The sequence below is a fragment of the Martes martes genome (genome assembly GCF_963455335.1).
Source record: "Martes martes genome assembly, chromosome: 10".
NCBI lineage: Eukaryota > Metazoa > Chordata > Mammalia > Carnivora > Mustelidae > Martes > Martes martes.
Window position 1 is genome coordinate 52,135,234 of NC_137898.1, and position 68,117 is coordinate 52,203,350.

General features: G+C 53.9%; 1 protein-coding gene across 3 annotated transcripts; it reads left to right on the forward strand.

Annotated features, from left to right (window-relative positions):
• Positions 1–3,380: 3,380 nt before the first annotated feature.
• Positions 3,381–43,621, forward strand: LMO1 (LIM domain only 1). 3 transcript variants are annotated; one of them, XM_080817756.1, is made up of 5 exons: positions 3,435–3,578; positions 8,025–8,284; positions 38,869–39,082; positions 41,614–41,739; positions 43,230–43,621. In XM_080817756.1, the coding sequence occupies exons 2-5, from the start codon at positions 8,260–8,262 to the stop codon at positions 43,333–43,335; spliced, it is 471 nt and encodes a 156-aa protein (XP_080673882.1). In that variant the 5' UTR covers positions 3,435–3,578; positions 8,025–8,259; the 3' UTR covers positions 43,336–43,621. The 3 variants fall into 3 exon arrangements, with proteins under 3 accessions (XP_080673883.1, XP_080673882.1, XP_080673881.1); XM_080817757.1 differs by lacking the exon at positions 8,025–8,284 and having other exon boundaries at positions 3,381–3,578; XM_080817755.1 differs by lacking the exon at positions 3,435–3,578 and having other exon boundaries at positions 7,739–8,284.
• Positions 43,622–68,117: the final 24,496 nt, after the last annotated feature.

Below are 68,117 nucleotides of genomic sequence, written 5' to 3' on the forward strand. Positions count from 1 at the left end.
CCATGCCATGCACGTGCTGCTGCCAAGGCCACCAGGCTGCTGACCCCAGCTGCTTTTACCTGTGTTGACCCAGCATGGAAATACCCCCTGCTTCTAGTGACCAGCTCTTTCAGAAGGTTATCCCCAAGCAGAGCCGTGGGCCCAGAGTGACTGGGTCCCTCATTTGTACCACTGCTCTCCTCTTCCTGGGGCCCTGGTTGGGAGTGGGTCAGGCCCAGCTTAGTGCTGTATCTGAAACTATTGCCCCACCAAACTCCAAGCCTTGTGGTTCCGTCTGGTCCCTTCCCAGGAACTTCACTCTCTCTCCTCCAACATGGCCGCTGTTAGGGACCTCGGTCTTCATGGTGGGTCTGTCCATGTCTGAGTCTCAGCTGTGGACTGAGTTCAGTGTCTTTCACCAGGGCTTGGGGCTGGGCTTCTGTTTCAGTATCCCTGAGCACTCTGTGATGGTTAAGCTCTCTGCACTCTCTTTTTCTCTACGAAAACTAGGAGAACTAAGAGCTCACCAGATCCTGGTTAGGGTGGGGATTGGGGCACAGTGTTGGCTGGGGGACCTCTCAGGCTGGCCCTTCTGAGTACGAATTCTGGCCAAGCAGAGACTTCAGCACCATGCTCGTCCACATGGGGCCATCGCACAGATTAGAGAAGGGTGCTTTCTCTGAGTGGGTGCAGCCTATACCAGGCCCGTGGTTTAGAAAGCAGAGGGCAGAATTTCAGCCCCCTCCTGCCCGCTTCGCTGGCTGCCCAAGCGGAGGGAACAGCTGGCACGAATGTAGGCGGTGGCCATGCCTAACTAAATAACATGGAGATCCAAATATTGGGCCAACAGAGGAAGCATATTCCTGGGTTCTGGTCCCATGCCATCTGAGATTCTGGTTGGGGGGAAAAAGATGCTGCCCAAGTGTCTCTCTTTCTGAGCCACCATTCCTGTATCTCATGTTCAGGAAAGCAGAGTTCCTTCCCCTGACTCTGCAGCTCCCATTTTCTCCAGTGACCCCGTGTAGACTCTTGATATGGTATCTCTCCTCCCTCTCCAGGGGAGAGCTCTAACACTCCCCTCAGGGGCTGATCTCATTTCCCAAGCCTCAACCAAATAATCCACACACCCCTCAGAGACCGGAGCCTTCACACAGAGACACCCACTTAGAAGGACAGAGAAGAGCTGTTTCCTTAGAGGATTTTTGAGAAATGGGCCAGGGTTTCCTAAGCAGAGGGATTCCCTGAGAGGAGTCCCTTGAGCCGGAACCTCCCCGATACATTCAGGGACAGGAAAGCAGTCCAGAGGGTGGGGCAGGAGTGTCAAGGTGGTTGCTGGCTATCAACAGAGATCCATGGAAAGAAGGGGTAGGGGTAGTCACAAAGGCTTCTTCAGATCTTGTGGAAGGACCCGAAATGACAGGATAAGTAATTAGATTTTGTCACATGGACCATGGAGAGCCATGGAAGGTTTTTGAGAAGGAGAGTGGCAGGGCCTGATCCTGACAACAGAAGGTGTCTCTAGCAGCTCGTGCAGAACGGTGAGCAGGAGATTTGCCACCCCTGGGTGTGGTATGGTTACATTCAGTGCCAGTGGAAGACTGCGAGTAGCAGGCTTGGAAAATCTTTCTGAAGAGAACCTCTACACTCCCCTTTTCTTCACCAAATTGATTATCATTCAGTCATTTCACAAACTTTTCCACATACTGTGTGGGTCCAAGTGCAGGACAGAGGAGGGCAGGGAGACCCAGGATGAGCCGTCCCACCCCTCCAACCCCCAATCCCCGCCCCTTCCCCCTCTCTCTTTCCCCTCCCCCTCTTTCCCCTCCCCCACCCCGCAACCCCCACTCCCCCAACTCCCCACCCTCAGCCTTCTCCCCACCCCTCAGTCAGAATGTGTTTTGATAAGCGGTGGCTTGGGGACAGCATAAGGGTGACAAATTGTGCCCCTCCCCACCACCAATTAAATTTTTTAAAAAGCTGCTATGGAAGGAGCGAATATTAGTTTCCTGATTTATAAAGCCAAATGGATTAAGCTCATTCATTGCCTGAGGAAACAAAAAGGAAATCTTCAATACCTCTGTGCACATTGAGAACAGGAACAATACTGGTCTTTAGAAAGCAGAAACCTAATTTGGGGGAATCAATTACCCTCTGTGTCCCTGCCTCTGTGGGCTCTCATACTCCCTCTCTCTCAATAGAGATTTCCTGGGAGGTAAAATGTGAAGTTGGTCAACCACAGACACACCCTCGGTTCAGCCTGGCAGACAGGAGGGAACTAGGCAGAGGGTGGGTGGCGTTGGGTGGGGGTGTGCCTGGGTGGCAGGCACCTGTGGAAATAGGGGTAGAGGCAGGGGCGGGGAGGGCTGGGGGTGGGGTAGGGTGGGGGGCAGTATCCAGATGGGCCAAGGAAGCGGAGCATGGGAACCAGGGGTTTGAAAAAGCGGGTGGGCTGGGGGAGCAGGGGTGGCGGGGGAGGGGAAAGCATAGCCCATCCAGTGCAGAAACACCAGCCACCACTTCGTGATCCTCACGTCTCTCTTCTGTGTTCTGCACTTAGCCCGTGGGCTTGAATGTGCAACCGGCAGTGCTGGGGCAGTTATGAAAAAAAAAGCGGGGGGGATGGGGCACCCACCACTGTATCCACGGAGTCAAATCCACAAAGTCACGCAGAGAAGCGCTCACAATCTCGCCATTGCTGCGCTGGGTCTCAAACCCCGGACCGCAGTCCCCAGACCCAGAGCCACACCCAGCCCGATGCACTCACAATCACACGCACGGGTCCCCCACTCACACCCGCGCGGCCACACTCAAACTCCCACCCGCGATCGCACACATTCCTCCACCCCCAAGCTCATCTTCGGCTCACGCGGCGGCTCACCACCCCATACTGCCCTCACTCTGGCATGCGGTCACACACACACACACACACACACGAACACACACACACGCGCGCACGCAGTCGCTCACACGCACACACTCTCTGGCTGTGCTTTTGTGTTTTGTCAGAATTAATGAGAAAAGTTCCCGTGCCCTGCGGGTAATTAGTGTCCTTGGAGTTAAATAAGCTAATGGCGGGCACCTCTGGCCCAAGCAATTATGTTTGTGTATTGAATAATTGATTCAAAGGGGGGAAGGGCCGCTAATCAGATCTGAGCATAATGAATTGATTTAATTAACAGGGGAACTGAGGGGCCCTGGGAAACGCAGGCTGCACTCGGCAGCGGCTAGCGCGGCCCGCGCGGACGAGAACGGGCGCGCGGCTGCGGCGGCGGCGGCGGCTCCGGCCCGGCCCGGGCAGCGGCTGCTCCAGCGGCTCCCGCGACCCCGCGGCGGACGGACGCGCCCCCGCCCCCGGGACGCGCCGGCCGCACCCCCACCCCCCTCCACCGCCAGCGCTCCCTGCCCGCGGGGCTGAGCTGCCGGCGCCGGTCCGCCTGCCCCAGTTCCCGGCCGCCGGGCGCGGGGCGCGGAGCCCGCGCGGGGCCGGTGGGAGCAACGCAGTCGGGCGGCGGCGGAGTCCGAGCCGCGCGCCCCTCCGCGTCCTCGGCCCGTGCCGGGCTGGCGCCGCCGGGGGATCATGGTGTTGGACCAGGAGGACGGTAGGTGCCCCGGGTTGGGGGTGGGGCGCGGGCGCGGACGGCGGCGGCGCGGGCCCTGCCGAGGCCACCCCGCTCGCGTCGCGGCTGCAGCGTCCCCCGCGCGGGCCTCGGCTGGCTCGGGCCGCTCGGCTGCTTCCCGGAAGCGCGGCGCTGGGTGTGCGCGCGGGCGTGCGTGCCGGGGTGCTGGGCTCAGCCCGCGGGTTCCTTAGCGGGGTCGGGAAGTCACCCGGGCCGCCGCGGGCCCGCCAGCCCTGCACGCTCCGGCCGGGAACTTTCTCTCTGGCTCTTGCCGTCTCGCAGACACTGGGAGCGCCTCTGCGACCCGCGCCGCCGCGGGCTTCCCCGCAGTGCTCACAGCCCCCAAGTCTCCTAGGCTTTCTGGGTGTCTGCGCGCCCGCCTTCCGCACCCGACTGCGGAACGCCTCCCCCAGGGGGATACCCAGAGAGCCTGCAGGCAAACCCGCACGGCCCGGGGGTCCCTCAGATCTAGAACTTCACAGCTGCGGGATGGGTGACATTGCTTCACCCCTGGCAGCCCCCCCCCTTCCGTCAAGTGTATCGGGAGTTGCCCTGCCGGCTAGGGTTGGGTCCTGTATCCAGAATATCGGGGTTGGGGGGGCGGATTTACCTTGAAGCTTATGAAGTTTCAGCTTCATAGTCCTTTGATGGTCATTTTGTGTTAGCAGGCTTGTATTCCTTTTCTTAAAGAGCACCCCCAACCCCTAAATTGCATAAGTAAGCTTGGTTCTCGAAAAATCTGGATCCAAGCCTGAGTCCAACTCACAGCTTTCCCACTGTGACTACCAATCTGCAAGAGAAGGCACAGCCAGGCTGCCCCATAGAGCCATTCCTTGGGGCTAGGCAGTTCCTCAGTGCCTGAGGGATGAAGCCCTGAGCAGGAGGCTGGGAAATTTGAGGCTACAACACAGCTGCTGGTGTGCAGTGAAGGGTCTGGCTGCCTGACCTCTCTCTCTGGCCCCATTAGTCCCTCGTCCCAGCCTACCAACTCCCATTGTGGTCATCAACTGTCCTGCTTTGCCCAGAACCAGCTGGTTTTAGCACAGAGAGTCCTGCCTTCTGGGAACCCCTTCAGTCCTGGGACAAACCAAGACATGTGGTCAGCCTACATCCATAACATTCTCAGAGCTGTTGTGCAGGGGTGGCTTGGCCTTCATCAGGAGGGTGACAGAGGCTTGCTTCCTGGGGGAGCAGATTTGGCCTAGGCCTCCACCAGGCCTAACAGATATAACTGCAGCTTCCTCGACAAAGGAGGAAAGTTTGTCAACTTCTCCACTCTAGATGATTGCAAATTCCTGTGTTTAGGCTGCTTTTCTGTTAGTAGGGGGCAGAGCAGGGCATCTGAACTTGGCCAGCAGGCATCCTGATTGTACTGCAAAATCTGTAGGGTCACTCTGTCCTGTCATCTGTGGCGGCCACTCCAAATACCTCTGTGAGCTTCACCTGTGAAGCCAGCTTGTAGACCCATCTTGGATACAGCTGCACTGTGTTGGAAGCAGGGCCCTCAGGCTGAGGCACATCTGACAGCCTCCACTGAGTTCTGGAATATCTGGTCTGCCCAGGCCCTGGGGCAAAGAGTCTCCCGTCCCCCCCCACCCCACCCCCACCCCACACACATCTCCCAAATCCAGTGCAGGAACCCTTCCTCAGGACTTTCCTGCCAAGTACAGGGAAAAACTGCTAGGACCTGCCCCAAACTTTGAAAGGCAGCCAGTAGTACCCCCTTTCTCCTCACCATAACCTGGGGGCTGATCAGCTGCTGGTCTGTCTCTGCTGTCCCTAGAGGCATCTCAAAGACATTCTGGAGCACTCTTGGCAACATTGACCTGAGAGTACATGCTCATTGCCTGTGGACTATGTTGGGTACAAACCACCTCCCCCAGCCCCAGAGGATCTGAGGATTCCACTCTGGTGTTGTGGGTGTGCCCCTGGACCTGGAGGCAGCTTGGGTGGGGGTAGGCCCGGGCACAGGACTTACCTTCCTGGCCAGCAATTCCCCATGAACTGAGAGGGTGGCTGCCAGATGGGTGAGGCTTATGTTTGGCTCTGTCCCTCCAGTGGGCCCCTTCCTGGCTAAGAGCTCCAGTCATCTAAACCCTCCAAGACTTGCTGGGTAGCTCTGTAAAGTGGAAGGCCTCTTTGGAGGCCCTTTTCCAGATCACTGTGGGAGCTTGATGCTCACAACTGGGGGTGCAGAGAGAGCCGCCTGTGGACACAAGCAGCCCTTCACACACAGTGGCGACCCCCTGCTGACATACCCTACCTGCCTCTTCAGCCCATGGCTCAGAACTACAGGCCTGCTCCCATTCCTGAGGTGGGGTACAGGGTGCCCGACTCCCCAGAGGGATGCTGGTGGGATGGCTGCTAACTGGGTAACTTGGAGGCTTGAGGAAGCTGGTGTTGGGACAGAGCCCCAAGCCTAACATGAGCAAGAGACTGGGAAAGTGCCTCCAGCTAGTCAAGTCCTGGGTTGTGGGTCAGGGCCAGACCCTTGAAAGGGAGGAGGAGCTGGCCCTGGGACTTGAGAGTAAAGCCGCAGCCCTCATGGAGGGAATGCCTCCCCATTCTGAGGGAATGCCCACAGAGGCATCTACAGCCAGAAGCTACCCCTTGCCAGACTGTCAGGCCCATTGCCTGTGACACTGTCTGGCCCCCAGCTCAGCCTGGGGTGGCAGGTTAGTACGAAATGAGCCCGTGGCCAGCAGAGTCAAAGCCTCCCTCAGACCCTCAGGGTATAGCTCTGGCTGCAGTGGCAGGGGAGAGATCCAGCTCACAGTCCTGAGGGACAGTGAGGCTGAGAAAAACGATATATTTAACATCAAATATACTCAAGGACTATTAGGATTAAGTATTCTAGATGAAGGGGAAAGCGAAACCCTCTGAGCTGCAGATGAGGCATCTCATTAGAAGCAGCCTCTCTTCTGTTTTCTCAAAGCCTGACTTCCCCACTTAGGCTGGAGGAAGATGGGCAGCAGCCCCACTCCCCCATTCCCACCCTTGCCAGGCACTCTGCTTTGGGACCTTCCGCTGGCTTCAGGGGCACCGCCTGGCCTCCAGGTTTCGTGTATACTCAATAAGTCCCCGCAATGTCGGGGTGCCACAGTTTACAAGGCATGTTCACAACCATTAGCTTATCTGACTCCCACCGCAACCTTGGAGAGCAGCGCAGGTCTCCCATGTCACAAACACGGAAACTGAGGCCCAGACAAAGTGATTTGCTAAGGTCCACCATTGGTAACAGGCAGAGATGGGATGAAATCCCAACTGGTGGTCCTTGCCTTCTCCTTGCCTAGGTCTAGTCCTCAGAAGTGTCTGCCAGGGATGAACCTCTGACATGTCTTTCTGAAGCCCTCCTTGAGCTATAGAAAATCGTTAATATTTCCATCCTCTCGGATCACGGTACTGTGAAGGGGGAAAAAAAGAAAAAAAAAAGCTCTTGGTATTTAAGAGTGGCCTTCCTAGTCTAGGTAACCTGGCGCTAACCCCAAGCTCTTGGAGGAGAAGTAGGGTTCAGGAAGAGAGGAGATGAGCACTGTCTTCCTTCCTGCCTCCTGAGGTACAGAGCAAGGATTTTCAACTCGGAAATAGCAGGAATCTTTTGTTCACTGTGGTATCATCAGTGCCTTAGAATAATACGTGCTCAATAAATAGTTTTGGAAGGAGAAAAACCTTCAAGGCCACACTGTGCTTGCTCAGAGAGAAGCTGAGACAGGATTCTGCTCCCTAAGGAATTAGGATGCTCTTGCGGGGGGGTGGGGGGCTGCGTGCTGGGGTAAGCGTGATGCTAGTTTGTACCCTGCAGAGGGCTAACTTTGCCAAACAATTCAGGAGGTAACAAGAACCCTCCGGCAGAGCTGGTAGGAAGGGAGGGTACGAGATCAGAGAAAGATAGCCTGGCTGGGAGGGCGGTCAGAAACTAAGGCTGACAGGGTGGGAGTGGAAGACAAGGGTGGTCCACCGGACAAATATCTGGGATGAGGACCCTGGGTGCTGCGCAGAACCAAGCGCCGAGCTAGGGCCGAGCGACCTCCAGGTGGCGCTGCGGAGCCGGGCAGCCGCGCGTCTCCACTCCCCATTAACCCGGGAGGGAGGGGGGCCTCGGGAAATGTGTGCATTTATTCAGTAGCAGAAGTGCAAACCTCATACATTGAGGGAGAAAGGCAGCGGGAGACGGCCGCCGAGATTCCCCCATCTCTTTGAATATAATTTTAGATTGAGATTCAGATTAAATCCGAGGGGAAAACACTTTATGAGGCTGAAAGCTGTGTCGTTGCCAGAGCCAGGGTTATGAGCTATCAAATGCAATTACATTAAGACAGATTATACTGGGCAAATTGAGCCATTTAGAAGGTGAGAATCAAAGAAACGGCTCTGATCCTCTCTTCCCCCTTCTCTCTCCCTCTCCCTCTCTCTCTCTCTAAATTGCAGTTCGTAGTTCCTTGCAATTCTGAGGCACAAAAGTAGGTGAGACTGCTTTTGTATCTGCGAAGTGCTTCGCTCCTGAATGTAATTCTAGCTGAGTGCAATCTAGGTTAAGAGCCGGACAAGCGGGTAATTAGAGCCCGCTCGCTGCCCGAGGACCGGCCGCCCCGCCGAAGCGCGCCCGGAGTCGGCGCCCTTCTCCCGGTCGAGCCGAGCTGCGGCTGGACACGGAGCGCCCGAGATGATGGTGCTGGACAAGGAGGACGGTAGGTGGCGGGCAGGGGGTCGACGCCCCGCACCCCCTCGTCCCCCCCCCACCCCCCCGCGCGGGAGCTCACGGCGGGACGCACACGCGCCGGGATTGCCAGGCGGGCGGGGTGCGGGGGGCCGGGGCGGGGGCGGCCAGGTGGGGCCGGGGGAGGGGTGAGTGAGCCGGAGGGCGGGCGGTGCGCCCGCCGCGTGGGGCTCTGTGGTGCCGCGTGCAGGCTTGGGTCCCCTCGGATCTCCGCGCAGTGGCGCTCCACGAGCGGCGTCTCGTCTTTGCGGCCGCTCCTCTCACCACAGCCATCTCCCTCGCGCCGGCTGGGTAATCCGAGAGGACGCCAAAGCTTGCGGCCAGCGGGCGCGCGGGAAGCCGGTGCTGGCCCCGGGGTGCCCGGCGAGCGAGGAGAAGGCCCGCCGGCCCCTGCTGACACAGACGCCTCCTGTGCCCTCCCACTGGCTCCCGGTCCCCTGAGCGGGCAGGCGGGAGTTTGGCCCAGAGGAAGAAAGTGTCCCGCCACCGACCAGTAGCACTGTGCAGGCGAGGTCCTGGAGAGTGACATGAACCTGACATGGTCAAGAGCCTCAGTGCACCCCAGAAGTCAGAACACAAGGCCCATGGTTGCTGCAAGCCTCTAGAAGATGGTCCCATAGACCCCAAAGCCTTCCTGACTGGGAGTACCCTGCAGAAAGGGTCCTGGTGTGTTCAGGAGAGGTTGGGGATCACAGCCCACTTAAAGGTAAAACCAGCTGGGTGCCTCCTGACCCAAACGCAGAGGCGGGTGGCCACACAGTAGCTGTTCCTTGGCTGACAGGGGCTCTCCTTGCCCTGTAGGTGATGGTTGCCTGGTGTGTTGGTGCTATAGGGAGATGAGGATAGAATTGTTGGCACTCATGCTGTCACCTGATTTCTACTAGTAAGGAACTGAGAAGGTGGTTTGCAGCATGTCACCAGGAATCCTCTTGGATTAACGGTGGTGGCCATTCTCTAACCTTCTACTAGTGAGTCTACCCTAGACCTGTGCCCTCTGCCCACCGGGTCAGTGGTGTTACTGTCATGGTCACTGGGTGAAAATTCCAAGTTAAGTGACTTGCTCAAGGTCACACAGGATGTGCACTTCGCTGCTACCACAAGCTGGGGCTCCTAGCCTCCCCACCAGCCCTGAGACCTCCATCAGGGAGGGGCATTTAAAGTGTCTGGCCTGGGGGTGGCATGTGGGGTAGCCTTGAAGGCTATTTCTCAGCATGTATACAGTAAGAGAGGAAAGGGGCAACTAAGTGCTTCTGGCCAAAGGGATGCATTTGTGAGAGGCTGGCCAGGGTGTGACCTCCATCCCTAGTATGCTTGTAGCTCTTTGGGGCCCTCTCCCAGGATCCCTATGGGGGCCACCAGAGGACTAGGCTTCTGCAGGTGTGTACAGAATGACAAGGAGAAGGACCTGGTCAGGCCAGACCAGGAGGGAAGAGGCATTTTGTCGTGAGCTCGCCGGGTTCTCTCAGACCAGTCATGCCCAGAGCTAGCCTTCACTTTCCCTCTTGGTAAAATGAAGGGCTTGCAGAGGCCAGCACAGAGGGCCCTTCCTGTGTGTGGGGGTACTCTCCTGATGGGGAGATGTGGAACTCAGGGCGTGTCTTTAGCCGTGGCTATTTGGCATGCTTGTTCCCCAGGATCGAGCAGAACTGGAGAAAACCCAGGCCCTGTACATGGGAGGCCTCAAGCGAGGAGATTGGTCTCATGCAGCAGAATGACCCCACCACTCCCACCTAGGTGGTGCTCTGTGCAGGTACCCCAGAGACCCTTTGAGCTCTGTGATACTCCAGATTTGCAGATGAGCCCTGAGTAGGAATAGATACCTGGAAGTCATTTTAGCCAGTCTCTTGCGTCCAGACGGCAGTGCACCGCAGCCGCCCTGGGCATGCGTTTTTCCCCTAGTCTCCACCAGATCCGCAGAGGAGAGCTCGTAATACCCCTCAGTCCCTGGCTCAGTTTAGTCGGAACAGAGTGGTGCCTCCTGCAGTTCATACCACTGAGCCCTGGGGCCTAGAGCACCGGGAAGGTAGACAGCTGGGGTCCCGAGGAGCCATCTGGTTCTTGTCCTGCCCAGCCCAGAGGTGTCCTCCAAAAGCAGTCTTTCTGCTCCTACATCTGCCCTCCACTCCCTATTAGTCTGGTCTCCCCTAATTCCAGGAAACCCTGAAGGTGGCACCTTCCATTGGGGAAGGGAGAAAGACTCTGGATCAACTCACCTGTCCGTCCGAGCCCGCTGCCTAATTTCTTCCTGGCACTTATGCCCTTCCAGCAGGCAGCCCTCTGGGTTAGGTGGCAGCCTTGCCCCCCAGGGCCCCCCAAGAAGCATGTCCCTCCAGGATGCAGCACCGCACCCTTTGTCTGGCTGCAGCAGGGACTCGGGGCCCTTATTAACCACCCCCAATGCCTTTTCTCCACCTGACAGCATCTTGTCGGAAGAGGCCGGGGCTCCTCTGGTTGAAGTCAGGTCTGCCAGCTGCCGAGGACCAAAGCTCTTGCTCTGCTGGGCTGCAGGGCTTTCATGTTGCACTTCTGAAAGATAATAAAATATCAATCGCTTTGCCGTAGCAACGGGTTTAAGAGACTTTCTGAAGTATTGAATTGTCAGAAAAAAAAATTTTTTTTTTTTTTTTTGCTTTTAAGCACAGTGCATTATTAATAAAGTAATCCATTAGGTCGAGCAGTGAAGGGCCACCACAGAGAGGAAAGATCTGTTTTGCAAATGGTTAAACTTCTGGTTTTAAGATTAATTGCTTTCATTTGGACGCTTGCTGTTGGCCTAGCCATCTCCACTTTACTGGAACTCAGGGTCCGGGCTTTCTAGATGCCGTGGGGCCTGCCTGTCAGCAAAGGAAGCCCTGCTCCAACTTTCCCGGAGAAAGAGCCCTTCTCTCCCTGGCACGGGTGCTTGAACTGGCACTCGGCTGGGGGCCTTCCGGGGAAGCTTGTAGGCTCAGGGGAGCAAAGGGCACTCCTGCTCTGAACCAGATTAGCCCTCAGACCATTGGAGAAGGGGGCTTGAGTACTCAGAAGCAGGCAGCAGAGGGTCCAGGCAGCCCCAAGAACAGGGAGAGCCTTGGGTTGTGGGGGACTGGGCAAGAGGGGATGTTGCAGGCACCCTCTTGGGGGTGCTGGCCTGTCCCCAGGTGCATGCTGGAGAAAGGCAGGTAAGCTGCCTCTGCCAAGGCCCCGTAGGAAGACTGGGCTGCCCACAGGAAACAGCAGGTGGGTTGCAGAACTAAACACCAGACATGATTCTGAGAGCATTTTGAATAAGTAAAATTGCCTAAGGAGAGTGGAGCTGGCCTGAGGAAGGCCAGACAGTGAGTCTTCAATTGTTAATGACCGCTGCGAGTGTGGCCTCCACAGTGGACCTGGGTGACCTGCCAGGCTATTCCTGGGTACCGTCCTGCTCAGCCGTCAGCAGGACCTCCTGGGCTATCCCATCATGCCCTGGAGTGCAAAGAGACACAGTGTCTCTCCCAGCAGAGTGTGGCTAGGACCCTTCCTGACCCCAGAGATGGAGGCAGGGAGTGGGCCGTGATGCTTGTCCACTCTGGAGACCCCAGCGGGGTGGCAGGAAGGCAGTGCCCAACAGGCACGGCTGCCTGCTGAGGGTGTGTAAAGGCCTGATGAGGCCAGCGTGGGGGGCACCCGGCCTGACACCTGCCAGGGGCCTAGAAGAGGAGGGTCCCCATCTGCAGCGCCTGTGGCAGCTCTGGCAGCAGCTACCTCCCATCCTTTGGAAATGAGGCTTTACAAATCTTGAGCAGCATGTACGAGCTGCTTACCTTTCCTGCCCCAGTTCAGCTGGGCGGAGAGCCTGTAGAGACGGGTCTCCCTCACCCCCTCCCAGAGCCTTGCATAAAGAAGCAGGTGCTTCTCTCTGTTCCCCGCTCTTCTGTTCATTTGCCCACACAGAGCACTAAGGGGTGGGGGGCGGGGGACAGGGAAACAACATAAATTGGTCTGTCGTCCAGAATCCATGTCTCGCTAATGTACCCAGATTAACTCAACTGTAAATTGTCTCCTTGGATGGCAGTGTCTTGCTAAAAGTTTCCCATATGATTCATGATTTGGATTGCTTTTAACGGCTATTGGCTAAGCAAGCCGGTGACTGTACAAGGTGATGCAATTGGCATTAGTGAGGGGAGGCACGGGAGCGTGTAATGCAGTCAATACTGCATTAACTACTGATGCCCAATTACAGGGAGTGGGAGAGAGCCTTTCAGGAGCATTAGGACAGGGAGAAGCTGAGATCACTGGCCGCCACTTGCCTAAAAGCTTCACCCTTTGCGTGCCGGGGCTTGGCGCTGATGTGGCCACTCACTTGGCCTCTGGGGCTGCCTTTCTGTCTTACTATCTCTCTCTTTCTGGACATGTCCCACATGATGCTTTTTAGCACGTGGAAATATGCATTCTCCCAGAGCCCAGGCCTGCCTCTGGCCCCTCAGAGAGCTGATTCCCCACCCCAGCCAGTGTCCAGAATCAGACCTGGAGGCCACCCCACCCACTCCCATTTAAAGAGCCTCCCAGCAGGACCCATTTGTGAGCAAGACCAAGAAGAGATTTATTTCGGTCTCTCTCCCCTTGGGACAGACGGATGATGGCCAGCGAGCGCTGGCGGCCGCCCCTCTGTGGTCATGGGCAGAGGAACTTGAGGTTGGGCCTTGGCACGGTGGACTGTGGGGCACGGTTGCCAGAATTGGGAAGTGGCCATGGTTGGACAGGACCTTCTCTGAGCCCAAGACAGAGCTGGGGAGCCTACTGGGGGCATGGCCCAAGCCAAGGTGGGGTCTCCAGCAAACGTGGACTGCCTCCAGAGCTGCCTCCACCCAGGGCACAGCTGCCCCCAAGTAGCCAGCAGGCCAAGGCTGTTGTTCAGACCTACCTCCAGGGCCCCGAGGAGCTCCCTGTCGGGAGGGCCAGCAGACAGGAAGGAGTTAGAGAGCAACGTAGAGAAAAGGGCATCGGTGCCACAGTGTGCCGGGAACCAGTGGGCTGGCTGCCACCTCTGCTGTCCTGGTACGCTCTGCAGGTCTGTCACGTCCACTGTGGGTTTGTGCCCCATGCCCACCAGTGCTGAGGTTGCTCTGCCTCTCTACCTTGTCATCTCTACAGTGAGAACAGCCGCATCCAACTGGTTGGGGGGCTAATTAGGATTCAATGAGATGGAGTCCATGTATACGCTTGATAAGCCAGGAAGCCTCCTGCCTGTGTGAGGTGACTTTGTGCTCCACCAACTACCCTGTGATCAAATAACCCGCTGCCCGATGTGGTGCCTTGTTCACTCACTCTCCCTCTTCCGTTTATCCATCATGGCCATTGATCACTGCTGTCCAGGAGGGAGGCTGACTTCACTACTTACCACCACTGGCCAGATTCCCCAAGGCAGGTAGCATTGTAGGAAGAAGCCTCCAAGACCGCTCTCTGCAAGCGCTTCCATCTACAGGGGGGACAGGCAAGGTTGAAAGTGTGCAGGAGGGTTGCCTGGCTTCTGTAGGGAACCCAGGGTTCCTTTCGGGTTCTCTGCCCAACTTCCATGTCCTCTAATCCTTGCCCCGAGGCATGATGAGGCTGGGTGGTAGGAAAGTCTGATCAGGAGGAACATCACCTGTCCTCTTGCCAGCCTGCTGACCGCCCACAGGACACGGTTCCATCCTCACATTAAGTCCCGCTGGCAGGTGCTGATGGGCACTAACCTGGCCCAGGTCTTCTGGGACCAGAGCAGCCCCAGAGATGCATATGACATGTAGCCCATCCTGCCTGCCCGCCCTGCCTGGAGTGGAAGGACAACTGAGGCACGGAGGGCATCCTCCTCTCCTTACGCTTAACTCTTCCTGGTGCTGCTAGAGTGAGTTTGCCTGGCACGCCTGCATGAGGGATAGGACCACACCAGTGGGGTCAGCTTGTATGGGCCTATGAGAGCTGATCTGGCACATCTCTCCCCAACTCTTGAGTTCAGTGGCATTATACTGGTAGTGGGAAATGAGCCTTGGGGGGAATATTAACCCCATGGATGTTGAAGGAGCCAACTGTGAAGTGTTTATCAGCACACAACTGGATGGCATTCATTTGGGGCTCTGGCCCTACCCTGTTTCTGTTCTGCCACCACCCGGCCTCTCCCTCTGCCTAGCACCTTTCTCCCAGCTCTCACTACAGCCAGGGCCTGGCCTGGGCTGCCCTGTCATCGTGCCTGAGACCTGCTGCCACACTAGCAGTTGGCCTTGCAGGAGCCTCCGGGTGGTCAAGGCCTCTTACAGACTGTTCCAGGCCAGGCTCAGAGTCCATCCACCCTACCTAGTAATAAGCTGGTGTCCTGTTGGAGCATATTCATTTTGTGTTTTGTCTAAGGCAGGCGTCCGCAGTGGCCGACACAACTCGGGGCAAATGAAAAGCAGGGGGTGTGAGAGGAGCGAGCAGGCTGGTCCAGGTTGCCGGGGCAGCTGTCCCAAAGAGCAGGCCGGCTGGGTCATGTTGCATCAGTAGCTCCTACCTCCCGCCTCTTCCCAGCTGAACTTCCTGGAGTGGCCTGCTGTCTCCAGGCACAGCCTGCTGGCATGATTCAGGAGACCGGGGTGCTAGTCCCAGCTGACTGCGGTGTGACTCCAGACAACTTACTGGACCTCAATTTTCACATTCTATAATGGGAGCAATACCTAACTTGCACCTAATGTCCGTGTACACTACTTGATCAACCAGGAACCCTCATGCTTCTGTGCAGGGACCTCGTTCTCTGCACAGATATGGTGTGATCTCTTTGGCTTCAGCCTCCCAGTCTTTAGGGCTCCTGTAAACACACTTGCTATGGTGTCATTGAACCCTTGCTGGAAACTGAGGCGTTGTGCTCTGCACGTGTATCAGTAAGTTGTCGCTGCATAACCATCTACCCCCAAACTCGGAGGCTCAAAACAACAAGCATCCATTTAGATCTTGAATCTGTAGGTCAGTGCTCTAGGCTGGGCTTGGCTGAGCGGTCTCTTGGGTCTCAGCTGGACACTCTCGTGCCTGGCAGACGGCCTATCTCCTGGACGCTGTGGGTACGAGTATCCCTTGTTGTCCAGCAAGCTCTTCTGGCCTGTTCTCATAGTAGAAACAGGTCAGGAGGGAGAGTGGAAGTACACAACGTTTCCTGACTCCTGGGCTTGGCTCTGGGAGGCTTTCGCTTCTGCCACATTCCTTAGGCCAAAATAAATCACAAGGCCAGCTTGAATTTGGGGGCAGGGTGGGGGTGGTCAGATTCTGTTCTTGAAGGGAAGAGGTGGAGAGTCACATTGCAAAGGGCGTGCATACTACCAGCAGGAGGGGTAGAGAATTGGGGCCATTTCTGTACTCATTCCACCAAAGCATCTTCCACGTATGATCTCATTGAATACCCTGAACCACCCTAGGAAAAAGCCACACGTATTATCCTCATTTCACAGATGAGAAAACTGCCATACAAAGAGACTGTGTAATTGGTCGCGGGTCCCACGCTTGCAAGGGCCAGAGTTCAGGCCATCTTACTGCAGCACTGTGCTCTGCAGCCTCCCTGTTCCAGCTGGCGGGCTTGGAGGTGGGCGAGAGGGACACTCGGGGAGGGCTCAAGGGAGAGGGGGTGGAGCCAGCAAGAGGATGCCTGGGGACAAGGGGTGGGAGGCTGGTGGTCAGGGCAGTTCATCCAGGGGGCTGCCATTGGATGGAAGGCCTGGAGGGGAACCGCAATGAGGTCAGCCCCCGCTGCCTCCTCCAGCTTTTCCGCTCTGCCCTGTGATGCTGCTGGACAGGTGGAAGGGGTGAGCAGCTCCCGTGCTCGCCAGAGCTGACTCAAGCCTGGGTCTATATGCAGATACAGCCAGGCGGGAATCAATTCATTGGTTAGCCCCTCGCCTCAAAACGGGGCGGTAAGTGGGCTGGTGAGAGGCCTGTGTACATTCATAAACCAGCTGATTGAAAAGCAATATTTCAGATAAATACAAGCCAGCGATCTATCAGTGGTTGTAATAAAACCCAGGCTTCAGGCTGTGATTTTATTTTGAAATAATAAGAATTGCTTGATTCTTTTTACTTGAGTTACCATGGTAATTCCGGCGTGGAGCAGTGTTATATTGATTTAGAAAGTGGACAGTAATATTTCTTTTGTGTTATTCTGTTTCTAGGCCTTGATTTCTAATTTCCACTTGGAGATTACTTTTATAAATTTCTTAAGTCCTTCCACTTTTTTTCCTCTCACAGTATAATTTTCCTCTCATACGCCACTATGTTCTGAGCTTATTGGTTTGCTCTTATTTTAAATTAAACTTGCTGGTTTCAAATATTGAAATGACATCTTTGTCTGTGTCTGTACTTTGGTTTAGCAAAATATTACAGTCTGACGCTTTCTGCTTAATAATTTAAGGGAGGCATTCTGTCGGCCCTCACTGGGTGCTGATAACTTATGACTCAACCAACACAGGCCTTAAACTCCTGACATTTTAATATTGTGTGGCGGGAGTGGCTGCCCCTCTGCTTGGAGTCTCAGTGGAGAAAAACCCGTGTGGGAGGGAGACCTGTTCTTCCCACGTAAGAGGAAGCAGCTCTGGCACGGGGTTCCTGCAGCCCATGGCCTGCACCGGCTTTGTCCTGTCTCTCCCCTCCCTGAATCTTTAAAAACTCTCAATGCCTGCTCCCTGGTGTCTGGCAAGGATTGTGTGGGGGCTGCCTATGGGTCCCATCAGGTGCTGGATCTCTGTTTCTCAGCTTCCCCATTTGTTAAAGCAAGCGGAACTAGCGTGGGCTTTGAGTCAGACAGACTGTGTTCACATGCCACCTCTGCCACTTAGTGATTCTGAGTAGTAAGTTGCAATAGTAGTTATGACCCGTCAAATGGGTGTGGTCACGAACTGCCGTTTAGGTGCGTCAAGCCTTCAGCAGGCCAGGCTCTTGCCGGTCTTGGAGACAGTTGGTATAGTTGCCTAAACTTCGTCAGGTCTTAGTGAGGAGCAGCGGAGAAAGTGGAAGTGGTTATACCTTGAAACACTTACTCTGCTCCAGACACGCGTGGGGTTTGGAGCCCTGGCAGGATCGCTCTTTGGAAAGGAGCCTTGGCTTCAGGAGGTGGGTCGGCTCCGCCCACTTTCCTGCCCCCCCAGCCTGGAGCAGGGGCATCTGTCCTCTGGTGTCTTCACAGTACCCCACAGCAAGGACTGGACTCCTGAGGGAAACTCGCAACAATATGGCTTATAGGGCTGAGATGGGTCTGCAGGATGCCCCCTCTGTGGCCTGAGGAGAGGCCCCGGTCCTCTGTGGTATGCCAATGCCTCGCTGACATGAAGACATGAAGACATATGCCAACGCATATGTCTTCGCTACCTATGGCTGCGTAACAAATTATTTCACAGTTTAGCATTTTTAAACAGCACTCACTTGTTAATCTCGTTTCCGTGGGTCAGGAGTCCACGTCCAGATTAAGCTGGGTCCTCTAGCGCAGACATTTTTTGCAGACCGTAATTAAGGTGTTGGCTGGGGCTGTGGTCTCATGTCAAGATTCATCTGGGGATTGAGCTTCCCAGTTCACTCATTTCATTGTTGGCAGGATTCAGTTCCTCCTGGGCTTTTGGGCTGAGGGCTTCCATTCCTCACTGACTGTGGATCAGGGCCAGCCCTCATTTCCGTACCACATGGGCCTCTCCAACATGGCAGCTTGTTTCCTTAAAGCCATTGAGAGAGTGTCTGCTAGCATGCAGGAAATCACAGTCTTTTATAAGATGTGACACATCTGATCACAGATGTGACATTCCATCACTTCGGCTGTATTTTCTTCCTTGGGAGCAAGTCACTCAGCCCAGTTAGAACTCAAGGAAATGGGGGGATTACACAAGGTCATGAACACCAGAAAATGGGATTGTTGGACCCCATCTGAGATATCAGCCTATCGTGAGAGGTCAGCAAACTCTGGCCCCAGGTGGCTAACAGTGTAGCTGCCCCCAGAGAGGATGAAACGTCAGCTCCATCCCCAGGAGGCCCATTGCCTCTGCCTCATACCACAGAGGGCCACAGATGTCTCAAGGCCTTTCATTTAATCTTCGCAGCCCCCTTGGGAGGCTGGGAGATCGAACACTAGCCCCATTTTGCAGAGGAATAGGTTGTGCTCAGAGAGGGAAAGACACTTGCCTAGGATAGCCCAGCAAGTCGGTCTGTGTCCAAGTTCAGAGAACCAGCACTTCCGTGAGCCTGGGGAGGTAGTGGTAAAGGCACTCCCAGGCCTCCCTGGCCCTGGTGGTGAGAGGCACTAGCACTGACTGTAAGCACACGCAGGGACCAGGGCCACATATGGGAACTGTTAGATTCCTCGTGTCACAGATGATAGGTTTGTGGAGGACACCGGGGGCCTGCCATGCAGCTTTCTGTTACCCAGAGGCATCTCTTCTCACTCACTGGACCCTGGGAGGAGGGGAGGGTTGTACCTCCCTGAACCAGTCTTCCCGCAGCCATTAGACTGTGGCGTCTACCCCTCTCCCCAGCTGTTGCCCGGCCAGGGGGAGCTGGCATCTTCGAAGCGGCCTGGGCAGAGACCATTTGAGCAGTTCTTCACATGGGAGCAGGACTGAAGGAGGCTTTCCTGTGGGCTGGAGCCCAGGGCTAGGAGCTAGAACTCCTGCATCCACAGCCTGGCTCCCCGCCCCCACCCCCCGCCCGACTCTCAGTCTGTCCCTGGGCAGGTGCCGTCTGCTCTCTGGGTCTGTGCTTCGCCATTTACATTTCAAGGGTTTCTGGCTGCTTGCTGCCCAGTGGTACTGTGTCTGGAGACAGGTCCATGGGGAAGGTGTGTATTGAGGCCAAGGCCTGGAGAAAAACCTCCTTGTCCAGGTTTCATGTCTTTCTTTGTTGTCCTGGTGTCAGAGAAGCAGAGAGCCCAGGTGGGAACATCTGTGGCCTCTGGCCCTCCACCCATGGTCTTGCCACATTTGAATCCAGGTGGGCTGTCTCATTTCCAGCTGTTCCCAGGTAAAGCCTCAGCTAAGAAGTAGAGGAGACCCCTGAAGCAGGCCCAGAGCCTGGAAGCCAGTAAACCAGAAGTTACAGCCTCAGGCCTGAAAAGACCCTGGGTAATTACCCCTCCCCCTCGACTTTTATGTTAGGAAAACTAAGGCGCCAAGAAGCCTCTGTGTCCTCTCTCAGCTGAATGTCTCAGAGATACTTTCTGAGCAGAAGAGTCTGAAGCCCAGCAGAGGCTGCTTCTGGCCCATGACAGGAAGCCAGGGCTGTACCCCATCTCCTCGCCTGTCAGTAAGAGGCTATCTCTTGAAGGCAGCTGCTCTCACTCCAGCCAGAAGCTCTTTCCCATCTGTGAGGTGTCTTGGCAGGGGCAAGGGCTCTGGAAGAACTGAGGGCAGGGGCAACTTTCTCTCAGGTACCAGGTTCTGACCTCGTACTCAGCCCAGGTGCAGAGTGTGACCTCTTTCTGCCCCATGGATGTTTTCACACAGTTCTTTGATCCTCAGAATGCTTTATCAGATCAGTGCTAAAATATGCCTGTGTGTGAGAATAACATCTCATTAATATTATCAAAAACATAAAAATAAAAAATATGATCCAGGAAAAAAAACCAAAATTGGTTGAAATAACACAAAGCAAAGCTGGCAACAGTTAACACTGCACCTGGCAAAATATGTTATTGACTAAAAATTGATGGAGGAATCAACTCTTCCTGAGAAAATGTAGATCTGCCAAAGTTGGCTCAGGAAGTATTTTTTTGGTAGAAATAATTATCACAAAAGAAATCTCAACAATGTCAAAAGCTGTAGTTCGTAAGATTTAATATGAGCCAAAACTGATCATGAACCGAATAGTCACTTTAAATTTAAAAATAATCGATCCCAATGAAAATAATTTTAATAAGGAATTTTTTTAATTGTTTTAAGGGGCAGGAGGAGGAACTTTAGTAAAATAAGAATGGGGAAAGGGCAAAAAAAATCTTAAACATTAGTGAATAGAAAATAGATCAAGGAATCAAATTGACTTAATGAAGCTCATTAAGAATTACTTTCTTGATGAAAAATCATCATAGTATAATTCTTACTAAAATATATGACTTAGCAATAATTGCTTAGCAATTATTTATTAAGTCAATAGTGAGTGAGAATGAATGAACAGGCAAAGGAGGTTGGGAGGTAAGCAGAGAGGATCTCAAGCACAAAGCAATCTTTGTCCCAGAGAGAGGACAGACTTACACTTTTCTCTTTTTTAAAGATTTTATTTATTTGAGAGAGAATGCACAAGCGGGGGGGGGGGGACAGCAGAGGGAGGGGGAGAAGCAGACTCCCCACCGAGCAGGGAGCCTGACATGGGGCTCAGTCCTGGGACCCTGAATCATGACCTGAGCTCAAGGCAGACCTTTAACCAACTGAACCACCCAGGCGCCCCAGACTTACACTTTATTAAGACTTGTACTACTCAGGCATGTTTTCCAGCACCAACCAGCAGTTCTCCAATTCTCAGGGGACACAGACTGGGTGTCCCACAATTTAACTCAATCCTGACACTATCTAGTATTAGCCCCTGCAGGTTAAAGGCTCAGTCCCACAAGGCTGCCCCCACTTTGGAGGCCAATCACAAATCCCAGTTGTCGTCTCTACTTCTGATCAGGGTTCCCACGATCCCCTCCTCAGGTCAGAGAATTTGCTAGGAAGGCTCACAGACCTTGGAATCATTTTCTTACATTGACCCATTCACTGTATAGGATACAGATGAAGAGGTACATAGGGTGAGGTTCTGAGCCCAGGAGCTTCTGTCTCTGGGGAACTGGGTTCCACCACCCTCCTGGCACCTGGATGCAGTCACCGATCCAGAGCTCATTAAGTCTGGTTCGAGAGTTTCTTAAAACTTAACCTCCATCGCCCTCCCTGTCTTTCCTGGACGTCTGGCAGTGCATGAGGCTGGAAGTTCCAGCCCTCCTATTGCTTGGTCTTTTTTGGTGGCCAGGCCCAGCCTCATCCTGAGACTAGCTGGGGGGCTCACCTTAAGTCACCTCAGGAGCATAAATGCAGGAGTGCTCAGAAGGGGCTCCTCACAAATCACAGAAGATAGCCTTAGCACTTGGGAAACGCCAAGGGTTTTAGGAGCTCTGTGCCAGGAACCAGAGACGAAGACCAAAGACATTATACCACAGCTACTCTGGGGAAAATAAATCAGAGGAGATAACATTAGGGGCAGCAAAAACAGCCCATGATGTTAGGGGGAAGTATTCTTCCTTTTGAACTTTCCAGGGTGCCTGCCCCCACCCCTCCAGCCTCAGACTTCTCCCCGCCCCTCTCTCTTCCTCCCTCCGTCCCTCCTTCCCTCTCTCCCTCCCTTCCTTCCTTCCATTTTCTGGCGAGCCTGCAGTCTGGGCATGTGAGGGGACTGGATGGGGATGGAGGTCTGGGTGGTCAGAGGAGGCAGCTGAAGTCCAAGAAAAGAAGGGTAGAGGGCATGGCCAGAGCTGTGGCCTTGGGAATGTGGTGGCTCATCTGACGTCTCCCAGGGATCAAGATCCCAGTATCAGGGCCTGAACTTCTGGAGTTGAACCCCAGCGAAGACAGACCCAAGGTCCTGTTTGCAAACTGGGCCTCACCTTCTTCTGTCCCAAGGACCCTTGCTTGCTCTTCCCAGCTTTGGCCTGAGGCTTCCCCTGACCCTCCCCTTCCTCTTCTTTTGCTGCCCTATGACCAGACCGAGATCCTAGCTTTCCAGGCTCCAAAGGAATGATGTGAAGCCCGTGGGCCTGAGGCAGGCAGGAGAACACCAGGGTAGGGAAGCAGCCAGTCCAGACCTGCCCAACCAGCCATGGGCCAGCTCCTAACCCCTCTGCTTCATGTGATCAGTCCTTAAAGAGTTTCTTGGTTGGCCCTCCCAGCTCTGGGCCAGTTTGCTTTCTCAGATAGGCTTCCATGAGAGCTCCTGATTTGGGGAAAGAGCTAAGTATTTCTGCCTTCTCTGTGTCTAATATAGTCCACTCCCTAATTATATATATATATAGCTAAGATAGACCCTGAGAAGAACAGAATCTTTGTGTCTCAGGGCACCTCTGTGTGGTGTAAATGAGTCGAAGGTCTTGCCTTGGCAGTGAGCTGGCTCTCAGGGGCATCCGTGGGTGGCCCTGGCTGGCTGCCCGGGGCCTCAAAACCCTCCTAGCCTACTCTATCCTGTCTCGGCACCACACCCTCTGCTCTCCAGGGCCCACACTCCCAGGAGCTCTGCCTTCTCTTACAGCAGGGAAGGCTTTTAATTCTCTCCCCCAAGAGGAGAGAAACCTCCAGAGCCTCTGCCCAGGCACAGGTAGAGAAATCTCTCAAATTCTTTAAGAGAAACATTGGCTACAGGAGCAGGTGACAACTTACGGCAGAGGTGGCCTTCTTTGGACTTGGGAGGGAGGTAGTCAGCATGGGCTTTGGACCCCAGTCCTGCCCTGCCTTCTTCTGATAGTGAGGTCTCAGGCGAGTCTTGCTTGTCCACCCACCACTGTGTGCCCCTGGGCCTCCGCAAGCCTGTTTCCTCACATGGACATTAGGGCTCAGAGCAGCCTCCCTGTACCTTGCACAGAACTCAAATGGGAGAATATGTTTCCATGTGTTTCGCCAACTGGACAGCACTGTGCCCACCTGAGGAGTAGTTAGAACGTGGTGGCTGCCTAAAGGGAAGGGTAGCTTCCGCCCTTTACCCCTGAGGGGTCCCCTCAGGCCCAGGACCTGTAGGACTTCAGAGAAGTTTGGGGAAAGTGGGGGATTGTTTCCCAAGGGGGTGGCTTCCTGAGACAGCAGCCCATGGTGAAGCCATGGAGGCTCATGGAACCAGCCTCATGCCTAGAACACGGACTTGTGTCCTCTCACCCCATGGCATAGATAGCCTCCTCTAGTGACCAGAGCTGTCTTGTCCCCTCCCGGGGGCTGCTCTGTGTGCTGAGATGAGGCCTGAGGTGCCCAAACTTAGAACCTAACCTTGGTCATCTCTCTAGGCTCAGGGTGGCTGGGTATGCCTGTCACGGCGCAGGCCTGGCGCCCCCTGTTGGCCAGGACGCTTAGTCTTCTTGAGTCAGCCTCTCAGATGAGCCGCAAAGGAAGCGGTGCTGAGCCTGGGTACTGTCTGTGCTCTCTCCAGCGGTATTCATTCACCCAGAGGTAGCCTTGCAGAGTTCCTCCATGGCCTCTGTGGCCTGGATCCATACGTGCACACCCCTGTCCCAGGGAGGCTCCCAGGCCCTAGGAGAGGGCAACAATTCCTTAACTGAGCCTGGGCTGGGGGCCTGGAGGGTCTCACTGTGATCTTATTCATTATGCACACAGGCTAACTCGTGGTACCCAATGTGGGACAAGCTCAAGACCTGAGAGAGGCACACCCCACCCCCCATACACGGGCACACACAATTTGGTGAGTAGGGCATAGGCCTCGGAAGATGCAGAAATTATGACAAAAGACAAAACATGAATGTATTGGTGGAAGCAGACAGATCAGAGGAGAATGGTGGATCCCTGGGAAGCAGGCCTGGAAAAGTGGGTTCAGCCAGATTTCTGGATGGGGTGGCAAGGAAAGAAGGCATGGGGGTGCTCTGGGGAGCAGCCAACGGGAGATGGGGGGAGCAGGGCCTGACTTCCCTGTGAGGGCAGACTTTACCTCCCAGGCCCCCACTCCTGACCCTAGAGCTGGACTTCTTATCAACTGTTCCTCCTGTTCTCAAAGCAGTATTTGCTTTGTTTTGCTTTATAACACCTTTATTGAGATATAATTTGCATGCCGCAAAATCAACCTTTTTAAAATGTATAATTCAGTGGTTTTTAGTGCATTCACAGTCGTGCAACCATCCCCACTACCTAATTTAAGAACATTTCCGTCACCCTGGAAAGAAACTTCATACCCATTAGCCGTCACTCCCTATTACCCACTCCCAGGCAACCACGGATCTATTTTCCGTCTCTATGGATTTGCCTGTTCTGAACTTTCCATGTAAGTGAAATCATACAAAACATGGCATTTGTGGCTGACTTTTTTCCTAGCCTGATGTTTTCAAGGTTCATCCATGTCGTAGCATGAATCAGTACTTCCCTTTTATGACCAAATAATATTCCACTGTATGTATGTTCCACATTTTATTTATCCACTCATCGGTTGATGGACATTTGGATCATTTTTCCTTTTTAGTTATTGCGGGTAATGCTGATATGAACATTCATATACAACATTTTGTGAGGACCCACATTTTTAGTTTTTCTTGGGTATATACTTAGGAGTGGAATTGCCGGGTCATATGGGAACTCTGTGTTTAGGGCTGTTTGGTTTTCATTTCAATACTCAATGCCTGAGTGTATCAGAGAGAAACCCTTGGCTGTCTGAGCATCCTTGCCTGGCCCCTCCCGGGCTGCTGAGGTTTGGCAGAACTGCGGGTAAGTCCTTTCTCCAGCTGGCTTCAGTTTTCTGATCTGTGAAATGGGGTTCTCATGGATCCCTGCTCACCTTCAGGGACCTTGTTAGTAATTATTACTCACACAGCACGTCAAGGATTGCAAAGCACTCTGCTGGTGTTGGCTGCTTTGGTTCCTTAGCCCTGGGAGTTGGGTGTCATGTTCCTGCTTTGCTGACAGGGAAGGGGAAGCTCAGAGAGGCTAACGGACTTGACTGAGGTGACACTGGGGGTCAGTGGCAGAGCCTGATCTTGACCCTGGCCTCATTAGAGTCCAACTCCCTTGCCTGAACTCCTGCCTCGCATGTGTCTCTGGGTGAGGCCTGCCTGAGCCACCACCACGTTTTATGCCCCATCTTAAGGGCCGGGAAATGAGGACCCGGATGTGGCCCAATAAGGGCTCCAAGATAGAACCGTGCTGTAGGAATAAGGACTCGGCAGAAGTCCACTTTGTAGCTGGGTGTCTTTGGCTAAGTCGCTCCACCTCTGTGAGCCTCAATTTCCCCATCCATAAAGCTGAAACCGTAATCGGGACTCCTCGCGCTGGGGAATGTGCTGAGATGCTGTATATGAAGGGACACGCGTGCCGCCAGGAAGACAGAAGGTGTTACCTGCACACTTAGCCCAGGTGGAGAGCATGGAGAGGGCACAGAGAATTGCCGGGCTATGGAGAAGTGGCTGGGTGGGTCGGGACCAGTGCTAAGGGAGGAGGCATCATCTCGACTGGCCAGGAAGGCGAGAAGTGGGCAGTCTCCTGGGCAGGCCTGGCCTTCTCCAGCCTGGGGCTGCCAGAAACCAGGAAGGGTTTCCAGGGGACTCGTGAAAGAGCCCCAGCCTAGAGGAGAGCGTGTAGACAGGCCTGCTTGTGCCCCCATTCCTCTCCCCCAGCTGGGCCCATAGACGTCTGAGAGGGGGGCCTGCATGACTGCCTTTCTTACCCCGAGTGGTAATAAAACACTTTAAATTTATTGTGACATTTGGATTTAATTAAAAAGTACACACTTAGGGAAGTAGAACATAATGGGGAGAGAGGCAGGGTGGCTTTTCCCCTCCTTTCTTCCCCAAACTAATTAGCGTTGTATTTTAAATTGTTTATGTGCCGCTAATCATCGTAATAAATCATTTATACTGAAAAAGACACACTCGGCTGTGCCCGCCGCGCGGGTTCCGCTCGCCGGGCTCTATCGCGAACAAATTGATCTGGAAGTGAATTTATTAACCACTGGGGAAGAAATCATTAGTGCTTTCTCTAAACATTCCCCAGGTACGCTTTATTGCTGCAGTTTATGCTGTAACTAAAAGGAGCATTACCCAGGCCCATGTTGTAATCTCCTTGCCGAGCTGGCAGCCCCACTCCCGAGGTAGGGGGTGGGAGGGGTGGCAAGCCCTGGCTGCATCTCCCTTATGTGGTCCAGCAACCCCAGCCCTTCCCCTTGCTCCTTGTTCCAAAAGGGGACCCCCGGGAGGTCTCTGTGGGCTGAAGGCTTCAGCCACCCCTTCTGACTCCTCTCAGCTGAAGAGGAGTTCACACTCACTCGTGTTTATGTCTCAGGAGCATGGCTTAAAGGAGGAGCGGCCTGAGATTCAGAGAACCGGGCAGCAGGGGCTGTGAGGTCACTGGGGCCAAAAAGGCTTGTGGTGGACCTGCTTCTCCATGCAGAGATGGAGAAGGCAGCAGTGGTGGGCCGATCATACCCTTAGAGGAACAAATGGGGCTGAGCAGGGACCCAGGCGGGAGCATCCGCTGTGGGCCCAAGCCCCCAAGGCCTTCCTACAATGGGCCCGGACCCTTTTCCGGGGTTTGGCTGAGCAGTCTGTTCTGCTCAGCTACCTGGTGAGGCCTGTGTGCCCTGTGTGTCCCTGCCCATCTCCCCATATGGGCCCAGAACGGTACTCAGTGCTCCCCACATGGTCTGTCTGTTGACAGCACGATTGTCAGCTCCTCGGCAGCAGATACCATGCCTTGGATGATGTGGCCCAGCAGCCAGCTTGCCCTACCGATCTGCACGCAAAATGTTTTCTTTCCCTTCACTCTGGGGGCTGCTGAGCACTCTGACTTCACAGGCCTGCTCTCCAAGACCCTCACACTCATAGCAAGCTTTCTCCCACCCGGTTTCTAGAAGGGGCATCCACTTCTGAACCAAGATCTCTCTAGGGCCCTGTGGCTGGTCTAATACACAAACCCTGCCCGATTCCCAAGGTCTTCTCCTAAATGGCTTCCTCCGCTGGTGCCCCGTGAGCCTCCTCAGCCAGGCTGGGAGGTGGACAGGGATCTGGCCCACACAGGCCTTGCCTTTGGTGGCTCTCATCCAGTTCTACAAAGGAGGGTGGGGCAGCCCCCAGGGTCTCAACAGGAAGCCTCAAGAAGGCACCCCATAGGCAGTGCTGGGTCAGCAAGAGCCAAAGGGGCTCCTGACCTTGTGGCCCCTGGGGGCAGGCACTGGAGTCTCCCTCCTTGCCCCCTTGTCCTCCCTTCCCTCAGCCAGCCTGTGGCTAGCAGATAAGTTCTGGATGCTTCCAGAAGGAAGCAGAACCCGGCATCTGACTAGGCTGAGCCTGCCTGGAGGGTCCCCTCCTTGTGTCTGGAGAACACATTTAAAAGTTTGAATTCAAAATTGATTTTGAAGGGCCCTAATCTCTGATCCCCTGGCGCTCACGGTGTGTCTGCAGCTCCTGCCAGACTCTCGTTTTCTGGTTCAGCGCGTTGGTGCTCACGTCCCTGATGCTGTGAAATTGAGACTCGTCTGAGAGTCCGTGCCCTCCTCCTCTGCGGAGATTGCAGGCCCCTTGGGAGCCCTGTTTCATTAGATGGGTGACGTGGGCTTTGCGGGTGCCCAGGGAGCCGCTGAGTTGCTGTCTGGGGAACACAGCTTCCAGACGCTTCCCTGCTGATTTCTTACAGCTGTGTGGCTCCAAGCAGCATCCTGTCGAGGGACCTGGGGGCTTGCTCCAGCAGCCCAGGACAGGATAGGGTTTGGTGGAGGCTGCAGATGGGAAAGGCTTGTGCCTGGGGTTCTTCTGTAGTAACCTTCAGGGGCTTTTTCTTCCCACTGGCCCTCAGAGGCTCAGACTTGGCTGGGAGGAGGGAGGGGTCACATCCCTAAGCCCAAAGGACCCTCAGGTGGGGAGTAGGGGAGGCTCGGTCTGTGCCAGGGGAAGAGGGGTGTCCAGGTCACAAGCACAAAGGGGAAGCCTGAGCTGCTGAGGTTACACAGGTGACTGAACTTTGGGGCTCTCCCTCCACCCGCTGAGGGTTGGGATGGTGTATTTATGTGCAAGGGGACATTCAGAGGGGGACTTCATTCCTCATGGGTCTGCAGGGGTTGAAGAAGAGGATTGCTGCCCCTTGATATAAGGGGTAGAGGGCTTATATTTGCAAAAGAGCTATCATTTCTCAGTTGGAGCCCTGGACTGGACCTCTCATAATTCCAGATTGAGGATGGTAGGACCTAGACACTGCCACAGTTGGACCTGCTTTGGTAGAGACACAGAGCTATAGATGCCTAGCGATGTGTGGCATGGCCCAGCAACAAGCCAGACTGAGGTTCCCATCTCCAGGAAGCCTGCTGTCTGCATCAGCCCCCTCTGGCCAGCAGACTCTTACCAATAATATCCGGATAGATTCCGCTCAGTCTCTTTATTCATTAACTGAACTGATAGTTAAGAAGTGATTTCCATAGGGCTAAGTACTGGAGACACAGTGGTGAATAAGACAGGACTCCCAAAATAGGCCCTCAGGGCACTTTCATTCTTATGAGAGAGACCGATCATTGTCTTAAGTACAATCACACACACATAAAAAAACAAAAAACAAAAAACCTAAAACAATTATAAATTATGTTTACAAACTCAGAAGGAAATGACCAGGGAATCATTTCAGTAAAGAAATAAGGTGATCAAGGAAAGCCTCTCTGAGGAGGTGACATTTAAGCTGAAGCCCAAGGATGAGAAGGAGCCAGCCACATGAAGACGTAGAGAAGGGTGTTCTGGGAAAGAGGGGTGGGGGTGGGGGTGAGGAAACAGCATGTGCAAAGGCCCTGAGGCAGGAGGGAGATCTGGAATGTGGCTGGTGCACACTATGAGAGGTGGAGGCAGGGGCCAGACTGCATGAGGATATCATAAGCTTGTTGAAGAGGGTGGATGTTATTCTCAGCCCACTGGAAGTTATGGAAGGGTTTCAAGCTGAGCAGTGACCTGACCTACTTTGTTCTGAAAGATTTCTGTAGCTGCTGTATGGAGAATGGATTGTAGACAGTAGACATGAGAGGCTGGTAGGGAGCTATGCTGATAGCGTGGCGAAAGATGATGGTGGCTCCGGAAATGGAAAGGGGAGGCAGTCTGGGAAGTGGGAGTCAGCAGTAGGGAGAGAGGATGACGGAAGATCTGAGGTGACTCTGAGTCTCTGGCCTGAGCATCTGGGTGGGTGATGGTGTTAGCGTGATGAGAGGAAGCCTGGGGTATGGGTAAAGGGGCCAGGTTTCAGGGAGGAGAGGTCGAGTCCTGTTTGGGACCTGTTGCTTTTGAGGTATGGCTGGGACCTTATAGAAACAATCAGAGCTGGGAGAGCGGGCCTGCACTCATCCTGCAGACCACTGGGCAGTTAACTGAAGTGTCATTCCCCGTGACAGTCTCCAAAGAGCGCTTGCAGCTTCCAATGTCTCTGAGTCCCCCCCGAAGATCGTCAGAGAACCGCGTGTCTTTGGGGAGCTACTTCCATTTGCACCTGCTCCAGGGCATCGTCCGGGCCCCTGTGTGGTCTGGACTGGGTCCCTGAAAGCCCTCACCAGCCACCAGGCTGTGCTGGCTTTGGCTTCCCTCAACAGTGAGGGCCTGTGAGATGTGCGTGGAGACAGCTCAGCACCTTCACCTCCAGACACTCAAAGGTCACCGCAGGGCCAGGCTTTAGGACACACCATTCCTAAGGAGGTTTGATCCCCTAAAACCTGCTGCAGAAATACACCCTCATAGGAAATGGCTCCTCTGGAGGGCACTGGGGCCCAGAGGCCTGTCCTACCCTGATGTACCCTGCAGGCGGTATTTAGAACTTTCTTCTTTTGGCAGCGACCAGATTGAGTCCAAGTAGAACTTCACTTTCCCCAATGCTTAGGAAAAACATGATGCCATACTGCCGGAGCAGCAAGGAGCTAGAGCAGGAAGGGGCTGGGGTCAACAGCCTGGGTCCCAGGCCCCCCCACTTGGCCACTCCTAGGCTTGCCATGGGGCAGGTTGTGTGATTTCTCTGACCTCCTGGTCATCACAAAGATGAGCGTTAACGAATGTAAAGCACTCGGCACAGAGTAGGCAGTAAAGACTATCATCCCACTGTTGAACATGACTGTAGCAGCTGCAAGTATATGGGAACAGCACTGCATGGTGCTCCCTCCAGCCCTACTGTGATGCGCTATGGACACAGGAAGGGACTTAACACTTTAGAGAAGGCAATTATTGCTGGACCTCCTTTCAGTTTCTTACCCTGATTTGGGCCCCGTTCTAGGTCCCCCTCCCTCCCCTCTTCCCTCATTCACACACCAGCCCCTGGCTGTTGATTGAGCCCCTCCCGCTCCCCCCAGCAACTGGGTCTGAAGACCCCAGCCCTCCCCTCACAGCTCAGCCCACCACCCTGAGGACATGTGAGGACATGTGCCATCTCAGGGCTTCTTTGTCCCTCTCAAGGCTGCAATGCAGGCATCTTACATCTGCCGCTACACAGCCCTTCTGGGGGTCCCCCTTCTGGCCCTGTCCCCCTTCTGGCCCCACGTCCAAGCCCTTCCAAGGTCCCATAGCAGCTACAGCTTATAGCTCCTGTGGAACCACCAATGGAGCAGAAGTGGCCTGTGGCTCACCGGAGCATAGGGACTGTGCCCTGCCATCATTTCTCCTGTTCTTAACCCAGGCCCTGCTCTAGGAGTGCCACTGGCCCCCACCCCGGCATCATGCTGGCATCTAGGCCACATAGGGGTACCCAGACGCTGCCCCAGTAAACCTTCCCGAATCAGTCTGTGCAGAGAAGCCATGGGCCGTGGGCTGGGTGAGAACCTGAAGTCCGGAGTTGGCCAGGAGAGGGTTCAGTCCCTGCCCTGCAGCCTCCTAGCTGTGTGACCTTGGGTAAGGACTTGAACCTCCCTAGGCCTCTGCTTCCTCATCTGTTGAATGGGGGCCATCATTAGGACGTCAGAGTGAATCCGAGGATTCCCTGAGATCTCAGGTGTAGTGAGTACAGAGTAAATGGTGGGTTTTATGGAGAGGCCTCCAAAGTCTTGGCTGAGGCGTGTCCATCTCAGTTCTTTATTTTTTTCTTGGAGGTGGAACATATATGCAGTAAGAGGTGCAAATCTCAAATGTTCAGTCCAACGAGCTTCTGCATTTATGTGCACCCCTTTAAACACCACCCAGATCAAGACCGAGACATTTCCAGTTCTTTAGCAGGCTTCCTCAAACCTCCTGCCCCGTGATAACATACACCATTATTCTGGCATTTTTCACCACAGATCGGTTTTGCCTGTTTGGGTAATGCATAGAGATAGAATTATACCGTATGTAGCTTTTGTGTCTGGCTGGCTTCTTTCATTCAGCATTATGCTGTCCGATTCTCCATGTTGTTGTGTACCTGTGATCCGTCTTCTTCATGGCTGTGTGGTATTCCACTGTGTGAGCGCACCACAGTTTGTTATCCATTTCACTGTTGTTGATGGGCATTTGTGGTGTTTGCAGGTTGGGGCTGTTGTGAAGAAAACTGCTCTGGATGTCCTTGTACATCCCCTCTGGTGGGCATACACTGTCATTTCTGGTGGGGGAATACCTAGGAAGAGAATAATTGGATCGTAAGACATAGATCATTTTTCTTAGCTGATTTTATAGAAAGATTTATTTATTTGCCAGAGAGAGAGAATGAGAGAACATACAAGCAGGGGCGAGCAGCAGGCAGAGAGAGAAACAGACTCCCCACTGAGCAGGGAGCCTGATGGGGGACTCGATCCCAGGACCCTGGGATCATGACCTGAGCCAAAGGCAGACACTTAATCAACTGAGCCACCCAGATGTCCCTTAGCTGATTTTTTTAGGCCACTATATCAAACAATGTGTTTCATATCCATACATTGTACTTTTTGTCCATTAATTTAATCCTCAGAATTATTCTCTAAAGTGGGCTGTCCTCATTTAGCAGGTAGGGAAATTGAAGGAGAGCTGAGAAGCGATGGAGCCAGAATTCAAGTCAAGGCCGTCTCTCTGCAGGGCCCCTAGTCTTTGTGTCTACACCACCTGCCTCTTCCACCAGCCCCTTTGAGGGACAGTGCCAGGGCAAAAGGGACCAGTCCTCCAGTGAGCTGGCCACTGCTCCAACATCCCTCCTCTGGCCCAATGGGGAGTTGGAGGCCACGGGAACCCGAATTCTCTCCCTCTTCTCATGCAATGAGCACGCCACTTGCAAAGGGGTGCACGGAGGTGTGGTAATGAACGTGCTCTAGGTGGCTGTAGCCACGCGTTTCAACAGTTGTTCTCGTTGGCTTTTGATTCCAAATGAGTAGGAAATGCTATTAGTTCAGGCCTCGCCTGCCGCATGGCAAGGCCCTGGGATAGGAGTGCAGTGAGACGAGAAATTGTGGAGATAAAACTGGTGTGAAATGGAGGCCTTCTCACAAGGCTGGATGTGCCCGTGCGAAATGAAGTTACTTCTGAGAAAACGAGATTTAAAGAGATTCTGCGGAATTAGATTACACTTTCAAATTTCCTTATTAAACAGGACTGATGCTGTGGAGGGGCTACTGGCTGGCTCTGTTTGGGACCCTCCTCTGCCCTTCCAGGCCCAGGTGTGGGCCCACGTGGGCACAAGCACCTTGCAGCTTGGCCATGACCCAGATCCCCAAAGACCGCAGACCCCGCCCCACCTGCAGCAGCTGGAGCGGATGCAAAGCATGGGACTGACTTTCTGGAGAATCCCCAGCACTGCCCTGGGTTCTGTGTGGGTAAAACCCAGGGGCTCCCACTCTTCCCTATCCTTAGGAAAGTGGTGTTGAGAACCAGGCACCAGGCCTCTTCCTCGTGGGTTTTGCTCAAATCAGAGCTCAATTTTGAGTGACCATCTACTTTTGGAAATGCTGTGGGTTTTTTGTGTGTTTTTTTTTAAAGATTTTATTTATTTATTTGACAGACAGAGATCACAAGTCGGCAGAGAGGCAGGCAGAGAGAGAGGGGGAAGCAGGCTCCCCACTGAGCAGAGAGCCTGATGTGGGGCTCGATCCCAGGACCCTGAGATCATGACCTGAGCCAAAGGCAGAGTCTTAACCCACTGAGCCACCCAGGTGCCCGGAAATGTTGTGTTTTAAAAGGCAGTAAAGGTGCTGTGACCACTTGTGCGTAGGTGTGTGTAATACCTGAGCACGCCCATCACGCATGTGCGCGGATGCAGGGGTGTGTGCGAGCAGCTGCTAGATGCCAGCATTGTACCAGGCTGCAGGATGAAACCATCGTGGGGAGAATCGGCACAGTCCCACCTCTCATGGAGCTGGCGTACATGTGTGTGTTTACATGTCTGCACACGAGCACCCGTGTGCTGCTGTGCATGTTTGCAGGCGTGTCCTGAGTCTCTGTCGCTCTTTGTTTTAATGCCTCCCGCCTGGGGTCCACAAGCACCTCAAGAGGTTCGTAGCACACAGTCTGAGAGCATAGCCAACACCAAAGCCAGGGCTTGGACCCGGGATTCAAATCCCAGCACTGTCCCATTCTACCCATGTGTCCCCTGACAGGTTGGAACCATTCTTGGGCCTCAGTCTTCTCCTTGGTAAAATGGGAATAACAAGCCCCAGGGGAGCCCAGCTTCTGCCCCAGGTAGCCGAGCTGCGGTGTGTGGAGACAGGTTTAGAAGCACCACTGAGACACATACAGAGATGACGAGAGCTGCCAAGGGAACACCCACCTGTGGCCCCCGGAGGGCCTGCCCTGAGCTGCCATAGTGATCCCTTCCCACCTGCTTGCCCATCAGCCAGGCAGCACTGCTTCCTCCTACACGTGTCTGCCGCGACCACGGGACTGTTCTTCGGGTGACGCTGGACTGAAGCCAGTGCCTATGTGACTTTAACCAGGGTCACACATTCAAATCCGTGTATTTGCCTCGAAGTTTGTGATCATCACTATTTTAGAGGCCTGAGATGGAGCTGTGACTAAGGTCATCCCTTCCCCTGTGCCAGACAAAGTGACACTGATCAGAGCTAACCTTTGCCTGCCGGGTCCGTCAGTCCTAAGCACTTCGCAGAGACTGGCTCCCTGATTCCTCACGGCATCTCTGTGAGATGCGGACTGTTTTCATACTCATTTGACAACAAAGAAAACTGAAGCACAGAGGAATTAAAGTCACACCGTCAAAGGCGTCACAAACCCAAACTGAAGGGTACTCCGTAACCGGCCTGGACTCTTCAAAAATGCTAGTGTCTTGAAACACAAAGAGAGGCTTGGGAATTCTTTCACATTTAAACAGACTAAACTTGACAAGTGAAAGCGATGCAGGATCCAGAATGTTAGTTTGCCATAAAGGGTATTATTGGGGGAATCGGTCAGATCTGAATGAAGTCCGCAAGTAATAGTGTTAGATCAAGGATAATTTCCTGGTTTTGTTAATTGTATTGTGGCTATGTGAGAGAATGTCCTTGCTTTTGGGAAAAACGCATCAAAGTATTTAGGAGTGTGAGCCTTCCTGTCTGAACCCAACTCGCAAATGAGTCAGGGAAAAAATCATAGGTAGCTATATAGAGAAGGATAAAGCAAATATGGTAAAATGCTCCTATTTAGGGAATCTAGGCAAAAGGTGGACAGGAATTCTTTCTATTTTGCAACTTCTCTGAAGGCCTGAAATTGTGTCAAGATAAAAAGTTGAAGGAAACAAGGGTCAGAACAGGGGGAGGGCATCCTGGGACGCATATTAAGAATACTCCCCAGTTTCCGTGTCAGTCCCCCCTGGAAGCCAGATTCTGCTGTGCCTTAGTATGCGTGACCTTGTTCTGTCCTCGCCACCATCTTTTTGGCTCCCCATTTCACAGAAGCAAGTCAGAAAGATGGGGGATTTGCGCCAGGCCCTCGAGCTCCTTGGGACAGTGCTCAGGCTGTAAAGCAGGCTCTCTGACTTCAAGCTCTGTGCCCTGCACCTCACAGCCACTGCTGACTCTGACTTTGGGTGGCAGGTGGGGTGGGTAGAGCAAGGCATTTCTTCCTGGAGCCGTGGTGGAGGGAAGGTGCTGGGATAGAAGCAGACCAGGTCCATATGCAGGTTGGAGAGGGATATTATTCTAGGATTCTGCAGGGACCAGGTCCCGCAGTGCCAAGCAGGACAAGCTAGCATGTGGGAGGGGGTCTCTGGTGCCAGCTGGAGTTGCCAGCAGTGGCCGCAGTGGCGCAGGGCCTAGCTGGGAGTGACCCAGGGCTGGGTGGGGTGGGCTTTGGCGGGTAGAGGACTGGCTTTGGAGGAGCTTGTGGGAGGTAGCAGGAGTGCTCCCCAGCTGGGCTCAGCCTGCTGTCCAAGCTGGAGGGAGGCATCAGGGGGACTGGGAGCCGGTGGGCTTGGCAGTTTGGAGAAGTTCACATACCCGATATGGGGGGCGGCGAGCTTGGCCTGGGATAGCTGGGCAGGGATTACTGAGGACTTACTTGAGTCTGACGTGGCAGACCCCCGGGGGGTCCAAGTGAAGAGAAGGGCTTCTCTCCTGGCTGGAGAGTGGGTACAGGAAGAGCTGAATGACCTCTGGCAGTCCCTCCTGGTCACTGGGACTGTCTGGCTTTTCCCCAGATTAAAGAGCCGAGGGTAAGTGTCTGGCAGCCGATGAGTCAGACCCGCAGGCTGCCTCCTCCTCCTATCAGCCTGCCTGGCATAGAGGCGGGCTGGGGTTTGGCCTGCCTCCCCTCAACTGGCATCCCCCCCACACCCTGAGATGTAGGGGTAACACATGGGCTATGTGAACTGGTTTATTTTGCTGGGTCCCGCGTGTGTCTGAGTGTGTGCCCATGCGTGTGGGCAGGCTCAAACATCATCCATTGTAAAATATCAGTGTTTTCATGGGTGAGTAGTAATTACTGGGTAATGCTTTAAAACCTTTCCTGAAGGAGCGCAAAGCTGTTTTTTTTCTAAAGTCAGGAGTACATTAAAAGGATTACCATGTAGATTTGATTTTTAGATAACACTAAAATGGATCCCAAATGGACTTCAGCAAAGGGATGCTATCTCCTTAATGGAAAGTGCATGGCCCGAGGCTCAGCTCCCAGAGCCAGGCAGGGGAGGGAGGGAGGGAAGAGGTGTCTGCAGGGCTGACTGGCGGGCTGGGTGGGGGTTGGGGAGGCAGGGCTGCGAGGGCAAGCCTTGACCCTCTGGGGAACATCTCACTCCATTTGGGGAACAGGAGAGATGGCCCCTTTAAACCTCCTTGCCTTTTCAGGAGTGTTTTCAGGTCTCCTGAACCAGCCCTATGAGAGAGCAAACACAGTGTGGGTGCTCGGTAAAGAAGGAAGGAGTGAGTCAGACTTCTCCCAGGACCTCAGCCTTTCTAGGCAGAGAAAGCCCAAGGTCCCCATATGCTCTGGGAGCTCCTCAGCCAGGCTGGAGTTCTGTGCGTCGGTGGACATCAGACACTGTTTGGCAGAAGTCTTGTGGCTTCTTAAGAGTTCTCCAGGGCCCAGGAAACAGAGTTCCCAGGCCTTATGGAGCCCCGCCGTGGGCCAGAGCCAGCCCAGGCATGGGCAGGGCGCAGAGGACCTGGACTGGCTTGTGGCTTTGCTCCTCACGGCCTTCCCGGGTCCTGTCAGTTCCAGGCCCAGCCAGTGCTACAGATCACAGCTCCGCGGGCTCTGCGGCTAGGCGTGCTGGGGCCTTAGCTCTAAAGGCCAGCCTGTCCAGGAGCCATGCCAGACCTCTCTTGGGGAGGGGGGGCTCAGGCTGCTGCCTGTCCAGGTACGTAAGGGGAAAACCAGCCTTGATGGGCCTATCCTAGAGACCCGGCCTGAGATTTTGCAAGTTGGTGAGTCTGTATTTACAGCTGTGCTGGCTGGGTATTCCCTCCACAGGACCCAGGGACAGTCCTTCCAAAGACCTCCTCACATCCAGCTCTCCAGACCCCTCCCCCATTTTCCCACACCCTGTAGGTCTGGCCCTGGAAGGAACCCTTCAGAGCTCCCTTGGCTCTCAGGGCTGCCTGCTCCCCAGCTGGCTCCCGCGGCCTCCTCAGAGCTCTGTGACTAGACTGGACCCTGGCAGAGGAGACACAGGCAGGCCTGAGGACATAGTCATCCTCAGCCTCATCACTCTCTCAGACCAATTAACCTTTAGAGCTGCATTAAGGAAATTAGGCAGCAGGCATCCCAGCTAACAGGCCCTGCAGGGACTGGAGGAAGGAGGGAGGAGAGTCCACTGCCAGTCAGTGCGGCGTCCCCTCTGCCGTCACCTGTCCTGCTCCCGGGCCCTAGAAGGCCTCCTCCCCAAGAAAGGTCTGAAGAGGCAGCAAAGCACAGCAGCAGGGAGGACCCCCAGAGCCTGCTGGGTGATGAGTGGCTTATACTAGACCTTGCCTTCAGACCTGTGCCTCAGTTTCCCCACCATTCCTTAGAGCATTTGCCTGGAAGAGCTCGGAGGGGCCTTCTGGCCTGACATCTGTGGATTCTAAGGCTGAAGCCTCTTGGAGGCTGCTTCTCTTCTCAAGTCTGAGGAAGGGTCAGACACCGGGAAGGAAGCCGCTCCAACTCTGGGCCGAGGGCAGTGGGTGGAGGCAGGGATAGGAGGATAAGAGGGATACGAGGGAGTGGGAACTGAACCCAGGTCCCCTGGAGAGTGCTGGGGTCCCTTGGAGAGGACGGGGCCAGGAGGAGGGCAGACTTCATGGGCTTGGTGGAGAGCCAGGGAGGCAGGAAAGGGGGGCTCTTCCCTCCAGAGGGGCCTCCTCTGTGCTCCTGAGCCTTGGTCAGGGAAGGCACACCCTCACCCCCACCGTCTTCATGAGGGGTTCTCAGGCAGCTCGTATAGGTGCCCCACACCTGCCCCAGTCCTGGGTCTCGACTCTGAGACTCCCTGCACTTCACTCCAAGCAGTCTTCACCACAGTCATGCCTCAGGGCTCCGTGTTGGATGTCCAGACTCAGGATGACCTCTGTCCCCACCTCCTCCTTGGTGTTGCTCCCTGCGGTCACTGCTTGTGCCCCTATGGCCTGGGGCTAGGAGCCTGAGTTTCTGTGCACACACACGCACGTGCCTACACGCTAGGCCTGTGTGCATGGGGTGTGCGTGAGTGCACATACTTACCTGCTGGGAGCTCAGCTTCTCCTTCCAGTAAACTCCATGCTGAAATTCCTAGCTTTTGTAGTTTTTCTTGTATGTTGAGAGGCATGCATGGGTCCTGGGGGCAGGGTGGGGGGAACCCCATGGTCCAGAGACTGTGTCCTGGTGGGCAGAGCAAGGGTTCAGAGACTCAGAACCTCCCCGGCCTCAGGCCAGGGCAGGTAGGAAGTTTGAATCTAGCTGGAAGCATTGCTGAGGAGAGCCCAGAGGAGGCCAGGCCCTGCTGTCTCCCTGCTCACTCCGTGGGGACCCCCAGAGCTTCTGCTCCCCACTGGGAGTGTCGTGGGGCATCCCACACTCTTCCTGATACCGCCACAGTTCCACAGGAGTGAACCAAGAGTCCGTAGGCTGATTGAGGGTGAAAGGGTCCTGGGTGCAAGTCTCGAGGTAGCCAAAAGATCTGGGAGTCGCAGTGGACCCAAGCCCACTGTGAGATTCAGTTCTTAGGGCTGCCGGAAGAGCCAGGCAGATGGGGCTGCATGAGGAGAGTTCAGGCTTCCTGGCAAGCAGACTGCACAGGAGGCTGTGGCCAGATGGGGACAAACAGCTCGGGGGCTAGGCCTTGCGGCCACGCGTGTGCTGTGCAGCCAAGCTGATGTGGAGCTCCACAGGCTGCCTGCAGCTTCTGGAGGGACCTCTGCTGGCGGGGGTAACAGCCGGTGCCATGTGGCCCAAAGGGCAGGACCCCGGGGCCAGGGTCGGGGCGGGGGCTTGCTGGGGAGCAAGTGAGGACTGGGAGCCCCCACCCTGAAGAGGACAACAGGGAGAAGCAGTGGGCTCCCATTCCTCGAGGGGATGGGCCCGAGCCCCGGAGCCACAGAGTCAATACCGTGTCCGTCCGTCTGTCGTCCATCTATCCACAGGCGTGCCCATGCTCTCCGTCCAGCCCAAAGGCAAGCAGAAGGGCTGTGCAGGCTGCAACCGCAAGATCAAGGACCGCTACCTGCTCAAGGCACTGGACAAGTACTGGCACGAGGACTGCCTCAAGTGTGCCTGCTGTGACTGCCGCCTGGGGGAGGTGGGCTCCACCCTCTACACCAAGGCCAACCTCATTCTGTGCCGGCGAGACTACCTGAGGTGCGCCTCCCGCCGGCCCCAGCCCCCACCCCCCACCCCCAGGCCCAGCGTGGCTCTTCCCCTGCCTCTAACCCAGGCCCTGAGTGCTCATCCCCGACCATCCCGGCCCAGCCCTGCTCCCCCAGATGTCCACAGAGCCCCACTGTCAGCTGCTTGGCTCAGCACCCAGCACAGAGCCTGAGCCAGCCTTTGCGACCATGGGACACCTGAGATAAGTTTCCCAAGGGTACCAGCCTGGCTCTGTTTGTCAGGTGCTTCTGACCCAACCCGTCCCTGGAATCTGGGAGGAGACACCTCAGAGGCCTTCCAGGACCAGGTGGTCAAGCTCTGACTTCCCTGGGCCCCTCCTGCCTGGGGAAGTCTCCTTGCCTCCTCTTCCCCATGCCCAGCGGGCCCTGGCATTAGACACCTGGGTGCCTGGGGCATCTGGCAGGTAGCCAGACCCTGGGAGAAGGACCACTGATGTTGGAGCTTAAAGACCTGGGTTTGAACTAGCTCTGAACTCTCTAGCTTCTGACCTTCTCCAAGCAGCATTTTGTCCCTCTGTGAATAGTTAATTATGAAGACTAAAGCTTCCCCAGCTCGCATTCCTTGGAGCTCTAACCCGCCCACCCCCCACAACCTAAATCCTATTCCCTGGGGCTATCTCCCCCAATTAACCCTCCCTTAGGCCATTTATGACATCAGCAAGGCTGGAAGGAGGCCACAAAGTGGGGGCCTTGGCTGAGACCCAGCATTTACATTTGGCTGGGTGGCCAAGGCCGGGCCTTGCGAGGAAGGAAGGCCCATTGCATTAATTAACAGGTCAGGCAAGGGCTTCGCGGGGGGCCTCCCACTGCTCAGGTCTGGGCCATGGTAGTGGGCAGGGTTATCAGCAGATGCTGCCCTACTTTCGGGAAGAGGCTAGGGTTTACCTGCCTGCACCTTCTCTTTCAACTTCTGCCTTCAGCCAGAAGTTTTTTAAGTATCGCGATAATCTAGGACCTGTGTGACTCAGTGCTCCTTGCTGGGCTGGAGGAAAAGGTTGAGGCCAGGAGGAGGAGGCCAGGAGGACTCCCCCCTCAATGACCTCCAAGTCAGAAGGTTTCAGACAACCCCTGGGGGCTAGACCTCCCAGGTTGAGGAGAGTTGGCATACCAACCCAGGGGTCCCCGGGACCTGGGCGGGAGGGGCCACAGTGTAGGACGGACTCCCCAGCAGGGTCTAAGCACCCACATGCATTCTGAGTCCTGCCACCTACTGGAGCTGAAGGTATTGTTTCTGGGCTCTGGCAGAGGCCAAGGAATGACTTTGGGGCCAGGTAGGTCAGTGGGCTGGGGTGGGGGTGGGGCTTCCTGGGGCGGCTCCTCCCCAGAGAGGCCTCTCCGAAGGCTGCCCCCTGCAGCCACTGGGGGCAGTGGGGCCCCCCCCTTGGCAGGCAGATGTTGCAGCCCAGTCTTTGTCTGCCTTAATCTGAGCCACCAGGCAGCTCAGGCTGATGAACAATGGAGCCAAGCTTGAGCAGCAGGCGCCTGGGCTTGGGCTGGACAAATCAAGGATTAGGGGGTCTCTCGCCTGCCTCTCAGCCCCCTTGCCTCACTTGGGACTTGTTCAGCCAGTGTGCAGAAAAGAAGCAAAGGGGAGCCTGGGTGGGGGCTTCAACCATTGGAATACCTGGCCCGAGACTGGCCTACATGGGGAGAAAGTGAGCGCCCCATCCCAGAGCTCTGCAACCAGCAGCTAGGAGGAGGGAATGCCTGTGTGAAAGAGGCTTTGGGCCAGATGGTCTTGGAACTTTCTTTGGGCATTGGTCCTATTTTAGAAGCATCTTTGAGCAGGATCACCTAGTCCAGAACCCCCTTTTGAAAAAGGGTATGCTGAGATCCAGGAAGAGGAAAAAGGGATTTAGGCAAGTCACCCAGTGAGTTGGTTGCTGAAAAAGACCACCCCATAGGGTTGTTGTCGAATTAAATGAGTTGATCTCAGTACAGCCCTCAGAACACAGCCTGGCACGTGGCAAACACACTCAGTGGAGGCATTCACTAAGTGGTCCAGGACTGAGAACTTAACCGAAGTTTCCACAACAAGCCTGCAAAGAATGCTCTTCAGTCTCCATTTTATAGTCAAAATAAAGGAGGCTCAGAGAGACCCAGGACCTGCCTGAGGGCCAGTGGACTGCCCCTGAGTTCATGCTCGTGTGACTCGAGTCCTAGCTCATGGCCCAGCCCAGTGTTCTTCCACTGGCCCTAGGTCCCAGTAGCCCAGCCCCAGTGGGAGCCTGGGAGGGGGATCTTGTCAGCCCATCCCAGAGAAGGACAGTGTCACCCAACCCTGGAGCCCCTACACTGCCCTCCATGGGTGGCTGAACTGATTTCTCTGAAGCCCAATCTCTTAGCAGAATCCAGAGGCTGCCCTCTGTGTTCCTTCCCCCTTGCCTAAGCCCACCTGCCAAGCACCCAGGAGTAGGGACCCGCAGGGCCCCGGGTAGAGGCCATTCCTCTGCCCCCCAACCCTGACCAGCCCCTGAGCCCTCTGCACCCTACACCTGGCAGGCTTTTTGGCACCACGGGCAACTGCGCTGCCTGCAGCAAGCTGATCCCAGCCTTTGAGATGGTGATGCGGGCCCGGGACAATGTGTATCACCTCGACTGCTTCGCTTGCCAGCTCTGCAACCAGAGGTGAGTGCATACCTAGAGCAGACCCCAGCAGCTGCCTGCGGGGCCGGTGCACTGCGAGTGCGTACGTGCAAACATGCACGGGCTCAGATGTCGTGTGGTCATGAGCATGCATGTGCATATGTGTGTTTCGTGTATGCCTGAGCCCCATAGCCAGATGTGTGCCCTCTGGCACTGTTGTGTATGTGCTTGGAGGGCCCACGTCTGTGTGGGTGTGATGGGTCACACATGCATGTGCTTACTATGTATAAACATGCGTGTGTGTGGATTTTTAAACGTGCATGTACAAGGCAGGCGTGTGTGTGCTGTGTGCACATGACAAATGAGTACGAACATGCACACATTCAAATGTGCATGTGTCAGGGGTCTACTGGGCCATACGTATGTGCATGTTTCTACATTTCAGTGAGGAGTTCCTGTGCCTGGAAGGGAATGCCCTGATGGGAACAGCTACTCACTCCTGTGAGTCTGGGTCCAGCCCAGCCACTTTCTGACCCTTACACCATGTCCCAGCCCTGTGGGAGGCCCCAGGGACCTAAGAGGCCAGAACTTCTCAGCCCTGTCTGGGGGACTAACACTGGAAGACAAGACCTTTTCTCAGGAGCCCCCATGTCAGGAAGGGGTTCCTCCAAGTGTTCCCAGAGGATGAGGTCCAGAGGGACCTGTAGGGAAGGCCAAGGGGGATGGCGGGGGGGGGGGGGGGGGGTGGCGCTCGGACAGACCCGCGGCTAAGAGGGCTTGGTGAAGTTGCAGTGCCACCTGGTGGTGGGATTGGGATCTGCTGGGACTGAGCCTATGACCCAGGAGTCTGGCTGAAGGCCTAGCCACCCTGGGGTCATCTTTGGGGAAAGAGCCTAATCCTCCCATACTTTAGAAGGACGGGGCGGGGTGGGGGCGCGTTGCAGGCAGGTAGCAAAGCAAGGTCTTCTCTGGGTGAGAGGGAAGATGGTAGGACAGGGTCACCTCCTTCTGGAAGGATGCTCCAGGAAACCTACAGATTCTGTTCAAAGGAAGAGTTTCACTGAGTCATCCTCTTAAGTTGGGAAAAGGAACAGAAGGATAGAAAAATCAAACATTTGACCCCTTCCTCCTCCCCTATTTCTACCTCTCTCCACCTGTCTCCTCTCTCGGTCTTTTTCTGTTTCTTTGTCCTTCTCTCTCTTTCTCCCTCTCCGGGACTGGGGTAGGATATTCCTACAGCTTCCCACCAACCCCACCCCTCCAGGGAAGACCCAACTATGGCCCAGTCTTGTCCATCTGTCTGTCCTACACCCCAGACTACAGGGCCTGGATGAGGACTGGGCTGACCCAGGGTGATTGACCGGGTTTGCTATGAGACCTGTAAGGGATCCCTTCTGGAAAGTTGAAGGAACAAACTCTCCAGGACCTCAGTTCTCACATGTCCACCTCCTGGGCTGGGCTGGGCCTGTCTGGAGCCCCCACCATCCACTGGGACCCCTCCATGGCCTCTCTCTCCTGCTTGGATTTTCCAGATTTTGTGTGGGAGACAAATTCTTCCTGAAGAACAACATGATCTTGTGTCAGATGGACTATGAGGAGGGACAGCTCAATGGCACCTTTGAATCCCAGGTTCAGTAATGCCCAGCGCCTGGCCTCCAGGCCCATCTGTCCGTCTGCCTGTCTGCCCGTCTGCCCGTCTACCCACCCGCCTGGCCGGCCAGCCACTCTCCTGCCAATTAGAACTCCTCCGTCCTCGATGGGAGGGACGGCCCTTCCTCCGCTGCCCGTCTGTGTGTGACCCCTCCTGGGGCCAGGCTGGGCCTGTACAGTCTGTCTTCTGTATATAAATGGGAACATTTATTTTATGAGAAATGTAATGCGATTTTATTACTGGCGTGGATTAAACTTATGAATGTTTCCGGGGAGGTTACTGTGCGTTGATCACCTGACTGATACAGACCTGGGGGTCCCTCTCCTCTACTTGGGAGTGGAACAGGGCCCTCCCCTGGGCTCCCTAAAGCCGGGCACAGAGCAGGACCTGGGGCTGCAGTGTGTGCTATTGATGGGCAGGGCAGGGGAGCTCCAGGTGGGCTTTAGGGGGTAGAAGCTGGAGGGAAGGGGACAAGCCCATGTATCCCACAGCCAGAGGTGGGACCGGGGTGTCCTCCCCTCCTCCTGGAAGAGCCTATACCCTGGCCCCCAAGATAAAGAGAAGCAAGATGAAACCCTCCCTTCCCTGGGTTACTGTGTGGCCTCCCTCCACCGAGACCACCAGCCAGGAACCCAGCCTTGACCTGTTCCCACAGTAAGACCCTGAATCCCGAGCCTGCTACTTTGGGAATACCTTTCACAAACCCCTCTTCCATTTCAGGGTGATGGACAGCCTTTGCTGTCTCCTCCCTGCAGCTTGGGCCTATCCTGGGGCCCGACTTTCTGCTCTCCTGGGTGACCAAGAACAATCTTGTTGGCCTGTATTCAACCCACGCAGTCTAGAGGCTTTCATTCATTCATTCAGCAAACCTTAATCCACTCTGTCTCAGCCCCATGCTGCAAGCACTAGCCATGCGGATGAATCATGGATCGGACACAGTCCCTGCCCTTGAGAAGGATGGAGAAAGCCAGGAAAGCAAGCGGAGACCAGCACAGTGAGGACGAACCCCACAGGGAAACCTGGGACAGGCCAGTGGCCTTCCGCGGACCACGACCACTTGCGACAACAGCGGAGAGTCAGAGACAGCCCATCCAGTAGACACACGCAGTCAGACAGATGTGCATGCTGTCAGGCAGGAGACAAGGATACACAAGTGGATGGGTATGTAGGCAGAAGTAGGCGGGGACAGCCATCCAGCCAGACGCCCAGGGCGTTTTCCATGCCCCGGCTGGGCAATGAATGGTATGACAAATAGGGACTGCTTGGATCCAAAGCCTGGATGGGGAAGGCTGTGTGGACAGGCTTCCCCCCCACCGTCAGGCCACTTGCTCCTCCTTCTCCGGGGACTGTTCTCACCCTGGACTTGGCCCAGAGCCCCGGGTGGATGGAGCCTGCTCGCTGCTTCCAGCTCTGCCTGCTCCTGGATGGGGAACCACGTGTCACCCTGCCCCAGGCCTGCTCCTCCACTGAGAGTGACGTGGGAGCATGGCCGGGCCTTTGGGGCTCTGGGAGCAGGCTTCCTCCCCACATGGTGGTTTTGTGGTTGGTGGCCCAATCCGTGGGCAGGGATCACTAGGGCCAAGGATCTTGGCACAGGGGTTCTCATCTGTGGGGTGTCCCCCTCCTGTGACAGAGAAGAGTGGCAAAGAGCCAGGTGGCTTGGCTGCAGTGGGGTTTTTGTGTGATGTGTCTGATGTGACTGTGGAACTGGGGAGCTGTGAGTGGCCATGTGAGATGGGGACCGAGTCGGAGTGTGTGATTTTGAGGACTGGAGTCTGTAGTGAGGAATTTTCTCCCTCAGCTTGGAAAAGCGAATCATTTCCCTGATTGGTAACAGAACTCCCCACCCTGTGCCAGACCCTCCCCGGGCCCTCAGGCCAAGGAGGGCTGTGCCCACCCCTAGGCCCCCAATTCCTAACTTCAGAGTTTACTGCAGATGAAGTTGTAACACAAGTTAATTACATGGTTATCGAGAGATAACGGAGCCACTCGAATGCTGTTTCTGGGCAATTACAATTGTTTCCAACAGAGTTCCCATATTGCAGCCATGAAATAACATGTCGTTTTGCAGTAATTATGTAATTAACTTGTCTCACCGCTCTAGGTTGCACAACAATTAATTCACTCACAATGAGATAGACTCCGCATCAGGCAGCCGGCCTCTGGAAGCCCCCGAGAGCAGAGCCGGCCTTCTAGGAGGACCCCAGCCCTCCTCTGCCCTCCGCAGACCCTGCTGGGGGTCTTCCCCAGTTCATGTGGCAGAACATGCCAGATCCAACACCAGGGCCCCTCTTAAGCCTGTGTCGTGGTCCCCGTCCAGGACGGGGGCTGATCTGTTTCCCAGGGAAGCCACGAGGCAGAGATCTATACTGTGAAGTGCTATGCTTACGAGAGCTGGGGTTAACATGCCAGATGTCCTGACCTGCTGAGTGGGAGACCCTTCGCCCAGGAAGTCCCACAGCGGTCCACAGGCGCCTCCAAGAAGAGACCACATGGGCCTTGTGGACATGCGGCTGGTGTGGAACCAAAAGGAGGGCAGGGGAGCACAGAGGAGGCCAGGGTCTTCCTTTAGCAGGCAGCGGGGCCAGGCTGCTTGGCGCCAGCGATTATGCACCTGGGGAGTACCCCAGGGGCTCCCAAGAAGAGCCTGACATGGTGGCATAGGGGAAACTTGGTTCAGTGAAGGGCTTGAGTGGCCTTGACCTGGTTCTCCTTGGGGCTGCAGCCCCACGGAAGACGAGGGTGGGGGAGACAGGAAGCATCAAGCATGGATAGCCGGAGGCTGCAGCAGCTCGAGCCTCAGCCCAGGGCACGTGGGTGGTGGCATTGTGCACGGACGGACATCATATGGTAGCCAGGCACGGTCCTCTTGTCCTCCAGCCAGCCCGTGGGACCCCATCTTTCCTCCCTGTGTTCCTTGGTGGCCTATGTCAGAGATACCCTAACGAGAGGCCTGGGACCCATGGATTATGGCACCTGCCTATGCCCCGCTCCTTGGCCTGAAGCTGAAGCAGGTAGTCCCGTGTTTGGAAAGAAGTTCAGTTCTAATCTTGACAGTGCTGCATGGCCCATCATGAAATCTCTCTTCTCCCAGGCCTTGCCCCAGAAACTGTGCTCCACATCATGAGATGCACAGGAGCCAAGGCAGAATCCACGTGAAATTCCTGCCTAGGCAGTCTCATCTTTGAGACTGTTGCTTTTCTCCCTTAAAGCGGTCAGTCATCGTCACAGCCTGGCTGACTATATCTGGCATGGAGTGCTCCCAGCACCACCCATCTAGGGACGCTGGCACCAAGTGAGGGTAGATTCAGGACAGACGCTTTGTACTGCAACTGTGCATTACCTTTAAAATTATAGCTGCCAAAAATGAATGACTAAAGATGGGCTGCTGTGAAGATCTGTTAGTCTAGAAAAATACTTGGTCAAGCCTGGTTTAATCATGATAAAATCATCAGATGAAAATCATCAGATAAAATCATCAGATAAAATATCATACACACACACACACACACACACACACACACACATATATACACACAGCTCAAGAATGCTAGATGATCAGAAGCCCCTGGACAAGCCTCATCCCTGCACCTGGGGTTTGTACTGCCTTGTCTCAACAAGGGCAGGAGTCTCTTGCCCCCCCAGATGGCCAGATCTCTGAGACTTCCAAGAGTCAAGTAGACTACCAATTGATAGCTCTTGAGCTCCCTCCAGTTGCTGCCATATTTGTCACCCAGCGATAGCCCCTCCTATCAGTTGGTCTGCCCCCAACCTAACAGCACCTCTGAGCTCCCACCTGCTCCTGCAGCCACGCTGAGCTCCCCTGAGGCTCCAGTGGTCTCTGCTCTGGGTTGGGGTTGGTGCTTACGTGAGTTTCCCACCACACTTCTTTCTGTGGTTTCTCCTTTTCACCACCTGCACCTGTTTCATGGAACAGGCGACCTCCCTTGCTGGCACTTGCCTCCAGACCCTCTCCTGGGGCTCAGGGCCAGATCTCGGAAGGGGAATGCAGGTGCTGCTGCTCAGGACATCCATCAGGGTGCAGGGCAGAGCAAAGGGAGCTTTACTATGCAACTACCATAGCAGGAAGAGAAATAGGCTGGGGCCAGGTTTCAGGGAGGAAGGAAATCTGCAGCTCAGAGAGAGAAATGAGCTTTTAAAGCCTGTTTCCCGTGGAGGAAAATAGAGCTGGATTCAAATATTTTGGACTCTCCCAAATGATTTTTATTCCAGGGCAGCAGCCTTTCCCTTTATGAAACATGGTGAAAATTCTGTGCTGTTCCCCCCAATACGAATTTCTTCCTCTCTAGACCACCACCCCCCCCCCCCGGCTGCACACCTATGCAAGACTTCCCGTGGGTGCCGCATGGACCTCAGTTCTCTGAGCTTACGTGCTCCCAACGCAACACAACAGCCCAGTCCCCAGACTATCCCAGCGGCACTGGGTGTTGCAGACCTTGTGGCCTTTGCAGGAAAAGCGTGAGCCCCTGAGGAGCTCAGGAGCCTTTTGGCTGCTGGTGGCACTGGGTTGGGGTCTCTGCTTCTTCGGTCCTCTACCTTCTCCAGGGGTTAACTAGATTCTGGAGAGGAGCTGGTCCAGGGTCTCCTGCCTGGGGCTTGATTTATTCTCTTACCTCCTGGGTCTGCTCCGTGAGCAGTCGGGGAGCCCCCAGGAAACCCCCTGGGGCTTCCTACAGTTCTGGTAAGTGCAGTTTTGTCTCTCAGAGTCTGAAGGTGCTGGGCGAGAGAGGCAGGAACGTTCCTGGCACACCTGTTGTTGTAACAGGTCTCCCGGCTGCCCTTGGGGAATATGGGGCTCTCCCCACAGGGGGTCTGAGGGCTCTCCGGAATGACCCAAGATTCCCTCCTCCTGCCTCCCTCTCAATCGGCTGGCACAGCTTAGGGATCAGAGATGGCGCGCTTACCTGAGACAGAGGAATGGAGAGAGAGAGATGAAAGAGAGTAAAAGAGGAGGGAAGGAAGGAAGGAAAGGGGAGACAGAGACAGATGGGAAGAGATGAGACAGGCCAAGAGAGCAGGGGGAGAAAATGGGCAAGAGGTCTGGGAAGAATGTAACTGTGGGAGGCGTGGGGTGAGGACAGCTATGGTGGCAAAGGGCAGTATGGCATGGTGGTGACTTGTGACCAGGAGCCACATTACATGGGTTCAGACCCGTCACTCCTCTGCGTGGCAGCTGCCCAGCCTCCAGCAGCTCACTTCACGCCCATCTTACAGAGGAGGAGTTCCCTCATCTTTACGAGGGGGATGTGGTTAAGACCTACTCGAGATTGCCCCGAGCTGAGCTTCGGAGGAGTCATCACGTGCACGACACCTGTCCCAATGGAGCTGGCTCACAGTGAACACCGGAATGTGTAGCTGCTGCTGGAGCACAGGCTTGACCCAACCAGCACTAGGTCTGCCGGTTCTGAGGCCCGAGGCCCTCCTGCAGGAGGCCTGGGCTCCCCACGGCAGCCACTTGCCTCCCCACCAAGTAAGCTGCTCTCTGGAAGGGGCCCTGCACCCTGGGACTGTGGGGGAGATCAGCCCAGCAGACCAACGGAACAGGTTTTCCTAAATAAAAACACGCCCAGCCCCTTCCAACTGCTTGGGAACTCCATTAGGAAGGTGAGATGATTATCCTCATCCCCATTTTATAGCTCAAGAAACTGAAGCTCTAAGCATCATTCTTTGAAGTCAGAACTTCGTCTGAACTTGGGCCCGGTCTGACTCCAGATTGCAGTCGGGGAATTCCCGTGTGAAATGGACCCCTAGAGACTGCCCGTGCACAGGAGTGGGCCTGGGAGGGCACAGGTAGATGATGCCCGTGACAAAGCCCCTAGACGCCCCACCTTGTCCCTGTTTCTCTCTAGGGCCCACCCCCCAGCCGAGAACATGATCCTTATGTAAGAGATGGAGAGACAAGAGAGGAAGAGTAAGTGACTCGGGCACGTCTCTCCCACATTGCACACCCTGCCTGAGCCTATCCATAGGGTGAGGGGTTTCAGAGCAGTGTGGGCCAGAGCAGGGATCTGACTGGGCAGCTCGGCCAGTCCCTGGGCTGGAGTTTTATTTGTGAGGCAGGCCCTAGGGCACTCAGTCCGTCAGGAAGCCAACCTGCCGCGTGGCAGCTGTAGTGGTGGGTGCAGAAGAATGGATATCCTGGTGGACGAGGCAGGCAGGGTCCTTCTCTGTGTGAGCTTTACAGTCTAGTAGGGGAGACCCATGATAAACAAAGAAATAGATCAATAACAAGCTAAAGATAGCGCGGAGAGATGGGAAAGAGACCTGCTTTATATAGAATGGGCAAGAATGATCTTTTCTTGCTCACCTTTAGAGTAACCATCTTCTGTAGTGGGCTCACTTTGGGGAAATTGAGGCCCGGACAGGAAGCGATGGACAGGGGCACACTGAGACCAGCCTGCATTGGGGGCTTGACCTTCTGGCCCTCAGCGCGACCCAGAGCTGAGTCTCCTGCATCCTGAGACCTTCATTCCCCAGGGGTCCCACTCGGGCACACAGTGCACAGAGGACAGAAGGGGCTGCTCAGCCCTGACATCGGCTCAGTGCTCCTCTCCCTTTGTTTTCCAGGTTAACAAGAAATACTATTCCTTAAAATACCAGCACATTGGGCTTGGGTTCTTGGCTGCCATCGCTAGTCTCCCTGCCCCATGATGCCACTAACTTGGAATATGTTGGCTGGGCCCACGGTTTTGGGGGATTGCAGCCCGATTATTCTGAACGCTGGGAGTTACTGCCCTCTACAGAAAATGCGCCAAGAACACACTTTCTCTGCAGGTTCCACATGACCAGTTTTCCAGGAAAAAAGAGGATTTGCTGTAAAAGCAGGAACTGGCAATGCCCAGAGGGCCAGGGGACAATGGGGTTGGCATGACCAGTCCTCCTTCCCCTTTCTCCAGACTCACTGCCTTCAGCCTGCTGGCCTGTTCTGAGGGGAGAGGTACACCAGGCTTAGGCTCAGCCCTGCTACTGGGCCTTCCTGCTTCCAGGAATCCAGAGGGAAGCCAAAGCAAGTGGGTTTCTCATGGCCCTGCAGCCCAGAGCTGAGATGTGCTATCCCCTGTCTGCTGCCAACAGCATGTACCATGCATGAGGTGCCCCCTGGAGGAAGGCTCCTGCGATACTTCCCAACTTTACCCTGGGTTCTCATGCAGGGCTGGGGATTTCCAGAGCACGGCTGACAGTAGAGCCCCTTGCTTCTAGGCTGGGGACACCAGGCCATCATTCACTCCTAGCCTCACAGTGAAGGAGTGGAGGCACTTTGCCCAAAGTAGGGTTGGGTGGGCACTGGTTCCATGGGACTCAGGAGACCCTGGACCCCTTCTGTAAGTTCCCACGGGCTGGCTGCCCCTCAGCCTGAGACCCAGATGGCCCATGCCTGTCCTTTACTCCCTCCCCTGCACCTGCCTACTTATTTTGGGCCTATTTGGAAGCTAATCCCTGCATTCATTATGTGACCCTTCCTCCTGTCCCTCTGCTTTCATTAGAGACAAGAGAGCTAATTACCAACCCCTCAGAGGCCCCACCACAGGCCATTTTAGAGTTGACACAGCTCTTTAAATGATTTAAAAATCCTATTTCCCCACAATGAAATGGGCTACTCTTTCTTCCCTATTAAAACTAATTACTATGCACTTCCCATCCGAAGAGGGACCCTGCTCCTTGTCTTCCCCAGACAGTGGCTCCTCACAGAAGCCTTTCCAGGTGGCTGGGAAGGGAGGAGGTGGAGGCATCCGAGGCTCTTCTCCCTCCAGCCAGATGTCCCAGTGAGTTCAGGAAGGCTCAAGCTGGAGAGCTGGTTGGAGAGATGGTGTTGAGGAGGGAGAAAAACCAGCCCTGAATGGTGACCACCAGCCCCTTTGGAGCCTCAGTGCTGGAAGAGTTCCCTGCCCAAATCTAAGACTTGAACATGTCCAGTGGGAGGGGGAACTAGGTCAGGGCCATAAAGCTCTCGGGAGCTCTCCGTGGTCCTGGAGTTTTTGAGCTGGAGCCTTTGGCCTCATGATAAGATGCACAGAGTGAAAGGGGTGGTGGAGAGCACCTCCAAGTATTACGACGTGGGCTATGCCTGCAACAGCAGCACAGAAGCTCATCATCTCCAGAAGCAGCTTTATTCTATAAAGGGAGGCCCCTGCTCAGGCCCCTCTGGCTCCAGGAAATGATGCCAACAGGGACCTTCACTGTGACCCTTGTATTTCCCTCTGCCCCCTGTCTGGGACCTACAAGGTGGAAAAACCAAACTTTAAAAAAAAAAAAAAGACTATCTACAAGGGGGTGTTCTTAATTTTAGCATCTATGTAAGCTTTCCTTTCAAGAATATAATTTTATTTTACGATTTAGCCATTATATTTATTTTAGATCACATAGGGGGATCCCCTAATATTTTTTAACTTGGGGCCTCTAACTTGAGCTCCAGACTTCATCTGGTTCTGTTCATCAGGGGCTTTGCTACATGTTAGAGGTCACTCCCCTTCCCACATTCTGGGACTCCTTGAGTCCCCTCTCCAGGGACATGCGGCAGTGGGCTCTCACTACCTGCTGTCTTCCCACCCCCACCAGCAGTGGATGCATAGCTATGTTTAGCCCAGAGCTAAAACTGGGAATGAATATAAGGGGAAAGAAAGTAGCATGATCTGCCTTCTTGGGGACCACAAGGCTCTGCAGGGCAAGTCCCAGGCCATGCTCACCAAGCAGGACTCAGACTCTACCCTCTGCCACTGCTGTTGTCTCTGATGGCCCTCACCACCAACAGCACTTTGAAGCATGAGGCACCATCTTCCTCTCCCCTTCTTGCTGCGCTCTACCAGTGCTGTAAGCCTGGAAGCTTTGCCTTCTGGTCTTTTGCAGGGAAACAGGAAAGGATAAGAACTCCATATAGAGGAAGAGACACAGATTCCAGAGTCCCACAACAGATGTAGGTTCCAGACTCCTGTCCAGTTCCATGGGTGATGTCTAGATCCCCATTATACTTCTGGTTGCCTTTATTCCCTAGAAGAATGCTCACATTTCCACCTACCTCCACCATTTATCTATAGCCCCTTTGTGTAGCAAAATAATGCCCTTGGGCCCAAAGAGGCTTTAGAGGGAGGATATCAAGGGCTCCTTGCTCCCTGCACACTAAATTCCTGAGCTCATAGGTCTCTACCCTCTGGGAACTTAGCCCCAACAGGGCCAACGACAACTCCCCACACTAGAAAATGTTTCTGCTTATTAAATCCACATCACCTCCTTTGCTGTACTGTGTTTTGCAGTGTCCCTGGGAGCACAGAGGTTTACAGGTGAGGAAATAAAACACATCGTGATGTAGCTGGGTGGTGCGGAGGAGAGAACTGAAGTCAGCTTTTCTGCCTCTTGGGATGGGGAGCTGCTCTGTGGTAGCTCAGGCACACACATCAATATAAGCAGCAAGTGGGGAGAATGAATGGAAGCATATTCTGTCATGAGAACTCTGAAGGATGGGCAGCACACGTGGAACAAAATACCTGAGGGGAAGCAGAGACTGGGTTGCTTGTTGCAGAAAGAGTAGCTGGAGGGATGAGGGAGGCCTTACAGGTATAGGAGGAGGTCTGGAATCTTGACTGGTTGGAACACAAGAGGGGACCCTGGCAGGGGAGCGGGCTTGGAGTTGAGGTGGGGGGACAGGAATGCGAAGCTGAACAGAAGAGTTGAAGCCTTGACGTGCAACACTCAGAGCTGTTCTAGGTTCTCGGGCAGGACGTGGCGCAGAAGTCCTCTGTTTTCTAAGTCATGGCCACTCTCAATATGTCTTTTCCTGCAGGCACACAGGAAACCTCACTGGCCACCACTTATCAAAGTTCTACCTTAGTAAGGGCAGTTCTAGCCTGCAGTAAAGAAAGAGTACCGAGAAAGAAGGCTTTTGGTGGTCCCAGGAAGCAGAATTATTTGAGCTGGGCCTTAGATTCATCTGGGTGGAGACACAGAGAAAGGACACTTCTGGCTGAGACAAAAGCAAGTCCAAAGGCCCAGGGGTGGGACAGTATTAGGGGAGCTCTGGGTACAGCAGGTGCCCAGCTGTGCTGCTAGAAATAGGGGAGGAGGTGACAAGCAAAAGGGTGTGGTACATGGAGACACTGGATGGTCTCTGTCTTGGGAATTGGGCACATGATTGAGGTAGGGGTGCCCTTTTTGGGGGAGAACTCAGGACCAATAGACCCAAAAGGTTCTGCAGGTGGCAGAGTTCGGTACACGGAGTGACGTTTTTCAATGCCGTCTCTGCCAATAAAGCCAATTATAAGCAGAGATGACCACTCTGTTAGCTAAAAATTGCACATGACCTGGCCCAGAGCAAAGCCCTGTGGCCGGTCACTAGGTGCGTCCCCTCGGATTACCGTTATTAGTACTCTTTGGGGGCGGTTCTTCAAATAGTTGCGTAGTACCATGTCTGAGGCAGTTTTCCATCACAGGCATGGATGAGGTTATGAAAGAATTTGTCAAAAGTCTGGACACCACAAAGCATCCCTGATAGCTCTCTGGTGCCCTAAGCAGAAAAAAAGTAGGATTGGTTTCATTCATCCCTCCCTCCCACCGTCCCTCCTTGCCTCCTTCTGTTCCTCCTTCCGCCCACCTTTCTATCTGTCCATTGTATGTTGAGCGTCTAATGCAGGGTAAGGCCAGGGAGGCACAAAAGGAATGAAGCGAAGTCCCTGCCCTAAAAAACCTCTCACGGAAAGAAGGCGAGTCCGGAGCCAGCCTGCGGAAAAGTCCTAAGTCGGTGTGGTCGGTGTCCTGACAGCTTCAGAAAGAAGGCAGAGGAGGTGGGGAAGTTTCTGGGGAAGGACACTTGAACATCAAACAAGGGAGAATGAGCAGACAGTGGGGAAAGGCCCAGAAGCCGGAGAGGGTGGAGCTTGGGTAAAGGGTTGCCCTGAGCTCCGTGGGCCCACACACAGGCACAGAGATCCTGGAGGAGGGTGGCAGGGCCCCGGTGGGGGCTCTCCTGCCCGCCTGGGAAGGTGGGGCTTTGTCCTTGAGGAACAGGAAAATGTCAGAGCTTTGTAAGGGGAACAAGGCATGATCAGATCCACACTCTTTGAAAGATCACTCTGGGGTGAAATAAAGGGAGAATCAGAGGGAGCAGACACCCACGGTGGGGACACCTGCCGTTTCAATTGCCCAGGTGAGAAATGAGTTTTGCATGACTTCCTCCTCAGGAGCTCCTGCTGGGCTTTTTTAAAATTTTATTTTATTTTTGTATCCACTCAAAAACATATACTAGAACCATCCTGGGGATGCAGAGGTGAAATGCTCCACTCTGCCGTAGCTTCCAAGATCCACTTTTTCCCTTTTCAGAAAACCCAGCCTCCCAGATCCCCTGTGAGGACCTTCACCCATAATCTGCTCCTAGGGCTTCTTCCAGCACAGAGAATAAAATGGCCAAAGGAAAAGTGTACACATGGGGCAAAGAATGTCTTATGAATTGAGATGGGCTGTGGCCACCTCCTCAGTCCCCCATTGCCAAGGAAGACATTGGGGGTCAGAGAGATGAATTGAGAATGGTGCCAAATGTCCCAAATGACTCGGGGTGGGGGGGTGTATTTTCTGTGAATGAAGGGTCCTACGAAAGCAGGGGCAGAAACGAGTCAAACATGTCCTTAGCACAATAATTCTGGGTCATAGTTATTGGAGAGAAATAAAAATCAGGGTGCTGGGAAGCATATGCATTCCTCTGGTGAGAATCAGCTTGTTGCAGTGCTGAATTTCTCTTAGCTCTCTCCAGGAGGAAGCAGTGCATGTCTGGTTGAGAGACTGAACTAGAGAGAGTCAAAGCGTGAACATCTTCTTCTCTCTTGTGTAGACAAGGAGCATCTCCCTGAGACACACTCCGTGGTGGACATCTGGTTAAGTCCCAACCCCTGTTCTGCAGATGATTGGTCTAAATGGAAAGGGTGTACCATTATCGGTGTAGGGCGAGTAGATATCCAAGTTGTCCCGAGCAGACGAAGGACTTATATTTTTGATTGGACGAGAGGTTTTTCTTTCTTTCTTTTCATCTGTGAATAAGGAAACAGGTAGCTCTGTTTGCCACCGGAAGCATCTTATGACCACGAAGGGAACCAGGAAGGCTGAATGACACCGAAGAGACAGAATGGAGAAATGGGAACCTCCTAGGTCCTTGACAGCTTCGTTACGCTGCTGGGAGTTCATACTTGGCGCCCCACCATACTTCCGATGTCCCTGTTCTTTAGTTCCCCTTGGAATCAGGACTTGCAGTAACTTTCTGTTACTTAGAGCTCAAAGCATCTTTACTAATACCCTCTCCAGAAGACTCCAAAGGTGAAGGTTTGTTCCCCCTGTACCCCCTTGGTGTGGTACAGGAGCTTTTTGGTTGCCTAAAATCTCATGCCACCATCATCCAGCTTCCCATATTGATTTCAGGTGCTTAGCTGAACCCCTCAGTAGAAGAACTGCTTACACCCCCATCCTCTGTGTCAGACCCGGAGAAGACACTCAGAGAAGAGGCAGGACCTTCTCCTTTGTCCTCAGATGAAACGCTGGCGCTGCTTTTGGGTATCACAGCCTGGGCTTTCCGGACATGGGCAACTCCCCAGGCCTGAGGGTTCAAGGGCCAATTTCCTGATTTTCGTCTCAAGAGAATATCATCAGACCCAAGTGTGTGCCTCCCCTGAGGGCCAGAAAGGAGAGCCTAGAGCTGCAGGTTCTCTCCATATGTCGCAGTTTACTCAATCCCATCGAGCCCCACATTTCACCCCCTCCCTGACCCTGTGTCTTGAAGGGAGGAGCCATGCACAGGCAGGTAGCTCCTGGGAATCCACTGTGCCAGGCTAGAGCCCAGTGGAAGCTTGAGGGCAGTGTCCCAAGGGCTCAACTGGCAGACAGGCAAAAGCCAGAAGCGGCTGTTCTCCTTCCCTCAGGCTGAGGTATCAGCTAGGAAGGGCTCTGGAAGGCTCTTGAAGGTAGTGTGGGCAGTGCAGCCTGCCCTAGCTCCAAGGCATGGCCTGGCTGGGACTGCGGGTGCGGTGCGGGGTGGGGAGCCTTCAAAGCTGTTCTTCCTCCTCTCCCCTGCCTTGGAAACATGAAAGGGATTCTGATGCCCCGTGCTGGTTGCTTTGATATCCAGCCTTACCCACTGAAAAGACGTTTCCCTGTCCATGCTTTCTGTCTCTCCCCTGTGACTCTTGCCCTGTCTTCTCTTTGTTTCTCCCTCTTTCTTTTCCCACATTTCAGTCTCTCTCTCCTTTTGACTCTCTCCCTCTCTCCCACCCTCCCTCCCAGGATCTATGTAGCTGAGATACTTTTTCTCAAGTGAAATCTAAGTCACCCTGTGTAAAACAGTTGGACTCAGTAGAGAGGCTGCCACAGGGCCTTTGCGGGCACCAGCCTGAGGCTGCCCATCTCCCAGTCTCCTTTCTTAGGAAGGGCATGTGAGCCTTTTGATACTCGGATGCTCACAGGTGGTCCTGCTTACAGGAGAAATGAAAGCCTATCTGTCATCTGGGAGGCTTCCCCAGGCCCCAGGATAACCCCCAGCCCATCTGCCTAGAGCCTAAAACCATCATTATTAGTCAAGCCTCTGGGAGCCCCGATCCATGCAGCCTGTGACATCATGTGTGAGTCTCACACTTTCTCTCTGAAGGGCCCCAGTTATCAGAAGGAAAGAGCCTTGGAGGGGTGTGGTCTGCCTTTTGCACAAATTGGGTTAAAGTAAGTCTCATGTTTCATCACATGCAAAAGTTCACACACATCTTCATGATTCCAGTTCATAATACAGCCTTTGTAAGGTATGCTTGTTATTGAAATGTAAACAAAAGTGCTCAAATCAGAAATGCTTAGCCCCAGGGTTTTTCAAAAGAAGCATACCTATGTCACCAGAACCCAGAGGAATCTCTTCAGCACCCTAAGAACCCCTAGGGCCCCTTCTAGTCATGACCCCTGGAAGGTAACCTCTGTTCTGCCAGTCCGTAATATATGCCTTTCAAAATATGTTTTAAATTCCTTTCTGTGTAGTGAAACTGACATTGGTGGGGACCCATACTTGTTCCGTGGCGTTCACAGGCCCCACGATCATGCTGGGCACTGCAGAGGGAGAAGCACAGAGCCTCTTCCCACCCGGTACTCCCAGCAACTTCAGGAAACGAAGACTAGCCTTACTATTTTTGCCACTTGACAGCTAAGAAACTGATATTCAGAGAGATGCGATTTGCCCAAGCCCACTGAGCCTGAGCGATGAGTCGGGAACGTGAGACCCCTGACAGCACCCTGCAGCTCCAGGGGGAAGAGATTCGCTCCCTGGAGCCTGAGTCGTCCTAGCTGATGAAAGGATTCCTGTTGAGAGCTTGATAACATCATGTTAGAGACGGACGGGGCAGGAGGCTGGGGTTTAAGCAAGACTGGCTCTCAGAACAGGGACATGGTAATGAGGGCAGGGTCCCAGGCAACCTGATAGGAGGTGACCTTAGACCTCTGAGCCAAGTGTGACCTTTGGCTCCCAGATCCATTACCAGATACTCAATGGCCCTTCCCTAGAGACAGAGAAGAAAAGGACATGGTCTGCCCCCATCATGTGGCTGGGTGACCTTGGGCAGGTCTCCTCCCAACTCCTCTCTACAAAAGAAGAAACTGGAAGAAATTTCCCAAAAGGCCTGATGTGGCTTACAGTTCCCAGGGCATCCAGCAAAGGACACTGCCAGTGCTGAGGGTCCTGCCAAGGTCACATTAATAGAATAGGATTCAAATGGCCTAGAAGGGTAGAGCCAGGGCTATGCAGCCCCACTGACCTCCAACTCTCTTACCCCTAACTCCCTGAAGAAGGCTGCAGCCTTCTTCAGGGAGTTAGGCAGAGACGGGTCCCTCAGCAGATTCCAGGGCTGTAGGAAACCTGCTTGGGGAAGATCACACCAAATTTTCCTGAAAGTCAAATAACTGGAGAGAGTGATCTTCTTAGGGAAGATCAGAACTGTTCTTTACAGAACAGTGAGTCTGAACCTTGGTGGACAGGAGGTGTTGTGGGGAGGCCAGTGACCCCCCTGCCGAGGACCTTCTTGCAGGCCAGGCTGAATTCCCAGAGGACAGTGTCTCATGTGTGGAGCAGGACAGACTCACATTGCTCTCTCCTGGCCATACCACCTCCGGGCTTTGGACTTTAGGAAGAGAGTTCAGGGTGGGAGAGAGAGGAGAGACCTTGTGGGACAAGGAGCAGCTGTGGCCAAGGAGCTGGCTTACCCTCCGGGAGCAGCCTCAGGGCCATGGTTTCCCGCCTGTGGAACAGAGAGGTCAAAAGCGAGGGCTCAGGTCTGGCCAAGTGGGCTTTCATGCCTTGTGCTGCGGCTCTCACCAGTGACCTTGCTTCGGTTAGGTTCGGTTACGTCCTGTGTCTGTGCCTCAGACTCCCACCTACCTCACAGGGAGAGCACGAACACTGACCAAGGTGATGTGTGACAGGGGCCCAGTACTGTGTGTGGTACCTAGTTCAGCTACTATTAGATACTATTACGGTTATTGCTGTCATTATCTGAGTGGCTCTCATGGGGAGAGGGAGAGAGGTGGGAGGGGTGGGGATCGGAGAGAGGAGCCCGCAGACTCTGTAATAAGGATGACCCTTCTTGTCATGAAAGCGGCCACAGTGCCAAGAGCTTCCCACGCATCAAGGTGTTCAAACAGAGGCTGACTGACCCCTCACCCCAACTCTAAGGACCACCTCCATCTCTTAGCCAGACTTTTGGGATCCCTTCCACTTTTGTACCTGGGAGGATGCCCAGGACAGTCTGTCAGTCTGTCCACTGGGCTTTGATGCCAGTCCAGGGTGAAGGACACAGGCAGATGGTGTGGGTCTGCAGGCCAGGGTCTGCAGACGAAGATACAAGAACTCCTTCCTGATTCATCTCTCCGCTCAGAAAAGCCCTCAGAATTCCTCTTTCTGAGCACAAGCAGCAGGATAGGGACAGGGATGAGGGCAGGAAGAGGTGGCTTAATAAAAAATCCCAATAAAGCTCTGCAGCCCCTGGTGGCCAGGGGCAGGTCCTGGGCACAAGCTTTCCTTAGACCCGCCCACCCGGGGGCCCCAACTAATATTCCTGGAGCCTCCGCCTGCCCCTGGCTTCATTAACAATGCTGAAGGGGCCGAGAGGTCCAAGGGGGCTCCCCAATGCTGCCTGACAATATTGCTGAGCGGCCTACGCCAGCCCCACCCCTGCGCCCATACCCCCCCCCTCCCAGACCCTCTGCTGAGGAATGGGTTGGATTCAATCAGCCATTTGCCTGTGGGACCTTCCAGGTCAACTTATTACTGGCAGACGCCAGCTACAGGGAGTCAGGCAGCCCAGGCGTGGAATTTGGAGTGAGGACTCATTAAAGAGCAGCTGACATGCGCAAGGCTGGGGTCCAGTGCCCCCAGAGCCCACCAGATCCAAGGTAAGCTCTAGCTAGGGAAGGCCGGGCTGGGGTAGGTAAGGGCAGAAACGGAGGCACTGCCCTCCTGGTCAGAGCGGCCTCCCTCTATGGGGAACTCCAGGTGGGATGAGCTCAGGCCTGGTTCCCTCTACCTACCCCCTACCATAAGGAGTTGGGGCTGAGAAAAGCTAAGTCTGGCCAGTTTGAAGACAGCCAAAGGCCCAGTGCAGGACCACGGGGGAGTGCTAGGCCCTCCGCTGCTGCCTTGAAAAACAAGGGAAAAGGAGTGCGGACTTTGCAGTTCGGCTTAAAAAGCAAACCTGTGAAACAGAGCCAGGCCCCCTCCCTCCCCCTCACTCCAGCATTAGCAAGAGGGGCTGAAAACATTTGTTCAGAGAGGGGGTGGGGTGAAAAGCCCTAAGTGCTTCTGCTTCCTTTTTTTTGCCAAATCATGCAGAAGATGCTGGCAGCTGCAAAGATTCAATTATGCACAATGCGAAAAATCATTTACAAAAATAATGGCACTCGAAAAAAATGGCCTCTCCAGAAATGGCGTGGAACAATAAATCCGTTAATTAGCTAATTAATATTCAATTGGGGTCAGTGGGCTTAATAGAACCTTTCTTGGAGACCCAAGAAATTCTAAACTGCCGCGAGGCGCCTGCCCAGTGCCATTATCTCGGGCGAGCAGGCCCTTATCGGGCCGCCAGCTGTCCCCGAACAATGCAGGCCCTTATCAGCTGGGGCAGCCGCCGGGCCGCTCGCTCGGGCTCCCTCCACCCAGAGGAGCACGCAGCCTCTTGGTAATTGATATATGGCGCAGCTTTGTCTGAGGCTGTTTGCTCTGCTGGTATTTAAGGCAGCGCAGGCCCCCTGATTGATTGCCATTGGCCAAGTGTCTGCCGTCAATGACAACCTGTCAATGAGGGACCAGCCAATGACGGTGGCTAACACTCCTGATGCCCTGGCCATCTGGGCCAGGCGGGAGGCCCGACACATAGCAACATGACCGACTTGGGTTTGGCTTGAGTTGGGTTGCCCTCCTCAAGTGGGAACCCAAGCCCTCATAGACTTGGGTGTTTGTGCAGGTGACCAGCGTCCCCTGCCTTGCCTTGTGTCAAGAGGTTGGACCGGACCCTTGCTACGCTAAATGGAATCCGTGGTCTTGAAGCATCCATTGCTGGGAAGATTGCTAGAAACACGAATTCTTCTCCACCCCTCCCCCCGGCCCCCAGCTCCCGGATCTCCTAAATCTGACTTTCTGAGGATGGGGCCCAGGAATCTGTGTTTTATCAAGCTCTTTAAGTGGTCCTAATGTGTGAAGTTCAAGAAACATTTGACAAAAGCAGAGTTTCCACTCTGGCTGTGTCTTAGAATTACCCAGGGTGGGGAAGAATTAGCTATGCACATTGCTGGGTCCTGCCATAGAGAGTCACGTTTCCCTCACCCACGGAGAGCAGCAGGGGGCACGAAGCAGTCTGGGAACACTAGGACTGGCCCACCAAGAGGCAGTGGAACAGGGTACCATGGTCATGGCCTGTTGGGGGTCCCGTCTAGTAAGGAACAAGGCCACACACGTCCACCAGGGTGGTCAAGCTCTGGCTCTTCAGGATTTGGGCTCCAGAGAACCCATCTGGGAGCCATTGTGTATTTAAAATGCATTTTCTACAGAGAATGATGTTCCCCGTGGAAGGATGGGCCCCTAGGCTAGTACCCAGATAACCCATAGCAAAGCTGAAACTCAGCACTTGTGCTTAGCAGGAGGCGCCACAGGCCAGGGAAGGGAAGAGAAGGAAGTGGAGAAAGGGAGGAAGATCACGGAGAGGGGATTTATCTGTTCTCTTCCCAGAGCCCACACCCCAGCTTCAGGCTGTGCCTACTTCTGAGTGGACACGGTTTCCTTGGTGTCCTACATTCCCAGCCTGTTCTTCCTTTCTCTCGACGCCCCACCGCCCGTCCTCTGTCACTGCTCCTGCCCAGGTCAGCCCTGTCAGGTAGGGCTCAGTGTTCTGTAGCTCCCCTCTCCTACCCTTCCCCCAGCTCAGACCCACCCATCCAGAGTCACCGGCACTCAGGGAGCCGCTACGAGTGTCTCCGCATGTGAAAGCCCGGGTCACTGAGGTAGAGGGCTTTAGTTGGATGTGGCCTTGGAGGCAGCCTAGGATGATGAAGTGGGGAGGATCCTCCCGTGATTGTACCCCACCCTCTCTTGGGCGCTACATGGGCGTTAGTCAAGCCGTAGGACCCGGGAGGCCATAGGTAGGACACCAGGAAAACCCAGCTCAGGCTTAATGCCCCTGATCCCATGAAGTCAGGGAGGAATCTGTACATCACAGATTTCGATGGCAGGAGTTGAGTCCTGTGCTCCTCAGAGAGCCGAGGCCAGCAGCAAGGAGGGTTGGGCATTGGGAGGCGACAGGGTCCAGCCACCGCGGGGCAAAGCTGGGCTGGGCAGAGGGCAGCTCTAGGCATAGGTAGATGGCATCCCTGAGCAGATGACCCAGTGGGGCCTTGGACCAGTTAGGATGAAGTGATCGGCCCTGGGCCATGAGGCAGGGACCAGACGTGATACTGAGTTAGCCAGAGTGACATCTCCTGGGCCACCCTGAGGCTGAGGCCCACTGGTGGCTTCAGTGGCTGATGAGAGAGGAAGGAAAGAAGCCAAAGAGGCAGAAATTCCTTCCTCTCAGCAGTTCCTTTGTTTTTCATGTGACTCTACAGCAGCAAAGGTTCAAGGTGCTGCTCCTCTGGGGTCATTCCTGTCCTGAGAAACAGGTGCTCTTAGGGCACTGACCTCTGTGTGGGAGGATTAACAGCTGCCCCAGGCCTCTGGGGACGCTCAGCCACAGCTCTGTCTGAGTCACCAGCACACAGCACGGGAAGGGGCATCGTTCTCAATAATCTTTTCATTGGTGCCCTCCCTGGGGCTCCTGGTGCTTCAAAAGGCTGTTCAATGACATCAAAAGCAGTCATCCATCATCCATCATTCTGCTAGATTCTGCCATCATTCTGCCATTCTCATATGTTAAAAGACCCTAATGAGAAAAATAACCCTCCATTAAGTAAGCAAAATACTGACTTAGGAACCCATGGATTAGCCCAAGCCCCAATCTACCAAATTAGCAAGTAACTTCTAAAGCTTCGCAGCATATAAAAAACAGTCCCTTCCTTCTCGCACCAATGTGCACACGCATGACTTTTGCCCTCATAGGGCTCCCTGGTCCCTCACTGAGCAAGTATGTTCCTTTGGACACCTTGGATTTGGCTCATCTTGTCAGATCTTGGGGCTGGGGGCAGAAAAGTGAGCTAGAGTCTCGGCCCCGTCCCCTTTGGAGAGTGAGCATGTGATCCCAGGTTGGGGGTTCTGCCTACACAAGATGGTGCAAGAACAAGATACCCCCATCCTCCTCAGTCAGATTGAGTCTGTTTTGTTTATGTTTCTGGAGGCTACTGGACACCAGTCCCCCTTTGAGAGGCTCCCATAGCCTGCTGGGAGAGAGAGAGACAGCGAGTGGAAACAATGGAACAGAGACAGAGACTCAGAGACAGACTTGGGAGAGGCAGAGAGGCATCAAGAGTGCTGGCTGGTTTGTGTAACAGTGAAGGGGAGCTTTAGTCATTGGTTAAATTATCTGGGACTCTCCTTTGGCTGCCACAGAGACTTCCTGTGTCCATGATGACTGATGCCAGGATGGGAGTGGTGATGGGCTGGGACCCTGGAGGTTTTCCTGACTCCAAGTTCCTATCCTGGTTTCCTGCGAGTCCACTGTGGGCTCGTTCTTGAGCAGAAGAAAAATTTTCCAATCCCCTCTGCCTCTTCTGCTTGAAACCCTGAACTATTGGGAGCCTCAGCCCAGTGTCTACCCCGACTTTACAGATGAGGGAACTGGGTCTCATGTACACACTATAGCCAACGAGACAGGTGCTGGGCTGGGCCTCCAGAAACAGCCCTCTACCCTTTTCCAGTTCTCTACCTCCTGCCCACCTCTACCTACCTCCCTCCCTCACCTGTCTCCATTGCGGGGGAGTCCAGGCCCCACCGCCCAAGTAAAGGAAGCTTCCGCTCACCTGCAAACCAGCCACAGGAGCAGGAGGCCCTGCATGCGCCTGCGGAGTTTCGAGCTCCTTCAACTTACGACTAATTGCAGAGAGGCAGTGGGCGGGCTCTTGGCAAGCGATTAGCTGTCCCACTGCATGAATAATTTGCATAGAAAATGCTTTATTTTGGCAATCTATTAAAGGGCCCACAGTGCTGTGGCTTATCTCAGTCTCACAGCAAGGAGAAGGCTTGGCTATCTCGTTAAGTTCTGTTGATGCATAACAATTTGAAATGGGCACAAGCTAGTATGACATTTAAAGATGCCTTCACTTAATTATATTACACAAACATGGGGTTGTTTATCCTTGGGAATAAAGTCTTTTTGAAGTCAAAGTTGGCATGTGCATAAAGGAGGGCATTTTAACTGATTTTTCAAGAGGGGGGCCTCATCACTTCAAACTTGGGGGGTTGCATTTCCCTAGGGCCTCCTAACACAGAGGGTTCTATGGCTGAGATGCAGACTTTGAGATTGGTTCTCTTGTTCTTCTTCTCTGGGGGTGGCCTACAGTTTGGCGCTTAATACAAAATTGTGGAAAGAAAAGCTTATTAGAGCAAGGAAAAGAGACTCACTGTGTGACCTTGGGCGAGCCCCTCCCCGTCTCTGGTCTCTGAGCCTCTGCGGCCTCCTGTGCAACACGAGGGGTGGGACTTTCTTGCTCTAAGGCAATGATTGGCGAGCCACAGTGTATTTTTGCCTTCTCTTTGCCTCTCATCCAGTTGACTCTGTAAATAAAAATACAGCCTCTTTGTGAAGAGCCAGAGGGAACTCAGGGTCCCTATCATGCTCTTTCTGAGGACCAGAAACGTGTGAGGAAAGAGAGATTGGGGGAAACTAGGAAGGGGCTTGAAGCTGCAGAGCTAGGGGGATGTTTCTTGCTCTGCTGAGCCAGAAGGCCCCGGGAGACTACGAAGCTAGCAGCTTTGCCTCACTTTCTTGAAAACCAAGAACTGGGCCCTGGCTAGAGGGAATGCAAGGAGAAGCCCTAGGGGCGTTGAGAAAATCTGCAAAGCCCCAAGAAGCCTGCTTTGCCCACAAGGTGCTCAGGGAAGAGCTTACAGACACAAGCTAACTCTTCACCTCTGAGCATTAGAGCAGAAACCAGTGCAGCTGTGGGAGGCACTCTGGACACAGGGTTAGGTGGGATGGTTTCTGGCAGGGGAGAGCCTTTGATGTTTCCAGTGATAGTGCTGCCTGAGTAGGTCTTTCAAGAGAAAAAGATGCAGAGAAAGGAGGGCTTGTCCAGGGCCCTGCCTTCCAGGCTCTGTGTTCTTCCCAAGTTAAGCTTTCTGGAAAACAGACTCTCATCCCGCCTTCCAGTCCCCTCTTTGCCCCCTAGGACTGAAGGCTGAATTCTCCAAAGCTCACAGACAGCGTGTTCCTACTCTGCCTCTTAAAAAAATAGATTTGTGATTAATGGACATGTTATCTGTGATTAAGTATAGAGACAATTCCCATTCCATTATGACTTCCTAGAAACAAAACTCTCTTAAAGTAATTGAGAGAGTATTAATTAGCAGTAGTAGTTAGTTAGCCTTATATTTAACTGGTGTGTACCACTTTGAATAAAACCCAAGCAAATGCTAACTCCCAGACACCATTAGGTAACTCCTTGGCTAGTCACTAATTGTTGGTCTATGCCTGCTCTAACACGATTGTCCCCAGTCTTGAGTAAAAGTAATCCATTGACTATGTCAGTCTTGAGTCAAAACCTTCCTGGTGGTTGCTAGAAAGAGTGTCATCTCCAAATGTTAGCACTAGACAATCAAGATGGGGGAAATCACTCACTGTTAGGCTTGTACCATCTGAATAAGAAGAAGCAAGGTTGCTACTCCCTGAGCACTTGTTCTGAACCAGGCCCCATGCTAAGCTCTTTGTTAGGCTAAACTATATGAAATTAGTGTTTCTGTAGTTCAAAAATAGCTACTGGTGGCCACTTCAAATGACTCAACCTAATATCTCATTTAATCCTTACCAGCCTCTTACCATTGTTATTACTCTTCTCATAGTACACATGAGGAAAATGAGGCACAAAGAAATTAAATAATTTACCCAAATTACAGAGCCAGTAAGTGGGGCCTTGTGCCATTAGCCTTGATTCCATATGCATCTAGCCCCGACAGTTTACCTCTTACCAACGTGTTCCCATAAGTATTTCCCATGTTTCGATCAATGGCCATGCTTAAACTGAAACTGGTTTATATTATGTGCTCAATTAATGTTTATTGAATGGACAGATGATACTACTGAACCATTGAGCACTTGGCCAAGGATCCTCACATTCTATTTTCCTCCTCTGCCCGCCCCCCACCACCAGATTCTTTTCCAGAGTGAAATATAGGGCCAGACATGGCTTGAAATGTAGGGTGGGGTGGGAGGACTGACCCCGGAGCTACATGGCTGTCAAGGCAGAGCATTAGAACAGGGGTTCATTTGGAGAAGCAGAGGAAAGAGGGTAAGCAGAACCATCATGCCATGAGCCACTGTGATTAGGCTAAGAAGCAGAGCCTCCCCAAATCTGGAATCCCCCTCTAGATGTAAAATGTCCACAAACATCAGAGAGTCCTTGTGTTACATCCATCACTTCCTGAGTACTTAGAGTGCTTTCTTCCTGAGCCCCAGGTCTAGTCTCTGGGCTTGAGTCAAATCTTCCCTCTCAGAGCCACCTAAACCTCAGCTTCTCTTAACATTGCCCTGTGACCATGCCCAGGAGACTGAGGTTGGACATATGTAGTGGCCAGCCATGGAGGAAAGGAAAGGCAGGTGACTACCCATACAGCAGATCCACACAGTACCCCATGGTCCCATGCATAGTATAAATTAATGGGTTGTACTCTAATTTATGTATTTATCAATTTTTGGCCAAACATAACTAAGAAATTGAAAACTGTTAAGATGACACATAGATGCACAATAATCATAGCTCCCCTGTTGAATAGCATCCAATAACAAAAAATGGTTGTAGTTAGCATAATTGTTGCTTTCAGTTTTGCATTGAACAGTATTTCTGAAAGTGATGGATTAATAGATGCTGACGCCGCACATGGCCCTCCCTTCGGGCAGCAGCCACACTGCACACAGTGATGATTACAGAAGTCCATGGTGACAGGAGGCACCTTGGCGAAGCTGGAGATTCAGATTCCAGGCTATTTCCTCAAGGCCTGGAGGGATGGGTGGATGGGTGCAAAAGGAGGAACAGCTAATCCCTGGAGAATGGCAGATACTGGAAAATCTCACCTTCCTGGGGCCTAAAACCTCCAGATCTGGATCACTACTCAGGGTCTTCTGAAGAAAGAAATCCCGTTTCATTCAATGACTTACTTGGCGTTTCCATACTGCCCTTATTGAGCCCTGGGGAACTACACAGAAGGGCCACTCTCAAGTTTTTCCCTCAAGGAGCTTGCGTATTTTGCTTGGCTATAACCTGATCTGGGATGCCATGTGGGCTCAATATCATTACCATTGCAGTCCTAACCCCAGGCACCATGTTTTATGATCCGTAAAGTTCTTTCAATTCATTAGCTCATTTAATTTTGCAGTGACCCTATAAGGGCAGAGATAATTGTTACCAGGGGAAACTGAGGCCCCAAGAGTAAGTGACCTTTCCAAGGTCACTCAACAAATCAGTGATGATGAAGGGACCACAACATCAATGTTTAATTTTGAGCCTGGAACTTGTCGCACAAAAGCACACTACCTCCTGGGATGAGGTGGGGGGAAGAGGAGAACCCTGCTCTGCCAGGATTGAGCTGGTGTGGAACAAAAAGGGTAGAATTGATCTGGTCTTTGGGACCCACACAGAGAACGTGAGTCTTCATGAAGACAGTGTGCAAACAGGATGGAAGAAAGTAACAAATGGACAAATCCTCTTCCAGACATGCCTACACCTGCATGAGTGGCCCTGAATCATTTATCCTGCATTTAACAAATATTAGCCGAGATCCCACCATGTGTAAGACACTGTCCTACGGAATATCCTGGATGTGGAAGACATCTTATTACAGTCTCCCAACTCTGTCCTCTCCTTTCTTCCATCCTGTCTGTCACAGCCCAGAACAGGGAGGCAGAGCATTGGTACCACGGACAGCTCAGAGCCTGTAACAGTGAGAGCAGTAGGCCAGGAAGGCACACACACATCCTTTCTTGAGAACAGCCTCATTTCCTGGTCTCACCCTAAACCCCTACCTTTTTGGTGTGTGGCATCTAAAGGCCACAAAAGATGATCTGGATGTTCCAGGCTGCTCAGAGAAACCACCCACTGTCATTCTTCCTTGCTCTTTCCTCTG

Excerpts from the sequence above, each read along its gene's own strand:
- LMO1 (XM_080817756.1), top strand. The coding sequence starts at position 8,260 with ATGATGGTGCTGGACAAGGAGGACG. Across the intron at positions 39,083-41,613 it reads TGCCGGCGAGACTACCTGAG|GCTTTTTGGCACCACGGGCA; the intron begins GTGCGCCTCCCG and ends TACACCTGGCAG. Across the intron at positions 41,740-43,229 it reads TGCCAGCTCTGCAACCAGAG|ATTTTGTGTGGGAGACAAAT; the intron begins GTGAGTGCATAC and ends TGGATTTTCCAG.